The sequence below is a fragment of the Telopea speciosissima genome, chromosome 4 (genome assembly GCF_018873765.1).
Source record: "Telopea speciosissima isolate NSW1024214 ecotype Mountain lineage chromosome 4, Tspe_v1, whole genome shotgun sequence".
In the NCBI taxonomy this organism is placed as follows: Eukaryota; Viridiplantae; Streptophyta; class Magnoliopsida; order Proteales; family Proteaceae; genus Telopea; species Telopea speciosissima.
This window is the reverse complement of record NC_057919.1, coordinates 15,823,959-15,883,471: the sequence shown is the minus strand read 5'-3', so window position 1 is coordinate 15,883,471 and position 59,513 is coordinate 15,823,959. Positions and strand designations below refer to the sequence as shown.

Sequence of the window (59,513 nt, the reverse complement as noted above, 5' to 3'; positions counted from 1 at the left end):
CACTCTCCCCCTCTCCCAAGGACAACAAACTTGTTAACTTTTTTTAATGGTGGGCTTTTCGCGCATTAAAAGAAGAACAGCAATCTGTCACAAAAAGTCACACACAGTATACTTCAATGTCAATGTCCAAAGTAGAAAATTTTCTCTACCAAATCTTAAACAGGTCAAGACAAAAGAATGCAAGGAAATAGAGGCTGTGAGTCAGTGGGGGTAGCAAAATATATAGTAACTCCACAGACCCCTCAAAGGCCCCAACCCAATTAACAAAATTCTTTCGTGGAAAACAAGTGGGAGTTGGTGACCGTCCCTATCCTGGCAGGCAGTCCTGCAATTCCTATTATAACCCCCAACAAGGGTACTCAGTGGTTTCACTTGTCTTAACACTCCAACCCAGTAACCACTGAGATCAGATAAGGTGGAAACTAGAGGATTTACACTAATCAGAACAAGGTGGGGTATTGTGAGGAAGTAAAGAGCATTAGGAAGAGAGAAGAGTCCTCAAAAGGGCTGAAAGGTGAATGATAAAGGAGACACAGGTCATAGGATTCTCCAAAGAAGGGATGGATTTTGTGGGTTTCTTTTGTCTAATTTCTAGAGGAATTAAGAGATTGAGATACCCGAATTGTCCTACAGTGTCAAAGGAGTAACGTTTGTCACAGAATCAGGAAATAAAATATGTTTAGGTGTTTGACCATTTTGCAAGGTAGGGTGGGCATGAACTTTCAATTGAGCAGGGACCCCTCCATTTTTTTTGTCGTGGTAGGCTGATAGGATCAGACATTGAAAAGCTTCTTTTGTTACAGTGACGAGACCGAGAGAAGGGGAGAGAGAGAGAATCAGGAGTGGAATGCTTTATAATAAATGACTTTTTATTGGAGTTGCAGAAAAGCCCAAAAGCCTTACTGTAAGGCGTAAGCACTAAGCACATGAATCTAATCAATATTTTAGTCCAAGAGTAGTTAGCAATCAGATCGAGCTGGAAAAATAAGGGGAACTTTATTGGTTGTGGTTTTGGCTACCTAAGGTTCATCCTCTTCTCCGCATAAGAAAGGGGGGGAAGGTCTTCTTCCTGTTAATAATAATACTAATAATAGAACATGTGGTACTGTAAATCTTTAATGCCACCTTTCACATCCAAAGAATATGAAAATGAGCGATCCAACTTCCCAGAAAAATGACAGATCCTGTAATGTGATTTTGTTTAATTGAACACTTCTAAAAGTTCAAAAATGTATAAAATCCATCCAAAACAAGATTTAGTAAGATAGCTTGAAGGATAATTATTTTTCTTAGTAAGCATCAATTTTGAATTTTACCACACAGGAATTAGAAAATTTTAGCTCCCAATATATATATAGGCCTATAGGTAATAGGAGAAAGTTATCCTTCACTGCACAAAGAGAGTTCAGCCAGCATTCTAGGGTTCACAAACCTTTATAAGGTTTTAGTATGATTTCCAAAGTACCTTCCTGATACCCTCTCATGTGCATCTGAAGCCCATAGTGAATGGTTCAGTTTAAGAAAAACTCGTTCTGAGAGAATATATATAAGTAAGTGAAACTTCTATTTTATCTTTTGTTATGTCAAAATTTTAATTTATTGGTTGGGCAAGGTAAGGTAGTTTCCCATGCCTATATAAAATTATAATTTTTTTTTTCATTTCATTTTTATAGCCACTGGAAACCCAATTTTTAAATGAAACTAACAGACATGCTTGTGGTACCCAAAAATTGGAAGAAAAAAATTTGAAAACCTCACTTGTAAAAAACCACAAACTCTCATGTTGCATAGGTTTTAGCTAAAACAAAACTAATTTTCTGAATAGTAAGACTGGAATAGATGCTTGTCGTTTCATTTTTTGAGCCAGTGAGTCTCCATGATTTAAAATTATAAAAAAAAAAAAGTCTCCATAATTTAAAATTGAGATCTGTCTTAGGGAAGCTATAGTTTCCATTAAAATTTTGTATGGGAAATTGGGAAGGGCAAGAGTCAAAGATCTATATTTAGCTCTTCACTAAAATTTTTAGCAGGATATCTCAGAGCAATTAGGTTATAGGGATATTCAATGATTCCATCATTAGGCAAAGATAAGTAGATAACCATAAAGGGAGAGCTATAGAGGCTCAACCTTTCAACCTGAATCTCCAGCAATGAGTAATCATGCACCATAAAATATTGGTGGTTGTAAGTCTATTTAGGGGAAGAAGGATCGGTTTGATTTGAGCCATTGACCAATGGTATCGGATTGGTCGATTCGTATCGTATTGGTGGAAACGACACTGATTCCTGATTGACCCCGTATCGATGGATTAGTACGGATAAGAGTAAAACTATTTTTTAAAAAATCAAATTTTCATTATGAAACAAGGGTAAACCTGTTCAATCCTATTGATATCGGATCAATATCAACTGAGATCGATACGAATACCAATTACCGAAACCATGGTAGAATGAACCCAAATCCACCATGAATCCAAGGTTTCAGGAGTCAGGTTTTTTTTTTTTTTGTTCGCGGGGGGTTGGGGGGGGGGGTGTGGGAGGGCAGAGGGCAGGCTTCTTTTGTTTAAAAAGCTACTCTAGTTGAGTATCTATTTATTGATGGGATTTTCTTATTAACACCTTGAATAATTTGTTTTATTTTTTATTTTTGCTTTTTTAGTATGATCTTTTTATACAATGAGGGTAATAATATTATTTTACATGTATACTAAAAAAATGTGCATGACAATGACACCTTTTGATAATAACATAATGATACTGTCATTTTCAAATTATTTTTAAAAATCTTATGAACCTTTGGGAATATAACAACTAAAATAATATTTCAAGTTTGAAATACATCTATAGAGGTACTCAGACTTCATTTTATTTAGTTATTCAGTTTATTAGTGTAACAATGAAAGACCAAACTTTCCTCAAGCCACATAAAGGAAGAATGACATCGGTAGATCTATGGACGAACTCTTGACCTTGAGGCTTGAGCAAAGGAAAATTTTCACCAACAATGAATATGTAAACATATATTATTTGCCATACAGAAAAAAAAAATTAATGTGTAGACAACCTTCTCCAACACTCCCTTGATCTCCCGCAGAACAACACACATTTATTGGCTAATGCACATCCAATATTCAAGATATCCAAAAAAAAATCTATTATAAATTTAGGGATAGGATATCCTACACGGGATAACCAACAAGGGGTTGAAAAATAGTATCATCTATATGCACCTACGTGGGCCCACATGATTAGATTAAGAGAGAGAAATGTCAGTATAAGTCCCACTATTTTTTTATTTTTTTTTGATAGTTGGGCCCCAAGGATAGTTGAACTTATGACCTCTTCTTTGCGAGGTGTTGGTCTTTGCCAACTGAGCAATCCACTTGGGGTAAATCTCACTATTTATTATGTGGAGAGAATATAAAGAAATCCGTACAAAGACAATGTAAGAATCTTTTTTCGTAAAAATTTATAATTAAAGAAGGGAGAGGGTTCCCTAGACTCCCAAATGCAATTTCAGGCAAATGAGAGAATCCCCTTTAAAATTTGACAATAGGGGACGGGCATTTATGATATACACTCCCTTACATTAACAATAACATGTGAGGGGATTCGAAATTTTATTTTTTGGTCAGCGTTGTATACAACTTATTCAGTTAAGGAAGAGGTTTTTTTTTTTTTTTTTTTTTTTTTTTTAAATTTATTTATGTTTTGGTATAGTAGGAACTAATCTTAGTTCTTGGTATCAGTTAAATCATACTAAAATTGAACAAGAAAAGGAGTGTATCTTTTCTTTTATCGATCTCGAACGGCAGGAGTAGGAGGTGGTGACTGGTGAGAGCTTGGAATATATCTGAAAGGTACAAGAGACAAAGACTCACAAGAGGGAGAGCTGAGGGTGAGTGTGAGGTGGAGAAAAGGGTGAGACCGATCGAGAGAGTAAAAATGGGAATCGGAGGAGGAGGATCCATGTAACTCGGCTGACAGAAATAGCGAATTTTCCAAGGACATTTGGACAAGCGAGTCAATGCCAATGATATGCAGCAAAAGGCATCTATCTATCTTTCTCTCTCTCTCCCCTACTTTTTTTAGGCCCTCTCCCTCTCCCTCTCCCTCTGGACTATTACTCTTTAATTAGTCTGGTGGTGGCCTCTATGCTTCGATCCGAGCCTCCACCGGATTATATTAAACAAAACCCGTAATGATCACACGCACAGTCACCCCATTCTCTCTCACACACACACACCCATGCATGCTTGCAGGCAGCAACAAGGGAATGAAATTAAAGCATTTCTTGAGTTGGGTTCATGTTCACGCACGTGAATGTACGAGAACGGTTCACAGTCGTTCAGATGGAATCCATTCATGTGGGTCTCACAGGGTGGATTCCATCTCAACGACTGTGAGTCGTTCTCATACATTCACGCTCACATTTCTTCTGTTGTTTAATGGTAATTGCAAACCCACGTATAACACCCTGATTGTAACTGAAGGAAAAAAGCAAATCGAGAAGGAAATTATAATCTGCTTTGAACGCGTACTCGTTATCTTAAAGGAGATATTTGCCTCCACACGACAAATTACACCTTCGATCAGGACTCAACAAAGCAATAAAGACGAAACAGATAATTTCTTTGAGAGACACTGATTGTAAGAGAGATATTTCGTTTACACACTGAAGCACCTCTTCTGAAGAGATGTATGTGTTCATTTTGTATTAAAACCATTAGATCGATTGCCATCCGATCTAACGGTTCAGATTAAACCAGAGATGTAGTTATTCACAATAGTCATACCATATCAAACGTGACCGTAGGATCTTCTAATCCGACGGATCTGATCATATCAAAAAATCAACGTACTAGATCAGATCGCTTGAAGCTCTATACAAGCGTGCGTATGCCTCCATTGCCCACGCCGCTTATGTGCGTGCATGCCGTCCTCGCATATACACACCGTAGAATATCTCCCTTTTTCGATTTTAACTCAAAAGATAAAGAAGATAATATAATAAATACCATTTATAACTCTTGTAGTTTTCCGATATGAAACTAAAATACTTTACCTAAATAATATAATATTTATTTAATCTCTCATCTTATTACAATCTATCTAACAGAAACTCCGTTGTTGACACTCTTGAGAGCATCATCACCTCATAGCTTGGCAGTGGGGTTTACAATTTTACACGCCTGATGGGGTTCACCCCTCAAAAGACAACTTGGCCCATGAATACACAGACACAGAAAGGACCTCTTTTTTCAAATATATCACAATAATTTGATACAATACGTAACCATTCTCTACTAAACTGACCAAATGAGTGAATGGATTATGGGTCAAATGAACTTTTAGATCATAAAGAGATTCTAGTCGTCTGTGCTACTGTTGCGTGTGCATTTTTGTGTGTGTATGTGCGTGCGTGATCAAACCAAATTACAAAGACTTCATAATAACCCCATTAGCCATGAGCTTGTCTAACCACCTTTTTTTTTAACTTTCAACTCTCTTTCTCTATTGCACTTTTGACGACCAGATGATATTAGCTACCACAGAAAAAGCGAAAGAAGAACCATGGGGTGGGGATATCCACATCCTCTACTTCTGCCTGCTCCTACTTTCATGTGCATCCTACACATAATGGGGCGCGTAAAGATCGTGTTACCCCCGCTCGGACAAGGTACTCGGGCAGGGGTAAGGCAGTCTTTGCGCACCATTGTGTGTAGGACGCACATGGAAGTACGGGCAGGTGGAAGTAGAGGATCCAGACTCTAGGGTGGGGTGGTTACCTGCAAGGGAGGGGATCCGGACTCAAAGAAGTGTTGATCCATTTGCATCACTATCATCTCAGGTGCAGTGCACCGCCCAGTATATATTTAAAGTGCATCTGATGGTAACCACTGCATTTGAGAAGATAAAAATTCAAGAACATGTTTTTGATCACCGTCGAATGCACTTTAAAGATGCACTGGACAGTGCACCGCATTTGAAAAGACAAAAATTCACTCCATTGATCCCAGGTAGGTAACCTGAGTTTCTCAAATACCATGCCCAACTCATTTTGAAAAAATTTCTTCCTATTGAAAGGAGATGACAGCTCACCATCCTCTTTATTTGGACTGCCCTTGTATATATTCACAATAATTTTAAAAAAATTCAATATTTGAAGTATTTCTTTTCAATTCATTTTTCTAGGAAGGTGGACTATTTTTTCGTCTAATAATAAGTTATAGTTGTATGATTAATAATTAACCATTATTTAAAATGCTCTAATATGATACAAGTTATAGTTTTATTAACATAAAATATTTACTTATACTTCACTTGTTTCATGTTTCATGTTTCATGTTTATGTTCTAGAAAATTAATGACAAAAGGAAAAGCCTCATATTTTGATTCTTTGCCACCTTTAATTTATACTTTTTCCTTTTTTGGACTAAATTTATTTCTATTGATAGAGGACGGTTCACCCAGCATCCTAGGGTTTACAAACCCTTCCTAAGGTGTTAGTATGTTACCAAAATGCTCTCTCGAGACCCTTTCCTACCCTCTCCCGTCCCACGGTGGAAAACTCGATCTTTGTATTTTTCCTTTTAGGTGGGAAATTTTTTTTTTTCCGATTATGTGTAACATCACCAATGGTTAATAGCATCTCTCAAATTATTAGATGTTCACACTGGAATGGTAAAAAGTTGCAAAAGAGATTCTAATGTTGCACCAATGGGGTGATAACTGAGAGTATAACACATAATAGTTCTATGCTTAACCCAAATCTCAACCTTTCCTTAAGTTATCTTTTAATAAACATTTGTATTTGACCATTTTCAAGCGTTTTAAATTTATTTTGTATAAATATATGAAGTTTGTCTTTGGTTAAAATGATAGAAAAAAAATTAATGTAAGATTTTAAGATGAAAAGACAAATAGCATATATAATAGGAAATAACTACATTTTAAATAGGAATTGAAAAGTTAAGTACAATTTTGTGTATTTCAATAAGTTGTTGAGTTAGTTACACAATCATTATCGATAGAAATTTTATAAAAAAAAAGTCTACATTATAACTTCACATTATTTTAGCAATTTACACTCAACCAAACAAAACTTAAATAAATAACTGTGATTCAAAACATTAATAAATAAATAAAAGATAATAGCACATGGTGTATAATAATTAAACAAATAACATAAATAGACAAGTCAATTAAAAAAAAAAATGGAAACCTGCTCTCCCCTAACAAAGCAAGGCCTAATCTATGCATAATATGAAGATATTTGACAATCCAATAGATCTAGATGGATCTAGATAGATCTAGATAGAGCAACCCTACTCAATCTATTTGAAGTTCTATCGCAACTTGGGTCTAAGTCAACTTAGTTTTCCATTACTATGGAGGAGGGGTTGGTTTTAGGGGTGTCAACGGGTCGAGTTGGGCCGGGCCTGCCTAAACCCTGACCCTGACCCTGACCCAACCCTGGCAGGGCCTAGAAACCCTCAACCCTGACCCGACCCTGCCAGGGTTTTCTCTGGCCCGGCCCGGCCAGGCCCGACCCTGATGGCAAATGGAAGGCAACATATTGAGAAATGGTAATCTGCCACATGATTTAGAAGGAGATTAGAATGACAAAAACCTGGTTCTTCTCTGAGAATGGGTTGAAAAAGATTTGAAACTTTCAATTGATTTAGAGGTGAAGAAACCTGCCAGCATGACCATTCTGGGAGTTTTAATGATAACAGTGTCTTGTACTGGACAAATGAAAGTTACAAAACCCCTGTATCAGATACCTCTAACAACAATATAGGAAAGGACACAATTGATTCATTTAAGAAGGGAAGCAATCGGTTAAGATAATATATTTCAATTTATTCAGTCAAAATCTTTTCTTGTTTTAGATGCAACAAGTGATGGAAACAAACAAAGTCCACACGTATAACTTTCTTTGTAGCTCAATCTCTATTCTGTACTATAAATACAGAAACCTTTCGAGGAGCCAAAACCAGGATCTCTGTTTCTGAACAATATCCAGTCAAACAACGAACGAATGATCTCGGGAGGAGAAAAAAAAAAACTAGAAGATCCTCGAACTTTCAAAATTTGAATCACTAGCTTCCTTCCTTCCTACCGTGAAACAAAATAGCTGAACACAATATCACAGAGGAATCCCTTTCAAAACTGTTTATCCTCGAAGGCAGGCCTTTCAAAAAGATTAATGCGATTTTCGCCTCCTTCCCAGGATTCGATCTTGGTCTCCAAAAAAGTAAGAAAGAAAACCTGGGAAGGAGGTAGAGGAAGAGGTGAAATAAAGATGAACATAACTGTGTCAAGAGAGCATCGTAGCAGGTCGAGTGGAGGAGAACCAAGCTGCTTGATGAGCTGGTTGATGCCTTGATCATAGCAGGTCGAGTGGAGGAGAAACAAGCTCCTTGATGCCTGCCTTGATCGTAGCAGGAAAGGAGGAAGTGTTGAAGAGTGAAGAGTGAAAACAAAATTGGATGTCTCAAGCGGTGCCTTCCTCAAGGATGAAGAGTGAAAACGAAATTGGGTATTAGGGTTCACTAGTTTACCCTCAAGAGATGGGCGTTTTTGTCTTTTCAGTGATAAAGTGATACACTATTACAACTCTACATTGCCTATACCTAATACAGGGTCGGGTCCGGGCTGGGCCGGGCCAAGCCCGGGGTATTATCCCAGACCCAACCCGACCCTGCCAGGGTCAGCCAAAATCTCAACCCTGACCCGCCCTTCGGGCTGGTAGATCAGGGTCGGGTCGGGTCTGGGCCAGGCTCAAGGCGGGTTCGGGCTAGCCGGGCATTATTGACACCCCTAGTTGGTTTAGTTTGTTATTATTTGAAACTCAGGAGAGGGTTCTTAAAAGGAAAAAAAAATCCTCTGCAGTGTCTTAATCTAGCGGTGCACTTGAGTGCGGTCCTGAGAGCTCGACACGTGGAAGTTAAGACATCCAACGGTGTTGAACTAGAGAAGAAAGAGAATAAACAAAAAAAAAACTGCCTTGCATCAAGCTCGCACCGTTGGATGAAGCTTCTTCTACATGTCGAGAGCTCTCAGGCCCACGCTGCAGTGCACCGCAAGATGCCCGCACTACAGAGGATTTTAATCTATCCCTAGAACAAGCACCATAGAGAGCGCACGATGACGAGTGATGAAACAATTTCATACATAAGGGTCAACGAGGTCATTTCATGTGTAGAGGAGTGATAGAGAAAAAGGGTGCTAGTGTGTCCTTTGCGCGATTGGCTCATAGAACCTTTTAATATACTCTTTAATATGTGTTTTTCTTATGGACTAAGTTTCCCTCCACCCACGGTGAATGGGATGCAGGAGAGGGTGGGAAAGGGTATTGAGAGGGTATTTTGGAACATACAAAAACCCTATAAGGGGTTTGTGAACCCTAGGATGGTGGGTGAACCGTCCTCTATGGGTAGAGGAAACTTTGTCTTTTTCTTATTGATATCTCTTAATTTGTCAAATAATTTGTAATATTACTTATTTGCTAGCCCTTCTTGTATAACATAATTTTTCTCAATGATGGTAATTAAATCTTGACATTTCACATGTGTACTCAAAAAAATACGCAAAACAATGACAAATTTTGATAACATAATGATAAGTCACTTTCAGATTATTTTGAAAATCCTTTTTAACTCCAAACTTTAAGAACTTTTGGAAATAAAACACGTAGCAATCAAAAGATGGTGTCTAAGTTCTAATACACCTATAGAGGTGTCATTTAAACAATTCCCTGTAATATAGTATAAACTTAGTTAAAGATTGGATCGGATTTTATGCATAGACCATGCACATACACGGTCAGTACATCACCTGTTTAGTCCAATAGGGGGCATAAATATTGTTACACAATCCCCTTTATCTCCCATCCAACGGTTGAACTGACAGCCATGTACATACTCAACCGTATACAAAATCTTTTGCCTTTAAACATTTTCTAACTTCTTACAAATCAACGAATACTACACACATTTATATTCTTGTATTCCAATCTTTTGCCCCCTCAAGCTAGGAATTTTTATTGTATGTGGTTCCCTAGTGCCTCTCACAAGAGGAGGGTGGACCCCACCCGGGCAGAGTGTTTGGTCAGGTGCCCCGGTTGGATCCCACCCCCTTCTTGTGAGAGGCACTAGAGAACCGCACCGGTCAGGGAACCGTAGACGATAACGATTCCTCAAGCTAGACGTCCTTTATTATTGTTTTGCTCTTCATCCTTCCTACTTTAACTCTACATGTTCTATGATCCATCATCAATCGATTACTTTTGGAAATTTGTGTAATTTGGGCCCAAGAAACCTAAGCTCACCCAAACCCCAGCCTAAAATTTTTGGGCTTTGGCTGGGGTTTTTCAGCCCGTAGTTCAGGTTCGAGCCAAAAAATAGGCCCAAGGTCAATCCCGGCTGGGATTCAGGTTTGGTCTAGGCCCACCCCACCCCCAAAAAAAAATGTATGTATGTAGAATGGTTTTGATGTCTTAAGTAGGGGTATGTACATTTCACATCTACCATTGATTAAGTATATCTTTGATTTTGTGATAGGATCTATCATATACATATGATATCAGACATTGATTAAGTATACCGTGTTAGGATACACCAACATATGCAAAAGTTGTATACATAATGTTGAAAGCTTTGGGCCACCGGGTCCTAAGCTCAGGCTTTTTCTCCGGGCCCGGGGCAAGCTGATCTCAACTGAGCGGGCCTTGATCCTGCATGTAGAAGCATGAGGTTGATTGGGCCGAACTTCGGACTGGCAACTTCACACCTTGGGTTAGGCCCGGTCTCTATAAATTATAGCCCAGCTTGGCCCAGCTGCACACCTCTAAGTCGGCCACCCATAGTTCCTTAGCTTATTGTGTTATGTGTAGGAGGTGGGATAGATTCTATTGCATAGAATCTCATTTGTCACTTGATCCGAAAATTTGCTTCCGGATTGCCAAAAGCGAAAGCCCAATAAACCATTCCCAAACATGTACAAAGTGTCCATAAGAATGGAGAGAGGTACATTACTACATCTACCCATACAGAGGAAACATAGAAACAAGCTGCACTCCTGCCCATGAGAAGAGTGAAGTTTGTACCATATGAAATATAAACAACTCAACAAACCTAAAGAAAAATAAAGTACAGAAGTAACCAAAACTTGAAGAGTCCTGAAGCAGCTTGTGGAAAAGATCCCACCAAATCAGGGTTTAAAAAACCGTATTGGTATCAGTCAATTCGACTCAGAATCGATCGGCATTGTTCTGGTTAACCCCGATTTTTTCACTTTTTGAGTTGAGCCAAGTTTGACCAATTCTGGCTGATTCCAGGACAATTCGAATCATAATTGACAGAGACTGATCTCGTACTCAAGTTTGAGTCGTTAAACCTTGAACCAGATCACTTGAAAGATTGATAGTTTCTATTTCTATCATGCTTGGCATCTTTGAAGCTTATATCATTTATGACTGTATATTTGAGTATGAACTAGGACATATTGGGTTTCCGTAGAAGGCGGAAATAGTAACCCCACATCGGATGTGAAGACTTAGAGGTACTTGGGCACCCTTTCCTTAACAACTAGCTTATGAGAATGAGTTCTACCCAAGTGATATCAGGCCAAGATTGTGGCAGAGCCAGGGCATGCAATTCATAAGCCACTACACTTGCAAGTTAACCTCATGGTGAAAATATGTTGCTCCCACCATCTAAGATCAAGTCATGATCCATAAGACTAATTGGTCTCTCTTATATAAAGAAGTACAAGCCAAGTAAGTACAGAGGCCCTTAATTAGAGCAACTGTTATTCAAATTTCAATCAAGCACAAAATAAGCTTGGAATGACAATATAGCCATACTACAACTTCAAACCAACAAGAAATCAATCACAAAATTTGCTTATATATCATACACTATATTTGCAAAAATTTGTCACTTGTGAAATGCAGGGTGAGTTAGTTGAATCTTTATTGCAACCATTTAAGCTTCTACTGAGAAATCCTAAATTGTCTAAAATCTCAAAATGGAAATACAAATCTGCAGTTTGCTCTATAATTGACAGTAATCTGATGAGGTTCTCTGAATCTGTTTTAGTTCTTTTGCCACCTCAATCATTGCAGGCCTCTCCTCTGCTTTTTCTCTTGTGCATCTCAGGGCAAGCTCCATGGAAGCTTGCAACTGCTGTTGATTGATCATCCCTCCTTGCAAAATACTAGGTGTCAAAACTTCAATCACTCTATTATCCTCCACAAAGGGCCTCTCGTGATCATGTAAGAAAGCCTTTAAACCGCTGTTCTCACGGTGTATACTGTAAGCCCTATGCCCAGTTAAGAGCTCAAGTAGAAGCATTCCAAAGCTATATACATCACTCTTCTCTGTTAAATGACTCAAACGAATGCTCTCGGGATCGATAAATCCAGGAGCCCCTCTTACACTATCAACTTCCACATGTGTTTCACCTGATGGAATTGATATTGAAGATGTGAAATCTGATAACTTGGAGACCCATTTATGATCCAAGAAAACGTTACTGGGTCTTACGTCGCGATGTACAATGAGCTCAGAAGTGGCCATTTGAACATAAGTTACTGCATTAGCAATCTCATTTGCAATCTTCAATCTTGTCTCCCATGATAATAGCATATAAGTTGTTGTTGAAGAGTCATCTTTCTTACCATGAATCTGATCAAAGAGAACTCCATTGGATGCAAATTCATAAACAAGGATAGGAACTTTAGTTTCTAAGCAGCAGCCCAAGAGCTTCAAAACATTGCTATGGTTCAATTGTGATGCTATCACCACTTCTCTTATACTCTCTCCCAACCAATACCTCTTTCCTTGACCTTCAAACCTTTTAACCGAAATCATTTGCTCTTCATGGGTTCCTTTGTACGACTTATAGGATCCATCTTCGCGAATTATTAGGTTTAGATCATAGTTATTGGTGGCTATCTGGAGATCTATAGCAGAGAAGACACGGATGGGATTAGATTTTCCATCACAAGAAGTAACTAGCTGTTCTAACAATAATGCCCCATTCTTTAAGAAGAATTCTTCTTTTCCAGTCTCAGACTCCTTTTTCTCTTTTTCAGATCCTTTTCCCTTATTATATACTCTCAAGCACCGCAGCATATTAATCAAAAACTGAAGCAGACACTAACCTATGATGTCAAGACTGAATAGATCAATGAATAGAAAAGGAAAGAACTGATCATCAAAACAAAAACAGATCCACTCACCTCATAGGTATGGTAGAGGAAATTGGAGATTCATGTTTTTCCCCCTCTTCTGCTTTTCTTCCAACTTCTAGAGCTCCCAAAGAGTTCTTGCAATTGTAGATACTAATAATTCAAATTGAAAAGCAAAGCTACAAAAACTTTTAACTCCACGTGCTGTTTGCTTCCAACCACGTACTTTTTCCAAAGATAAAATGGCAGACTCACATCCCCATGGATTCGGGTCCTCTGTAGCACGACACGGTGTATAGCGCACCATCCGAGGACTCTGTGTACTTGGGCACGCAGCCCAACACACAAGCAAGGTGTCAGGCTGCATGTCCGACTGCCCGAACACACAAGACCGTTGAATACGGGCTACACACTGTGTTGCGTTAGAGAGGAACCCAACGCCATCCCCACATCTCAAAAGTCAATGGCTTGATAGGAACGTGAAAAAATCTAGTGACAATTGGACTCTCCAATTCCACAGTTCTGACCGATTTCAGGTGGATTCGACCCAATTTGATCCCATGTCTGATTCTATATATTTGAACCTCGATCCCATCCAGCATTTCGAATTAGAGCGGCCAATCCGGATTCATATCGGATTGATCCCATTAACCCAATGCTAGACAGCGTTTTGGAACGGCATTAAGAAAAAATCATTAATTTGTCAACATGATTAACGCATGACTAACATGCAACAACATGATGGACACATCACCATCAGTTAAGAGAGAGAGAGAGAGAAAAGGGCAATCAAAGGCGGACGGAGAAGGAGGGACGGGGAGGGAAAGCAAACATTCCGTTTGGTATCACCCGTAGCCTGGTGAGGTGTAAGGGTGTCAATTGATTCGGTTCTGATTTTTTGGTTTATTTTTTGTTCGATTCATAATATAATATGTACGAATCAAAATCGAAAAAAACGATTTATGTCTATCCGACGACTCAAGTGATGATCATACACACACATTCATATATGAAACTTTTTTATTTTAATTACTTTGGTAAAAGTTTTGTGTAGAGCTGTGCGCACTTGCATGGTCGTACCCCCTCCCATAATAGAGAGGTCGAACCAATCAAATGCCCTATATTTGATGCATCGTAACCTCTTCCCACCTTATGCTGCTTTTTTTGGTAGAAAACAGTAATTTATTAGATCATGCAAAACAACTCAAGGTGTTGAGAGCGAACATAACTCTCGCAACCAAGGAAAGGAAAGAGGCCAAACTGTCGTGCATGTAATCGACAGGGCCATCCTGGCCAAGGAGTCAACCACAATATTAATCTCCCATGGAATACAATTGAAGTTACAAACTGAAAACAAGAATGACAAATGCAATATATCATCAACTATCGGGCGAATCAGCAATGGCGAAGCGTGTGTGCTGTCAGTAAGGAATCTGATGAGATTGGAATTATCAGATTCAATAACAACCCTCATATGTCCAAATGCATGAAGATCCACCAAGCTTTGACGTACCACCAACGCTTCACCCACCAAAATATCATTGAAAGAATACGGTAATGACACAGCTTTAATAGGATCACCTGCTGAATTACGCCAAACATAACCCAGGCCCCCAAAAGAATCGCTCAATGGCAGACTTGCATCACAATTGCATTTAATAAAGCCCGGATCAGGCCGTTGCCACTGCAGATGATGATCGAAATGTGCAGCAGAAACAACTTGAGCAGTAGGAAGAGACCCAATAAATTCCTTACATGAGGAAGACGCTGCAGCAATTACATCCTCTGGTTTCCATGTGCGCCGGCCAAAGATAGCATCATTCTGCACAATCCACAGGTACCAACAAACAAAACTAATGAAGGTTACCTTAGAACGAGCCTCCTTCTTCCCCAAATGTGCAAATTGCCCCCAAGTAGAGATCCATTCAGCAATAGAGGAGATAGTAGATGTAAAGAAATTACAGCCAATATTGCTTCCAAACCAAACAGCCTGAGCAAAAGTGCAGTCAAAGAGGATGTGTGACGGTATTTCCAAACTACCACAACGTACACAAGCAGCATCCACCTGAATAATACGCCGATGAAATCCCACCTTATGCTGCTGCACATTAAAACCACCCCAATTTTTCTTTATAATATTTGAATTTTAATAATTTTCAAACCAATAATATATACAAATCCTTTAAAAATGGATCCGTGAAATAACATCGACCAATTCCAATAGATCGAAATTGACAAGACCCTCTTGATTGTATGTTTGAAAACCTTGGGGGTCAAGGGTATTATAAATCTACAATGAAATGACGAATCCGGCACACATCCTCGTACGAAGACGGTCCTTGGGATCCATGTCTACAGAAATTTATCCTCTCAAGTGTGGTGCATTGGGCAGTGGTGCATTGCCCAATGCACTACACTTGAGAATCCAATCGTCCACTCAACACTTGAGAGGATAAGAAGACGCCACTGCCCATGTTTTAACAGTTAGATTCTTAAGTGTGATGCATTGGACACTGCACTACACTTGAAAGGATGAAAATCCCATGCATCTCAGGTGGGTGGGCATTGGGTCCCAAGGACCATCCTCGGATAAGGACGTGAGCCACACTCTAAAATAACACTACACTAGCTTGGTACTAACAAGGGTTGTCATCCATAAACATACCTTTCTATTTTTTGGGTGGGATCGCCTAGGATAGGGCTCCTTTGTAGCGTGGCAGGGCATCCGATGCACCATCGAACGGCTTTGATGCAATGCTGCCTAGGGCATGCAGCACCATACACCGCCTTTGTGTTGGGCTGCGTGCCCAACAGGCCAAGGCACACCGAACGCCCTGCCGGATCCAGATCCAGATCCGGGTCGCCTACACGCTTCTTTTGGGTTCTACATAAAAAAAAAGACAAAGGCGAGAAATTGAATATTCGAAAGAATCTAACCCAAAAAAAATAAGTTAGCCATGGATGGTAGAGATTCTACACAAATGTATGGTAGAGACGTAGTTGATGGCAAATTGTCCGCTAGTTTATAGCCGAAAACCTAGGAGATAAAGTATGCTCATCAGGGGGCCAGAGAAAATAAGAAAGGGCAAAGAGGTCTGATACAAGAACAGGACAGGAGCTGTATGCAGTAGATTCACATCACTTCACTTTAGAAAAACAACAACAAAAAATTTGTCAAGATCCCTTATTAGGAGGCTAGGCAGTATTAGGCACTGGTACCCATTTTGTACCCCCATCATGGTGGTCGCCCTCCGCCCCTTCTGCTGTATCAGTATTTTTCATTGAGAGATACATACACACCTGAAACCCATAAAAAAAGGGGTAATTGGTCACTTGGAATATCTGAAGGATAAAATCTCTCCAATTTCAATTTCACCCCACACCTCCAAAACGTCCATGGACAAAGGAGATGTTCATCCCAGGACTCAATCACCTGCTCTACCCCCCCTTTAAAGGTACATTATTAGCCTTATTTCTCAACACCTTCTACTAGCGTGTGCGTTCTTTAGACGTTCTTCTACATGATGTAACTAACCTCCTTGTATGGTCTTGTTTTATAAGTCTCAACAATAAAGAAAGGATCATATAATAACAATTTATGTTAACTAGGAAAAAACAAGGAAAACGAACACAAACCCTTGTTCTTGTTTGATTGGATGAGTTAATCACTCAATTAGGGATTTTAGGTTTTTGATCGTGGTTTTTTCAAATGGGTTCTTGATTTGGACCCCCAAGTTCTAATTTAATTCTATTACTGTTTCTGTTTCTATAGTTTATAACTCTCTAGGGGGTGGATGTAACATTTGAATTTGGACTCGGACCTGCTTTATATGTTTATGATGATGATCCATGTCTCTCTTAATTGTGATCAATGTGGGTTTCTCTGCATATAATTTTACTTTTTGTTTAGGGGTTTTGGGTCATGATCACCGCAACACAGAGGTTTTAGTAGATGTATCTGAGATCTGGGTCGTTAAGAATAGTGAAGAACGCAAACGTGCATGAGTAGTGATTATTATTTCCCTAATGAGTCATCACTGGACAGGAAAAAAGAACGATCTGTTTCCTTCAAGGCTTAAACAACCACTAATAGTTCTGAGATTTATGGATCTAGTTTAGGAGGTCTCAATAATGACGATGGATGTACGTGGAGGGCAAGGATTATTTCAATAAGGTTCTTTATTTTTTATTTTTAAAATTTAATATGTTTTTTATGCTACATGGGTTCAGGATCAGAAGTTCGATATCTAAAGTTTTATTTGGATGGTTGTCAGTTGTGAGATGAACCCATACAAATGTTTTGAGTGCAGGGGTCCATCATTTATTGAGATTCTATAATATGTTGAAAGGCATCGATTTATCTATTATTTGGTTCCCGTGGGTTATTAGACCGGTTGTTTATCCCTAAACATGGACAATTTTGATGAATTTTTTTGATCTATCCTAAAAGGGGAAGAAAAAGAACTTAGCATTACATGATAGAATTTAGTGAAAATTAAGATGGTTTAATTTTAAATGTGTTTAAGTGCAGTGGTGGGAGCCTCGTGAACTGGGTATGCCCTTTTAAGATGGTTTAATACATAAATGTGTTTAACAACAGAATCCATGCTGCTACTTCTTTATTTTGTCTTTAAATTCAGGTAGATCTTTCCTTTTTTGATTGTAGTTCTTTCCGCTCTTGGTGTAAATTGTCCAATGTAACAATACCATTCATATTGGTAAGTTGTACAACATACATGGTAATTTCCAATTGAGACAAAATCTTTAGTCCAGAGGGCGGACCTCAGCACAAACAGTAAGGTTGCTCTATGCCGACCTAGTGGTCATGGGTTTGAGTCGGGAAACAGCCTCTCCATGAAGAGGAGGTAAGTCTGCGTACATTGTGACCCTCCCCAGACCCCGCAATTGCGGGAGACTCGTGCGCTGTGAACACCCTTTATGCAATCTCTACTCCTTGCAATGTGATTTCACAGACCATAATCAACTATTAGGTTCTGATTTCGGTCGTAAAGACTTAAAAAGAAAAATAATAATAATAATAAAAATAAAAGGATACTTTGAATAAGTATATTTTCAAATTCAATTAAAAAGAAAGCTTGCTGTGGTAAAGGTCCTTCCTGCCTATATGCAACTACAGCACATGCACACTTCATCTTGAGATGGACTTCAAATATAAATCTCTTGTTTCATATTACATCATGCAATTTGAACTTGCTCCAGTGGCTTTTACTTTACTATGTTCAACTTATGAAGTTTACTAGGACAACTGATTGTTTTTCCTGCCAAGTTCTATTTGCTGGTTATTGCTTCCAAATTCCAATAGAAAATCAAGTTGGTAGGTTGTAATACATGTTTGTGTTTCCAGTAGATTCAAGCAGCAGTCATTGACTTGCTACCATTTTAAATATCCAAGTTTATACTTTGTTTTGCTGAAGGTTTTGAGCACAATTTTGATCCATGGATTTATATGGGTGCACATATGTACCTGCTATGAGAAACACATGGTACTTAAGATTGAAAAGATGATGTTGAGGACCATGCATACTCGTTAAGGAGGAGGAGAAAGGTTAAAGGATTCTGGATCTTTTATCCCTTTTCTGTGTGGTAACAAAGGATGCCCGCATTATGTACGTATTTTTTGGTTGATGGTTCCATCTCATTGGTTGAAGCCTACAAGTGACCTTCGCATGTTGTCATTCTTATATTCGTTATTCTCTTTAGAGTGTTTGCTAAGTTTGGCTAGCAGCCAAGCAACAATGACCAGCAAATCAGGAGTCACATTGGAAGAGTTAGGGCTGGCCGTATTTTTGCTTTTAATTTAAGGGGATGGAGTCTTGCCTGCTCAGTCATTGTATTAGAGAGGGAAGGTCTCTTGCTTCCGACTTTAATATCTCATTCTGGTTGTCAAGACTAGTGAACTTTTTCCTGGATGGCTTGGCCTATCAGGTTGTCCTGAGGCATTCTTCATTTAGGTTTGAACATTCTTGTCATTTTATATCTGTGATTATGTAATAGTCTGCCTACTCTTGGGGACCAATATCCCGTTTTTCTATTCTTTATTGGACAGTAATCTCTCACTATAATTTTATTCTCGGTCTTCTTAAAGTATCTAGTTGCCTTTGCTTGCCTATCTGCATGGAGCACCTAAATTTGTGATAGAAATATGATATAAATCTAGTTTCTCTTGCTTGCTTATCTCCATGGAGCACCTAAATATGATATAAATCCAGTAATTTCACCTAAACTGTTCATAAATATCCAAGGGCCTAGTTTTCCTACTTACACCCGTCAAACTGTGCTTGATAGTGTTTGCCATGAGGGGTGACCAGTAACCACCCTTGCAAGAGGAGAATGATCTAGCAACCTCAAGCCAATCACTCACATTGTAATATGTGGATATACACTCAAACGTGTCAATTATTGTAGCCCAATGTGTAGATTCGGATGGTGATCCTATCTATGGTATCCTGGACAGGCATAATTATCCTGCATTTGGTTCAGGTGCAGTAGTGAAACCGCTCCCACCCTTTCATCAAAAGCATGACGCACAACCTAGTGTAGACATTGGCAAGAAAGCCTACTGGTTTGGTTGGTCTGATTGGTGGTTCAGATACTCTTCATCATCCTTGTACATTAGGCATACATGGAGGAGATAAAATTCTTCCTGTAGACTGGGAGCGCTTTGCAGGCATTGACCTCATTTCTGCTTCCTACTCACAGGCATCTTAATTTAGAGGGGCTGAAGTTCCTCCCTTGCATCCTTTGTACTTTGATTTACACATTTGTCCCATTGATTTGATTTCTTTGTTGTTTTTCTCTGATTTTGACAAAAACATGTTTTGTTGCTCTTGAAGTGTTCAAAAAGGAATAGTCATCCAGAAAGTTCACAAATGTGGCTTTGAAACTTTGAGGTTCCCCAGGAAATCTACAATCATGTAGTGAGTAATGTTAAATCCGCTGTTGCAATCTACGAGTACAGAAGACCCTTTCTGCTTGGGTTTACGCACTGTGTCCTAATTGATGGTTCTAACATGGGCTTCAAACAGAAACAAAATGCAAGACCAGAAACTCTATAGTTGTGGATCTAATCAGTGATATTGTTCCTCTCAAGGAAACATATTTTATTCCATTAGATGAATCTTTTTGGCACTTTTTTTTATTGAAAGATTCCAAGGCTCCAAAGATCATGGATGAACTTGGAGGGGGTTAACTTAGATATGTTTTATACATATTCTGAAAGTCCAAGAGAATATATTAGGCTGGATGTTCATGGATATCAAACTGTGCCAATATTTGTTGGGAGATCTCTTTACAACATAGATACTGGTAGCATCTTCTTCCTCAGGCATCTTGGGCTGTGATCTTGCCAGCTATTGCCTTTGGAAGATATTCCATCTCTGGTTGTGCATATTATGATGATACTTGAGACTGTTTGGAATGCCTTTGTTCGGCTCTTGGTCTTTAGATCAGTGGTGATCATTGTCCTAATTATGATTCTGCTGATTTCAGTGGTTCAGACATGGTATATGACCAGTTCCTAATCCTTGGGCTTTCTGTAGTCCAGCTCTTGCATAATTAGACACCACATTTTCTTCTAGTGATACGAGAGTACATCTTTCGTGTTGGGAGATGAGAGATGGAGAGATTGATCGATGCCTTGAGGGAGGAGAGAGCGTCCCTTATATAGAGGATGGACTTCAAATTTTATTTTGAAATCCGAATCTTGCTGACGTAAGGGGTGACGTCAAAGAAAAGTGACGTAAGCAGTGACGTAGGGAGGCTGTCACTGTTCGCGGGGTCCACTGGGGTTAGTGACTGGGTCCACAAATTAGTCGGATCCGTTGTTGGGATTATCCGAATCCATTTGAAAATCGGAGCGGACTGGAGAGAGATTTTCGGCAGCAACTTGGTCAACAACTTCTTGTGCAGCCATTTCTTCCAGGGCTTCTTCGACTTCAGTAAGGAGAGTAGCCGGGACATCTAGCAGGGAGAGTGTCTGCAGATTCTGGACTAGTTCATAGGAGGCGGCAGCAATGTCGCATGGGATCTCGTAATCCATGAGAAATTGAGTGACAAAGATTTGTCGGCCGTCTGAGACAAGATAACGGTACTTGGAGCATCCGTTGGGGAAGATGAGTGTCAGAGCTTCTTTGTGTAGAGCTATGAGGGATTGTTTGTACAACTGATCAGCATGGATGAAATGATTTGCTATGGTAGCACCTTCGTCTTCATCAGTGATGATCTCTGGATCCTGAACAGTATAACAGGACGCCGGTTGTAGATGCCAAATCTGATATGGCTGAAAGAAGCGTCCTCTATGTCGCCATCCCAATGTACTGGTAATGGTGAATTCGAGTCCACCAGAGAATCTCCTGTTTGCAGTCGCGTGGACGACCATGGTGCGGATCATCATGGGCAACTGGTCGAGGACTTGGGTACAGTTGCTTGAGAAAACTAACTGTCCAACGAGTCCCCATTCAACAGCAGCAATACTCCAGGGTTCATGTCCGGGGTAAAAGATAAAGCAGTGCTGTTGATGATGTGTTCTCATAATATTTTTGGGAAATTCCAGCATAAAGCTTTTGTAGCGCTAGTATTGTTCTTCATTACATTGATTAGCAATAATTGGGAAGACTTCGCGAGGGAGGAGTTCCCGTGCGCGCTCATATAAACAGATTTTTCGAATTTTAAAAAAGAGGGGGTCTTTAAGATGGTCCTCAATACATTCAGAAATCTGAAGAAAGCTATGTACTTTCTCCGAGGAAGTAACATCGTCCCAATCAAGTTGTTTAATTGAGTTGAGTACAAGAGTTTGCAAATTCAGTTGTTTTTTATGGAATTTGCCAAGAGATTTGGAGAAGGTGGTAAGTGTAGTCTGGAAAGGTTTCTTTTGTCCGGCTAACTGTGTTCGCCAAAGGGTATTAATGTGATGATACCACTTGGTAGGTACACCATCATGTTTAAAGAAATCAGTCGTGTTGGTCACTGACTGAGCAAAAGAAGATGGAGCAATAGCCGCTGGTAGTTGTTGTACTACCTGGGAGTAGCTGACTGAGGTCATGTTCCATAAATAATAAGGATCCTGACTGTCATGATTTTGACTATTTCCGGGGAAGAAATAGGGACTAAAAGGTTGGTAAGGGGAAGGGATGAATTCTGTTGTGGTGACAGGAATTTGAATGTAGTCAGAAGCATGCCTTTGGGTAGGAGATGTTGCTGCTGTTGTCTGGGGTTCTCGTATGAGGATTCTACCAGGACGGGGGGTAGGGAGTAAGCCTTAGGTGGCTTTTTTGCGATTGCGATGTGGTGTTGCTAACGCTTTACCTTTTCCTTTATCGGGAGGACGATGTGGATTCATCTCTGCTAAGATAATCAGCCAGAAAATTGTCAGTACCTTTAATATGAACAATTTCAAAAACATATTGATTAATGGCGTTGTACCAATTAATTCTGCGAGAATTGGTTTCTCGTTTTTTGGTTGTAAGAAAATCTCGAACAGCCTGATTGTCAGTGCGAATGAGAAATTTCTCAGGAAGTAAATAAATCCGAAATCGTTGTATAGCATTTACTATTGCAAGGATTTCTTTTTCATAAATTAAATAATTCATTTGAGCGGATGTGAATTTGCCAGAATTATATCCACATATTTGCTCATCCGAAGGGTTTTTAAGTGGACGTGCTTTGAGAACACATCCCTAATGTTCATTGCTAGCATTTGTCTCTAGTATGCGTAGATCTCCAGCAAGAGGGAAGTAAACAGTTGGGCGAGAGTTTTGTATCTTGTCTTTTATGGCTTGGATTGCATGGGAATCAGCAGGAGTCCATGTGAATTCTACATCCTTTTCTTGCATTACTTGGTATTTGGTGAAAAAGCGGGGTGTTTACTTGCTCCTTACTTTTCTTCTTTTTCCCTCGAACCTGGAAGGTAAACGGGTGATGGAGTGAAGACATCTTTTCTTTTGGAATAGAATGATGGTATAAGAATGTGTTGGATCCTGGTCCATGGTTTAAACAGATGAATTCCAACCTTACTTTGAAATCTCATCAAATAATTTATAGGAGGGTAACACCAAGTTATCTTTATAATATCTATATGTGATTCTTATCCGAAGCTTATACTATTTTTCTTGTGCTTTACATTTATGATCATTGATGTTGGCATTACAATGAAAGGAGCCTTGTGCTTTCAGATCATTTCAAATGAAGTGTGTTTTAAGAATGCATCTCAGCTTGCACATTAATCCTTGATCTGACTTTTCCATTCGGTTGATCTTTGTAGGTACAGGTGATTGGAGGGGAAGATAATTTTATTATTAGCACCATTATTAGAATTATTATTTTTGTAAAGGAGAATAGCATTATTTAATTTTTAGACATATCATTGTGAATCTTGTGAAGTTATGGAAGTTCTATCATGTTCGGATGTCCAATACGTTGGAGAATCCAGCTGCCCTCAAAGGAGTCCAGGGACAGCTCTTCTTTATGGTGGAGAAGCCAGCTCCCTTGAACAGGGAAAACAAGTTGAAGTATCAGACAGTACATGTGTAGTGGATGCCTCTGTGCCAAGCACTGAAGGGACAAGTGGAGATACAGGGCAAATAAGCTGTTTTCATGCTTCAGAAGATGTTCGCAGTGGAGTATCAGATTTTGAGGGGCAAGGGCCTTTTAGCTTCCATGATTTTCAACATGGTAATATAAATGAGCAGCAAGAAAGGACAGAACCTTGCACAGTCTCTGAGAACTCCAATCTGATTGCGGATAAAACTGAAGGTTCAATACCAACTAGAAATTTGGAAGGAGAATCTCATCTCCTAAAGGCTGAATGGGCAGATCAAGATGGAACCGTAGCATTGTGGGTGAAGGTATCCATTACTGTTATCTCATTTTACTTCCAGATCTTTTCTTTTGATAATCATGTTCTATTGTATAACTTTACTCTTGTTGAGTAATTAGTTTTCTTGTTCATGATGTATTATGGTACAGTGTGTCTCTGGTTTTTGGTTTGAACTGCATCCATGAAGCCCCATAGAGGAAATCTGAGGACTGTCAAGACCATGATGATGGTCTTCTGCCCTTCTATAACACCATACTATTGTTGTATGCTTGTATTTCAATTTGAGGGTCCCACCTGGGAGATTTCATATTCTGAAGTAGTCAATGGCTGTGACCATGCGCCATAATCAATTCTTTTGAACAGTTAAAAAATGTTGGCGAATTGGGAAGAAAATGGGTTGAAAGAAACTCTTATTGTGATCTGCCCAAGGGTGGACACCCTAGTTTCATCCGTCCTTTGTTTATAGGCCTCATCAATTACCAAATGCACTGTACTGAATTTTTGCTGGAAATCAGGGGACACTAGATTTTATGGTTGAAAGTGACCAGAGCTTCTTTCCGACTTTTGAGGGAGGAGGGGGAGGGTGCGTAAGCTCCCCTCCCCCCACCCTTTTTCTCTTGCTATTGTGGGAGGCCCTACTTTATAGATTTCATAAATGTGTTGTTTCGATATTAGGTCTTCCTAATTGATGGAAATATCTTGCACTTGATGTTGGCCCTTTAAGAAGGTCGTGCTTGGCGCATTGGTCATGTGCACGCTTGGTCACGGGTTCAAGTCCTGGAAACAGCCTCTCTGGAAACAGGGGTAAGGCTGCGTACATTTGACCTTCCCCAGACCCTGCTAAACGCGGGAGCCTTGTGCACTGGGTACGGCCTTTGATGTTGGCCCTTTCTTTTTTACTCTAATACCCTTTTATCTTTACTAGCACAAATAAAGAAATAAAACAATATGTTTATGGTATGAATATTAACCAAGCCCTTGTTCTAACTTCTAATCCAGTTTTGATTGTTCCTTTTCTTTCAAGTATAGTGGAGAGGAAAGTGGCAGGCAGGATTCAGATGTGCGAGGGCTGATTGGCCATTATCAAATCTAAAAGCAAAGCCTACACATGAAAGGAAGGAGTACTCCTTGGTGTTTTTTCCCCTCACTAGGAATCATTCCTGGGTAGATACACTACTTGTCTGTTCCATCCAGGAGTATCCAGAGCCAATTGCTCATAGGACGCGTCACATTGGGGTGGAAATGGTCAAAGATTTGACCATCCCACGCCATTTTATCATGCAAAAACTTGCAATTGACATGCTGAATGTTAGTGACCAATTGCATACTGAGGTATTTAATTGATATTGTCTCTTTTCTTTGCCTTCTTTCCTATTTGGTTTGTCTTCCTTGCATGTTTTTTCTTACTTTTTGCTTACACTTGAATAGGCTGTAATAGAGAGTGCTCGAAAGGTGACAGCCTGGAAGGAATTTGCTATGGAGGCCTCCCAATGCAAAGTTTATTCAGATCTTGGAAGGATGCTTTTGAAGCTTCAGAGTGTAAACTCCTGCCCTTGATGGTTGCTAATGATTTTCTCTGTGTTCCTATTTAATATTCAGTTACAAGGCTTTCTGTTACCCATATTTTCCTTTGTTAAATTGTAGAATTTGAAATAAATGAACAAGTTCGTGATGTAATATTTAGATGAATCATCATTTTAGGATCTGTCAGAGAAACAATTTTGCATATATGTCTGTAGTGTCTGCAATTTAGCTGTGATTATTTACATTCCTGGGTATCTAAGACTGTTCTCGAATATAGTTAGACATAAGTGATCTTCTTCTAGCTCTGGTTCTTTTTACTTCGGCGGTGTTGAGTCATTTATCTCATAAGATCAGATAACACTATTCTTTTTCCTAATCCAATGAATCAAGCAACCCACATAGAGATTTCTACCCCTTCTTTCCACAGCTTTGGTTTTCATGTATCGATTCTGAATTTCTTTGCCTTTGATCTCTGTATGTTCATTTGAACAACTCTGGCTTCATCGTATTCAAGTGGGGTTTGATATCATATAAAAAAGGATCCTATGTTGGTAGCACCCTTGTAAAGGATTTTTTTTTGGGTCACCCAATATTAATACAAAATTTTACCTTTCTTCAAGGGAAAAAAATAAAAAATAATTCAAGGACCCACTACAAAAAAAAAATGGCAATCCCAGGCCCCTGGACAAAATCATTCCATGTCTCGCATACTGAATGACTACTCTGTATCCTGAGTGCAACTATAGGCAACCAAAAGAAACCATGTTTTTTCACTTCCCTGATCATTTTGTGCACTGGAATTAGCTTTAAAAATTCTTGGTTTTCTCCCCCCATGTACTCCAACACACTGGCAAAGTAATCATTCTCCAAACTATTGTTGCCCTTCCTTGAAAACAAATTATTCACTTATTTTTCACCTTTAGACCAAAGCCTGCATCCATTCCTGAACCTCCATTTAGACCCTAATTGACCCAAACAGGTAAGTAGTGCCACAAATGAACAACTTTATTTGACTTGACCTGAAGTTCACTCAAAAGACTAAACCCAACATTGGAATACTTTCCCAAAACATTATATTGCCATTGACTCTATAACTAATGGAAAATTTTAAAAATTTTATAAGCAATAACCCTAATATAGCCCATCTGAATGATACGGAATAAGATCCGAGATGCTGTCATGTGGTTCCCATATCTTCATAAGTGGGCCCCACTTTTCCATTGTCTTGTGACTCATGTCAAATCAGAGCTTGTTCCCTAGAATCTAGGCCCTCATGTTTTTTTTTATTATGTTTTGAGGGGTTGTATGACTCTTTGGAAAAAACATTGTCACTTAACTTCTGCTATTAGTTGCATATCTAAGAAACCGGAGTGATTATTAACCCATTAGGAATTTAGGAATCCACAGCTCAACTCACTAAGCCTTATGTTGGTTTTACAAATCCCGTAGATATGTCAGCCATAACTCATTCCATTGTGGTCGAATAGAGTACTGGGAAACCTGATGGACATTTAACTGGAGAAACACTCTAAACTAAGGCATTAGAACCTTTTGAGTCAGAAGTACATAATTGCTCATAAAGTGTGTGAGTTTGACAGGATTTCATTGAGCACATGAAGGGTGATGTGCAAGGGTTTGATAGAGTCCCATTTCAACATGGTCCTCTCCCTTTCTTCTGGGACATCATAGAGTCTTACAAACTAGAGTTTCCGAAGTGATTTATATCTTTTGTCGTGCATCTCTAGTTACTGTTTCATGTTTGGAATCTCTCTCTCTCTCTCTCACGCACACAACACACACTCACCCTCACAGGCTCACATGCATCTCCAGCTCTTGTTATCTGTAAGAAACCTTGTGTTCTAGAACTTAACGGGACTGGGCTATCTTAAGATTGTCAACTCTAATGGGTGATTCTGGTTCCAAGGTAAGGCTGCTTAGGGCTTTTAATTGTTGGCCAGACAAAAAACCCTCCTGTTTTGGTTGTCAAACTGTTTGGACCATCAGATTGGGTTGACTATTCAGAAAAGTTTCTGTCCCTTGTGTTTCTCATTGATCTTCTTTTTTTTGGATGTAGCATCACCGGTAGGACCCTGTGGACTGCCAACAAGTGATCAGAATGGTCTGACTGGTGCTGCATCATAAAATAAAAAAAAAAGAATAAAAACTCGACTTTCCTGATTATTGGCAATTGTGTTTCATCTTTAGCGTATGCTAGGGAATTTAGCTTTCCCCATTGGCGAAGTTGATGACCATAGCTGTGGCAGTGTATGAGGGTAGTCATCCATGATGGGGTTTTGTGAAGAAATTTTTGGTAGTCTAATCAAATATAGCCACATAGGTAGAGCAATACAGCTATTTGCAGGTTCCTATTTTCAATATGAAAGGAGCTAAATAAAGTGGAAAGTGGTGAAAGAGGTAGTTTTTTCTTCTCCCTATAACTTATGCTGACAAAGTCGGCACCTTCAATGTTTTGGAAACTTCTTAGCATGTAAGCTATGGACTCTTACAATTTTTGACACAGATTATACCAAAAAAGAGTGGACTCTTTGACACAACCATCCTTGGTAGATAATCCTAATCTTCTGCTCCTTTTCAGATCCGTTCAGCAATATCTGTTTAGATTGATTTTTTTTGGACCTTAAAGATTTCATTGTTCAGGGAGAACACACTCTGTCTCGACCTCTGGATATGCTTGTTGTTGAACAGTGATGGCCACTGAGAGGGGGTGAATCAGTGGACTATAAAAAATCTTTTCCCTCAAGTAGGTTCACCTCCTAGATCACACTGTTGAGATCTTTAACACTCACCACAACCAACCACACGAGTCTTCTTAAAAGGCAAACAGGCACACAACCACACTCTAACTAGCAATCTTGACACAGCTTACATACAACCACAATCAACGATATCACGCTAAGAGTCTGCTAAACAAAGTGCTGCCAAGAGCTGCTATGTCAATCCGTTGGAGATCCCTCACTCAAGCACACTTTGACTCAATCACAATCGGAGGTTCTCGAATACAAACCACAAAATCGTGTACACCCTTGACCAGACTCAAAGGCTCTACCAAGTGTGTACACCCATCCTGCTGAAATGCACTTCTAACCAAAGCAAGCAAGCATCCACAACACGAGAGATATACGTGCTTCGCAAGTTGCCTACGTGCACGGAGTAATGGTCACTGGACCTCAAGATCTACTCATCACTAATTTTCCCGAAGATAAACCGAGAAGCCGCACCTTACTTACGGATGATGTTTCAAATCACACCTATGACTCGACATCTAACCCCTTCTATCTCTAAGTATAGAGACAAGGGTGTTACCCCCAATGGTTTTCCAGCACTCCATCGTAATTGACCGTGTCCGGATGCAAATCGGACAACTTAATAAAAATAATTGGGCTTATACAAATGCCCTACAATGAAATCCACATAGCATAGGTCTGGCGAGATAACCTAGCTAGCATATGCAATGGAAATACAGATATCAAACACAACAGTAATAAAGTATAGAAAATCTCACAACCATGCACTTGTCTTTGATCACGATGTCCGGTGATGGAGTTCAGCAACTCGGCGGCTCACTGGAATCTTCAATTTCTCCCAATTTGATGGAGAACTAAAATCTTCAAGTGTGCTCTGTCCATGGAGTCCCGGAGTGGTTCCGGCAGCAGTGTGGAAACCACTTGTCTTCTTCCTTTTCTTTCTTTTCTTTTCTCTTCTTTTCCTTTCCTTTCCTTTCCTTTCCTTTCCTTTTCTTTTCTTTCTTTCTTCTTCCTTTCTTTCTTTTTGCACTAAACCTTCCTTCCTTCTTCTTCCTTTCTCCTTCTTCTTTCTTTTTCCTTTTCTCTTTTCCCTCTTCCTTCTTGGCTACAACCACCTAAAGAAGTTCTGGTTCTATGATTTCAGAATATCAATGGCATCAAGGAAGGGCTAGAGACATGAGATAGAGAAGAAGACTCAAATAATAGATGCATACAACACCTCTTAGGGCTTAGGGCTGCAACCCCTTTTTTTCTTCTTCCTTCCTTCTCTTTTCCTCTCCTTTTCCTTCTCCCTTTTTTCTATTTTTCTCTACGATTCTAAGCTTCTTTTTCATTTTGGAGAAGAAGAAGAACCATTTCTCTCTTCTTTCTACAAAAGATCAAGTAAAAGACTAAATAGCCCTTTTAGATGGACCAATGGAATTTACCTAAAAGGAATCTTCAATCAAGCATTGATTAAAGTACTTCTCTTAAGTTAGAGAGAGATTGGCACAGTTTCCAAAGTACTTTTTGAAGAACCAATCAAAAGCTTTTAAATGGAATCAATGACTTTTTGAAAAGTTTTTAACCCATCCATTCACAGCCTTCACGTGGGAGAGTAATGATTTCCTGTTTTTGAAAATCTCTTCAACTTTGATAATTTCAAAAAGAGCCCTCTAACCTCACTTATTTATGTCATCATAGATAATAATTATATTTATTTGCATTTAAACCCCTGAGACCAAAAAGTGATCTTAAGCTGTTGGCCGAGAGCAAAATTTGAAATCCAACTTTCCAGATTTGCTTCTAATTTGCGCATCCAAACGGAAAAATCATAACTCCTCATTTGACATCGGATTGACGAACCGTTTGAACCGATGGAAAGAAGACTCGACGAACTAAAATATTCATGTAGAATACTCCACCCAGTTCTATCAATATACCCTCCAAAAATACCGACGAACACGCTGCTAGTGCGAAAACCTATAAAATCAATCTTCTTAATGCACCTAGCCTTCACCAAGGCTGTATAAGGCATTTGAACAACTCTTTATCTCATGCTCGTATAGCCAACATGCACGAACCAAATGACCAAAATGTCGACTCCAAACACTATGGGACCTCATACCCATGATATCGCGAGTGTCCAATGAGAATTTCTACCAACTAGAATTTAACCATTTTTGACCACAACAACACATCCTGTTTATCAACCTACATGTCTTTATCCTGTATATATTCTCAGTTTGTCGAACTAGTCTCCAATCACATCTACATTTAGACCATTACTTGTGTTCTACTAATGGAGTACTGCAATTTCTTTCTCATGCAGATGATATTGCAACACTTTATAGATCCAAGTTGGCTACAACATTCTTTTGACTCTTGGGCACATCGTTGTAGGAATGCACACAGTGCTGAATCTGTTGAGACACTTAAGGAGGTACTTATTCCATTTGCCTGCAGAAACCTATTAAAAATATAGTGGGAGTTCCTTGATGTAAGAATATTTCCATGTTCTCTTGTTCAATATTTGTGTGTAAGATATAATATATGATTTATAGCTCCCTTCCAGATTCTTGAAGGTTTGCTAATGAGAACTCATGTTGCTAGCAATAGTTATAGCAATTTTAAATATCCCACTTGTAATTTACGATGAATATGGGTTCATGACAGTACCAGGATATAGTCCATAGATCAAGGTTTGAAAACTAGTCTTGTTTCGGTGTTTCTACCAGGTCAAAACCACCGAACTGCCAAATTTTCGCTGAAAAAATTGTTTTTTTGGTTTCGTTTTGATGTTTTGGTGGGCAAATGGCCACAGTTGGCCCCAAAACTATAGGGGAAGCTCGTTTTAGGCTTAATAAACATATTAAAATCTTCAAATTTTTTTTAAAAAAAGCACCCAATTTGGTGTTTTGGATTTGCACCCTTGGTTTGGCAGTAAACGTCAAACCATTATGTAATATTGCCTATTCTAACATTGTTTGTATGCTATGAGACATAATTGGCAAGTAAAACAAGTAAATTATGCAATAATGGATGAAGGCACATAATATTGAATAATTATTTAAGAAATAGTTAAAGAATTAAACTAGAAACTACAAAGTACAGTGAACAATGCATATTACATAGACACCCAAGTAAAGTGAACAATGCATATGTCATAGACACCCTAGTCTTCCAGTAAGCAGCAATTGATCTCTTTGTAGTGATGTGGCAATCCCCGGCAGTGTATTCCAGTCGTATGGAGTGGTGATGTGGCAAAAAAACAAGATTCTAGCGATTTCCCCTTCTTCAGGTCGAAACCAATGAAACAGTCGAAGTTGCTGTCGAAATTTCAAATGGACTCATGAGACCATTCCTTTTTCAATAAGGCTTTGTATTGTTTCGTTGATATGGTACAAATGGTACCGAAATCTCGCCGAAATTTTGGTCAAAACTATGCCATAGATGGACCTTTAATCTTGGTTCTGACTTAAAACTTTGGGAGTGTGAAAACCTCTACTAGAAGTTATCTAGTTCTTATTCTTGTTTTCCAGCCCTCTCTTCTGAATGTGTAGTTATTGAGCGGCTGTTAATTATCTGACCATCTTTTTACACTATTTCAGGAACCTAACTGTTCCCGCAATCAGATAGCATGTGATTCACATCAATTCTAACATATCATGGAGGGTATTCTGATAAGATTTCCTATTGCTCTAGTGCTCTACCTTCTATATATCTAGCAATAAAATTGCGTAAACATGTAATTATATTTTCCCTTAGCCAATTGTCAATGTGGCAGCACCAAGTCCAATCTGGCCTTCTACTTACTAATTCCACTGAAATTGTCAGATTCAAATTCTCGTAACATCCTTACTTGACCTAGCATTGGCATGATTTTTCTCCTTGCAGAAAGAGGACCTCATGTTTGGAAGTGCACATTGAATGCTACATGTGTGGAGTGTTCATACCATGATATACTAATATAGCCATACCCTTTAAAATTTCTTTTTAACTTGGATTCAGTGGTTGGACCTTAAAGTGGTCCGGACACCAGTAAGGACTGACTACCATAGAATGGATTTTGTTTCTTGTTGGTATTGCGCTGCTTCATATACTGTATTTTGAATTCGTTAGTCTTCTCTCCTTTTTCCCCCCACCCACCCCCCCCCCCCCAAAAAAAGAAGAAAAAGTCAACTAGTTGCAGCCCCATCATGTATGTCACTAATCTGCTGGAACACTAACATTTTAATTATAAGATATAATTGGCTACTATTTTCTTAACCTTTTCAAAGGAAAAATAAAAAAAGAAGATATAATTAGCTACTTAAGGGTAGCCATTGACAGAGATGTTTTGCCTAGAGAACAGACAACAGCTTTTAGTGGCATGGCTAAGGTATTGTTGATTCTTTTTCTTTAACATACTTCCATTTATTCAAATCTGCATTCCAATTCCTTGGGAAATCAACATGGTCTCTTTATTGTCTATTGTAAGGTAGTCTGTCCAGTTCATACAAATGTTTGTATAGCTTTTCCTTTTCATGGCTGAAGCTTAACGTTTTCTTTTTGTTAATGGAACATAGTGTAGCCAGAAAAAGTCAAATATTCAAGAGACTTTAATATCCTCCTCATGCTATACATTGTTGATATTTGCAAGATTTTGTTCCCAGCCTAGCCACCAGCTTGAATACACTTTTTGTTCGTTTTTAGTTTATCATTAAACTTACTTTCTTCCCATTCACATCCATGGTTGATGGGTTCCCTCCTCCCCACCCCCCTTCATCTGACACAGGAACTAGTGGACTCTGTATTGTGGAAGGATGTGGAAGAGCTTTGGAATGCACCTGTACAGCCTGAGTTGGGTTCTGAGTGGAAGACTTGGAAGCAGGAAGTTATGAAGTGGTTCTCAACTTCACACTCCATAGCCTGTGGGGGAGACACAGAACAGCAAAACAGCGATGATTACACAACAGTGGGTCCCCAAAGCAGCAGGAAAAGGCGCAAGCTTGAAGTCCGTCGTGCAGATATTCATGCTTCCCAAGTGCATGCTGTGGCTTTGCACGGTGTCCACCTTCAGACTAACACCATTGAGATTGATTCTGCATGTTCCAAAGAAGGGGCATTTACCGAGGGTACTGTACCAACAGAGCATCATGGTAGCATGGCTGACAGATGGGATAAGATTATAGTTGAAGCTGGAAATCCTGAGGTCATCCGTGTGGCAGAAGTGGAAGAGACAACTTTTGATGGAGTGAGTGCTAAGAAACTGTTGGAATCCGGAAAAAAATTCCACCAGTGCCTGGCTTTTATTGAAGCTAAGGGAAGGCAGTGTGGTAGGTGGGCAAGCAATGGTGAGGTTTACTGTTATGTGCACTTGGCCTCTCATTCTCTGGGTAAAGCTGCAAAGGAGGAACATTCCCCTCTTATTAATGCACCAATGTGTGAAGGCACCACTACTCGTGGTACAAAATGTAAGCATCGATCTCAATATGGCTCCCCATTTTGCAAGAAACATAAACTTCAGAATAGTCAATATTTGATGAATATTGAAAGTCCAACTACATTGGGGAATAAGCAGGAGAGTGAGCCCAGGGAGAAGATTCCTGGGTCAGAAGCTGCTCTTGGCAAAGAAATAATTTTAACATATCAAAATATTATAAAAAATAATGCAGTCTCCGTCGTACAGGGAGAATCTGTTAGTGGGGAAAACATCGTAAATGAGAAATCTGGGCATCCCATTAAAGACTGCAATGGAACGGAGTTTCTGCAGTGCATAGGATCATACCACACAAATAGCAAGGATCCTTGTCTTGAACGCGCAAAGCTGCATTCATTGTATTGTGAAAAGCACAAACCAGGCTTTCTTAAACGTGCAAGGAATGGTAAGAGCAGGATGATATCAAAGGAAGTGTTTATTGACCTTCTGCGGAATTGCAGTTCCCAGGAGCAAAAATTACATTTGCATCAAGCATGTGAGCTTCTATATGGTTACATCAAGAAGGCCGTATCCCACCGAAACCCAGTTCCTAAGGAGGCCCAACTGCAGTGTATGTTATTTGAAGCTTCTAAAGATTTACGTGTTAATGAATTCCTGATGAAATTAGTTTACCGCGAAAAAGAGAAGATCAGGAAGCTCTGGAGCTTTAATGTGAATGAAAAGCTAGTTTCCCCTTCACGTGAAGAACAAATTGTCCTGAAGCCTGTGGTCCATGTGAATGTCCACAGCACTCAGAGGTCTGTCAAGTGCAAAATCTGTACAGAGGAATTTTCTGATGGGGAAGCGCTTGGAGCTCATTGGATGGATGCTCACAAGAAAGAAGCACAATATTTGTTCAGTGGGTATGCCTGTGCAATCTGCATGAATTCATTTACAAATAGGAAAGTTCTTGAGACCCATGTGAGAGTGAAACATGGGGTGCAATTCCTAGAGCAGTGTATACTTTCCCTGTGTATACCTTGTGGTAGCCATTTTCTGAACCCCGAACTGTTATGGTTACATGTCCTCTCTGTGCATTCTGTGGATTTCGGGCTGCCAAGCGTTCCTGAACATCAAAATCTATCTGCAGGTGAAGCTTCTGCCCCAAAGACCATGCTAGTCAATGATCATGCCATGGTGAATAACTCCAAGATTCAAGGTGGGGCCCGCAAATTCATTTGTCGGTTTTGCGGGTTGAAGTTTGATCTCCTACCTGATCTAGGACGCCACCATCAAGCTGCTCATATGGATCCAAGTTCTATAAGCCAACGTGCATCCAAGAGAGGGATCCATTTTGAAGCTTATAAACTAAAATCCGGGAGACTTAGCCGTCCTAGATTTAAGAAAGGTCTCAGAGCAGCATCATATAGAATCAGGAACAGGGGAAATTCGAGTATGAAGAAACACATTCAGCCATCAAGGTCAGTCAGCAACGGGGGAACAACAGTACAGCTTCAGGTAAATGAGACTGAGGGTCTCGGTAGATTGGCAGAGCCACAATGCTCGATTGTTTCCAAGATCTTGTTTTCTGAGATTAAGAAAACAAAGCCCCGGCCACATAACCCTGAGATTCTTTCTATTGCTCGCTCAACTTGCTGCAGGGTAAGTCTCCAAGCCACACTGGAGGAGAAGTATGGATTACTACACAAATGTTTGTATCTGAAAGCAGCCAAACTCTGCAGTGAGCTTAATATTCAAGTTCAGTGGCACCAAGAAGGGTTTATCTGTCCTAAAGGATGTAAACCAGTCACAAACTCCCAATTTTCATCACCCTTGATGCCTCTCCCAAGCAGTTTTGTGGAGCCCACGTCTACACGATCAGTAGGTTCTATGAACAGTGAGTGGGAAATGGATGAGTGCCACTACATAATTGATTCTCGGCATATCAAAACAAAATCCAAGAAAAATGTGACAGTCTTATGTGAAGATGTTAGCTTTGGGAGGGAATCAGTCCCAATAGCTTGTGTAGTGGATGAGGATCTTATGGGTTTGGTCCACAGCATTGCAGAGGAAGGATCTGATGGACAAAATTCTAGGTGTTACATGCCGTGGGAGAGCTTTAACTATGTCACTGAGCGGTTGTTTGATCCATCTCTTGGTCTTGATATGGAGGTATGCTGCTTTATGGGTTTCATCTATGCTGTCTAGCTTGGATTGTGGAATTTGCCAGCACTGAACATTTGTCTTGATATTTTCATGTCAATGTGACAAGTTTACTGGACATGTAGGCCACAAAGCAATTGGTTTGACCTAGTAATGTGGTTCTGATTTAAATGTGCAAACCAGTACCAAAACAAGATCAAAACGGAGGGAAAAAATTCCAGAATGGAGAGAACTTGCATAAATTCAAATCAAGAAAACATAGCAAACTATAAGTCTGGTCGAGTGTCACTTTTGGATGATAGAAACTACGCTGAAAATTCCAGCAAGATCCAATTGTCAGATCTGCTGATGTGGACTACTTCTAGTGGAACTAGGATAGGTCAAACCCAGTTAAACTATAAGTTGAATGACTGATCAGAAAACAGATGTAATATGCCCAATAGAAATACACTCTATGATAATGATTTCAGATGAAACAGAGCAGAATATATAAGGCACGAATCCTACTTGGAGTAGGAATGCAATATTTAGGCAACAGAATCAGAGACTGACATCAGAATAGTGATCAGAATGTTAACCATGTAAGCTTTATGAACTCAGAATTGAAATCAGCACTACAGATCACCTTGAATCCAGCACTCCTAATGAGAATAGGAAAGCCAATATCGCAGGGACCAGAATTGAAACTCGATTGCAGGTGTTATAGAAGAACAGAATGTTGAATTAATAACATTCAAAACAAATATCAAAGAAAAGAGGAACAGTACCTGGGCTTCTCACCGCAAGGTATTGATTGGATTCACCACCAACCCACCTGTTGAATTACCACAGCAGGGTTTGTTGAATCTCCATAACAAGGAGCTATCTCAATCACCACAGAACAAAAGGCAAAAGCCAAACTTTATTCATCAAATTCGTGTACAATGCTGGACCCCTTTACAAATTTATATAGAAGATAAGAAGACTGAAAAACAGACTCAAAACACTAAAAAAGAAAACCTAACCCAATCCTTAACTAATTAAGTAATATAAACTGACTAGGAAACTGACTCAAAACAGGACTGGACTTATAGAATCCTAACCCAGCCTAAATAAAACACTTAATAACAATTGAAATTAAAAAAAAATACACTTAACTAATCCTGTATGCCATCCTGTAGGCCCATTAAAGTGGCCCTTAATGAAAACACATGGATCAAAGGCTCAACACATACATAACCCAACCCAAGGCTTATTTCTAATAAAATAAACACATCTAGGTGGTTTAACTTTATCACCTAGGAGATCAGGTCCAGAACTGAATAATTCCCTTCTGAGCTGTAGACTTTTGTCTTAATCCTTCACCTCAGTTTTTCCAACTGTTAGAGAAAAAAAAGAGCCCGATGTATTGGATGGTTGCCATTATACATTTTATATTGGGATTCTTATCTCCCTAATTCTGCCTGGGTAACAACACCCTTCTATCTTTTTGTTGCTGTGTATAAACTTGTGCACAATTGCACATGCCTTTTTTCTGGATGGTCTATGTGGTAGAAGTCTGGTGGCTGGTTTTCTCGTGTGGGGTGGCTGAAGTGGCATCTGAATGATTTTCCAATTCAGTATATCCCACATGGTAACTTTAGCTTAATAGACCTCTGATGTGGTCAAGGTCAAACCAGAGAATGCCAGTTGGTTGAGCCGGATTATACTGGAACAGGGAACCTGAACTTTTCTCAGTTTTACAGTTGGATTCCTGTTCTTTGGTAGAAATCAGCAGTTAAATGGGAAATGAATTGTGCCCTTTTTCATTTTGATGCGTGTTCTGGTTTTGAAAATTATGGTTATGGCAATGATTGTTGTTTTCGTGTCTGCCATTGATAAGAGGATAAATCCAATACAAGGTGCAATATGGGTTTAATGTGAGCAAGGGCATTTCTCACGTGACCATTCAAGAGTAACAATCATCAGATGAACAGTTTGAGTTGGTTACGTCAGCCCTTCTGATGGCTTTTGCAAAGAAGTGTCAATGGTCAATACATAAAACCTTTTTGTCCACAACTTTCTCCTACATGGATCTCATTGATTGGTCTTGAGTGTCTTGTATGTGCCTCAGCATGTGTTGTATGCCTCAAATGTGTGTGTTTGTTATAAAAAAAAATAATACATTCTGCAATTTTTCTGCACAGAGTTCACAGCTGGGATGTGCTTGCCCAAGTTCAACATGTTATCCTGAAACATGTGACCATGTATACCTCTTTGACAATGATTATGAAAATGCGGAGGACATTTATAGTAAACCAATGCATGGTAGATTTCCATACGATGAAAAAGGCCAGATCATTTTGGAGGTAATTTGTTGGAATTTTCTCCTTCAGTGACACATTGGTTAAAGTTTTGATAACTGTTGCATTCGTTATTTTATATGTTAACCTTTTGAAATACTAGTCTTGCTGGTTGAGGCCTTGAGGGATTTTATGGTCTTTTCCGTGCTTTTAATTTACATGTTCCAAAAGGGTTTTGGTCATCTATCACTTGTTTCTCAATGCTGAAGAAGTTCTTCTGCTTGTACTGCACTACCCACTCTTTGATGGGTACCTTTATTGAAATATTCTAGTAAAAACCTGATCTGATGATCATAACCATCCGATCTGGAATTATATTTTGGACTGTTGTCATTTTGTGTAGGCCCAGCAGGTTTCCTGGGATAGACTTAAGACACATAACAATATTGGCTTCTGAATTCTCTGCATGTTTGTTGTTAAAGTAAAAAGCTTGTAGAGAAGTCTCTTCTAAGCAATTTTTATGGTAACAGTTTTTTATGCAATACAAAGTAATCTATATTCAGTTTATAGCAGAATAAGGTCCCTAAACTTGGTAACTTTTCTTGTTTTGTTAAACCTTAAAGGAGGGTTACCTAGTGTATGAGTGCAATTCGATGTGCAGCTGTGACAAAACTTGTCAGAATAGGATTTTGCAAAATGGGGTTCAGATGAAATTGGAGGTTTTCAAGACAAAAAGCAAGGTAACATTTGATGACTTTTTGTTGGCATTTTTCATGAATCCTAGATTAATTTCCTCCTTTGCTAATTCACAGGGTTGGGCTGTAAGAGCTGCTGAAGCGATTTCACGTGGGACATTTGTGTGTGAGTACATTGGGGAGGTTTTAAATGATCAAGAGGCAAACAGGAGAGGCGAGAGGTTTCAAATACTTTCCCACAGTTGAATTCTGCTGTCCAATGATAGGTCTACTGCTTTATCTTGACCAAACTTATTTCTAAATTTCAGGTACGACACTGAAGGCTGCAGCTATTTGTATGATATTGACACTCATATCAACAACCTGAACGGACTAACCGAAGGTGCTGTCCCTTACGTGATTGACGCGACCAAATATGGGAATGTTTCACGGTTCATCAATCACAGGTAAGTGATGAGCTACTGGCTAAAGCTGTCTTGCTGAATGTAAATTTGCTTTCTTGGCAACCAGCTCACACCATCTATTCCTTTATGCGTGATCTACCTTCAAATCAGTTTGGAGCATTCAGCCATTTGTCCACTTAAAATCCTAAGTTAGTACATATTGGAACACCCAAGATTTCTAATTAGTTAGTTTTCTTGAGTTTCTGCTCTTGAATGTCTGACTATATATTTTTGATATCAGGTTTGGGCCTTTGGGTATAGTCCACCTATGTGGAACTTGCTAATGAAAATTTCATTTTAATGCATTAGAAAGGCAAAATATATGATATAGTATCATGGAGTCATACTGGGTGTTCGTTATGTGCACGAAACCTGTCCTGAGATTTTTCTTCCCCGGCTAACGTGTTACATGCTTTCTACTTCTGCCTTCGATGTATTTGTCAGTTTTTTAATTTACTGTGCAATGATGTTGGTTGTAGTTGCTCGCCAAACCTCGTGAATTACCAAGTGCTAGTGGAGAGCATGGATTGCCAGCTTGCGCATATTGGTCTTTATGCAAGTCGTGATGTATGAACTCTGCTCTCTTACCTAGTATGGATGCATTTTCTTTCTGAATTTTGTGTACGTGACTTGACAAGACTGATCTGCCCTTGTGAATTCAAGTATTCCAGAGCATGATCTGTAGGAACAAATTCTGCCTTTAGGTTGAGGCATGGCTGAACGAAAGGCCCCATGCTTCCTATTCCCTGCTTGTGGTGTTACACTGTAATAGTTTGAGTTGGTTATGACCAACTAACCTGGGAGATCCAAGTGTGCTTCACAGGAAGAGGATTTTCCAATGTTAGTGGTTCCTTGTCTATGACCAACTGTATAGAAGGGCAACTCTTTCTACCTGACAAAGGGCAATGATTACTCATATGAAGCCTACTTTCTTTTGGTCAACTTGTTATATGCTGACCTATCATCTCTTATGGGCAGATTGCAGTAGGAGAAGAGCTAGCTTATGACTATCGCTACCAGCTACTACCTGGAGATGGTCGACTGTGCCATTGTGGTGCTCCCAACTGTCGGGGTCGCTTATACTGAAAGCTATGGATGGTTCACCCAGGAGCATATTGGACGTCTAGCTATTCAAAGACAACATGAAATTTGGTACTTCTACCATCAAATGATCATATGTTAAGCTACTAATTAAATTGGAAAGCTTTTCATGTTTTTAGTTATTTATCCAACTATTCTTTGCCTTCAAAGGTCCATGAGATTGTTAAGGGTTAGATTTGCCTTGCGGGTAATAAACGAGCATCCCCAAGAAAAGACCTCTGCTCACTCTCTCCTAAAATTAGAAAGAAAAAAAAAGTGTCCACTTAGAAGATTTATTTATTCAATCCAAAGTAGAAGAAGAGTTTTGTATTTAAAACAGATTGATTGTCTATTGAAAGAAATTTTTTCTGTTCTATTAGCAGAAGTACATTTTGTTGGATGATTAATGCAGGTCATACATAAGAGAGAAGCAAAAGCATCCAATCGCCTCACAACATACCACCTGTAAGATAAGACTTCCAATACCTGAATTTTCTTGACAATAATGTTCTGGTATTTTTGAAGTAAGGTTGAACTTTATTGTGTAGAAATTGAAGGAAATTAGATACAGTATAGGAATTTTTTTTTTAAAAAGTAGAGAAAATAAAAGAAAACTTATAATTTACCATGACTTGGTTGCATTTAGAATATCAGAAATCTGCAAAGAAAGCAGTTGCAGACTTGCAGTAGTAGGGATGGGTGAGGTGGGTTCACCCAAAACCTGTATTAGTCCAGTAAACCCCGAAGTTGGGCCTGGGCTGAAAATAAAAATAAAATCTTTCATCTGGTTCAGTAGGGCATAAGTTGAAGTTTTTGCTAACTTGGATCAGTACAAACCGAAACCAAAGATGATTTCAAGAAAATAAAAAGGGTTTAAAATCATTTTTCACAAAGTCTCAGAGTTGTTCAACTCTGGCCTTAACTGCCCACTTATGGGCAATAGATATCTCATTCCTCGATCTCTTTACAAAAACATACAGGTTTAAAATCCATCATAAAGTGACGCATTCAGTAAATTAAAGTTCTCAAGATCATCCCTTCATATTTTGTTGCATTAGCCAATCTACCACCTCTTGACTGTCCGTCCAGGCAAGTACATCCACTTACCCTTATTCTTTTTCTCTGATTCTTGAGAATTCCCTATAAAACCATTATTCATATAAGCTGCAACAAAGCGAGATTGAAGCACCGATAGAGACGGCCATCTTGTAGCTCTGAAAATCGCCTCATAATTACTATCACAATTAATAAGATATGATACCCCTTCTAATAACATATGGTATGCATCAATGTTCCACACAACATCAGTAATCTGAACTTCAGATAAAGGTTGGAGGGACAATATTTAGTTTAGAAACCCATTCATAAAAATTCCTATTAGGATCTCTCAAGCTACCATTACACCATTTTGAAGCAACCACCTTACTACAATCTTAGTACTAAAAAGATCCAATCTTACTGAAAGGGCAGAACCAAAAGTCCTCAAAAGCTTTACAACTTAAAAGGGATTTGTACAAATTGCATTTGCTACATTCCTAGGGAAAATACTGAATTAACATTGAATTGATAGAGTTCAATTTGGCACAAATATTATTAGGAATCTCAAAACAAGTCATCCAATAAGTAGGAGTTGAGCTTAAAACTGATTTTGTAAATATAGATCTACCAGCTGTGATAGTAAAGGGATTTTGACTCCCCTCCTTTACGTTATACTCTTTGTACAAGACCTTGCCACATACTAGATTTATTCCTCTTAATATATACATGTGTTAGGGCTAATCCCTAATTGTTTGGGTCTGTATGGTAACCTTCCAAAATATCGTTTTTGGTGTTTTTCTGTTTCTTGGGTTAGAAATGGAATAGATCATGTATTTGTTGCCCGGTCTGTTTTTATGTGTGTTTTTTTTTAAATAAATCGGATAATAGAAATGGTTCTGGCACGGTTTTGAGTAGGGGTGTCAATTCCAGGCCTGGCCTGGCAGGTCCAACCGAGCCAAGCCCGATTATTAAACATACCGGGCTTAAGCCCCACACATTTAATAATCGGACGGTCCCAGTGTGGGGTTTTAGCCCATCGAGTGACCGACCTAGACCGACTTCTTAACTTGTAAATTTCCCCTCCCCTTTCCTCTCCCGTGTGGCTGATCTAAACAATATCGTGCCCAATTTTGTCGTTCCATGTTGGTATATCATAACCAAACTATAAAACCTAGAATCAATTTGGACAATGCCGCACTCCATGAACCACTTCTTACACGGTCCCAGACTCCCAGTTAAGTGTAATTGGGCGCAAAGTGCTGTTTGTATTATCAGAAAATATACCATTAAGTTTCCTGACCCACCCAGAAATATGTCTCGTTTTGGGGGATGGGCTTGGATGGTGGAGATCCATATGCAAAAGAAAATGAAGCCCAGAGGCCCATACCCAACTCACCCACGTGATAACAGCTTCAATGACGAAAGAGGTGACGAGATTTTGATAGTGAATTTGTGATGGAAGCTAGGTGCGGTTCTCATCGGTTTTTTGAGGGTGTCTTTTTTTTTTGGAGAGATGGGTAGAAAAAGGAAAGGAAAAAAGTATCGAAGAAAGAAAAAAAAATTTTGGGCAAACAAGAACTTATCCCCCTCCCCTTTTTCTTTTTTTTTCTGATTTTCCAAAATAAAAATAAAATTTACGGTTGCACTTTTTAAAGCCGGTTTAGATTTAAATAGGCCCATAGCCCAGTTAAGATCCTGTCAAGGACCGATTCTAGTACCCGATTATAGCCTGAGCCTAACTAAGCCCATACAGGCCTCGTTCATTTATCTAAACAGGCAGTTACAGTGTATGCTTCAAGCTTGGTTAAGCCCAGTTAAGCCCGACCGAGACCGATTGGTTGACACCCCTAGTTTTGAGAAACACCAAAAAGAAGCTCTGAAAAACCAAAAACATAAACTGAAAGCAAAAATGTGCACGATACAGACTTGATATTCACAAATCACCACCACCACCTCCACTCGCCATCACCACCACCTCCACTGTCGACGCCACGACCTCCACCTCCACCACCACTGCCACAACCTCCACCACCACACCTCTACCATCACAACCAACTCCACCACCGCCGTTGCCACCCCCACCACCACCACCACCACAAAATAGAAGAAATTCTTCTTTTAATATGCAATCCATACATATTTCTTTTTCTTTTTTTTTTTCCTAGTGGCAGAAATAAATTTTTTCCAGTTTTACCATACAACATTTGTTGATACAAAATTACTCCAAAATCACAGAAACACAAAAACTGTTTCTGAGTCAGAAACAATATTTTGGAACAGAAACATTTCCATACAGACCCTTTGTTACCAAATTCCTAATTTTGTCCCCTGTCCCCTTACCTGTAAATTATAGATAAATACACTCTTCTTGAAGTTAATTTGTTGGCCATACAAATCTTGAAAAATATTTAAAATAACAATCAATGTTGAAATATCATTTTGGTTAGCCCTACCAAATAAATAAATAAAGGAAAAAAAATCTATATTTGGTGGTGTTTCCTACGCCCTCTCATAGCGCACCGTGAGAGAATGCCTCTGCCCCCTGGGTAGATACCCAAGCGTGCTCACACATTGGCCTAGACGCTTGTGTGGAGACCATGAGACCAAGTAGAGATCTCTTGCCCATAAATAAAAGAATCAATTGCAAAAAGTAAATGAGACACCTCAAGGTAATTCCTACCAATCTTAATATCTTTAAACAAATCCATATCCCTTGAGCCTTTGAATATTCGAGACTACTCTTCAATGACAACAATAAAATGTAAGGACTACGTGGACAACATTGACATTTACCCTTAAAAGGCTCAAAAAACCTAAACTAACTTCCCCTCCATTTTAATAGAATAGGAATTTCACACCAACTTGACTGAACCTTAAAAATTCAAAAATTACCCTAAGATAACCTCATTTAACCCTATCACAGGCTTCCAACATATCAAGCTTAAAGGCCATCCAACTTCTTGCCTTTATGCCTTCTTAATAAATGGAATATCTCCTGAGCAATAATAACATTATCAATAATCTATCTGTCCTTAATAAAAGTTGCTTGAAAAGGGGGACACAATCCTATGAAGAAAAGATCTAAGCCTATTTGCCATAACTTGGCAATTATTTTATAGGCAATTGCACAAAGGCTACTCGGTCTAAACTATTCTACCATTGATGCCTTCTCTGTTTTAGGAACAACAATAATTAAAGTATGATTAATCCAAAAAAGGTAAAGATAGAGAGTGAAAGAAATGATGCACATATTTAATTATCTCTACCTTAATGACATTCCAAAACTTATTATAGAACACGATAGAGATTCTATCATGACCAGGGGGCTTTATAGGGCTCCAAAGCCTCCAATACTAAAGTGAAAAACTAAACACAACCTCCTTAATCTCATCTTTAGAAGGCAAACTAATGAGGAAGTTATTTTCTTCTTTTGAAATAATGAGATCAAACAGTTTTTCTAAAAAGATCGAGGATTAGATGTAGTATAAATAGAACTAAAATGATCAATAAATAATCTAACCTTCGAAGGAGCATCAATTACTTTAAGCCCATTATTATTTATAATACAAGGATTGGACATCTTTTTTAAGTTCAAATTATCCATCAAGTTACAGAAGCTACTGATATTTTCCTTCTGAAATGCACAGAACCCTAGATTTTTGAAGTTCAAATTATCCATCAAGTCTATAAACTTCCTCAGCTTCAAGGACCTAATTCAATTTAGGGGCGCTGTTCTCTGTGCCACAGCGCAGGCTGCACCCTAGCACATGGGAGTAGGCGCAATGACTACCCTGCCTCCCTGAGTGGCAAACCCATGTGTTTGAACGCAGTCTATGCTACAGCATAAAAAACATTCTCCCTTAAATTTATATGAAACTTTTTCCAACTGACACAAATATAAGTTGTGTTAAAGAGATTCAAGAAAACTATCCAACAATTCGTTTATTGACTTTAGCCCCCTATCCACGTGGCTGAAAAAAGAGTGACTGCCAAGGCTAACCCTCCGCTGACAGATATGAAGGAAACAGTGGGTCCTTAACTCCAAGGTATACCCTAAAATTATATATTTTTTTGTAGGGTCGGTGATCTTTTTGGGGAGAGTGATCCTTGTGCACGAGGGCACCAATGGGAGCACATGCATTGGTATCATGGGGAGTAGGGTGATCATTTCCCCCCTCCCGGGCGCCCTGTGTTTGGGAGTGGGCTATAGTGTTGTACACTCCTCCACAAAGAGCTTTTTTTCTTTCTTTCTTTTTTTTTTTTTCTTTTCTTTTTTTTTTTTTTTTTTTTTTTTTTTTTTTTTTTTTTTTTGTTTGTAATACCAATACATAAAACGGAGGTTATCACTAGCACAAAGCTTACCCCAAAAAAAAAAAAAAACTAGCACAAAGAAATTTTATCAATTATAGAAAGTATTAGTTAAATAAATAGTTGTTAAACGTCTAATTTCAAAAAGATTTGCATAAATTATACAAATTTGTTCAATGCTTTCATTTCTAGGTTAGGTTTTCCTTCATTGAAGATGTCCTTTATTGATATTGTAAGCTTCAACAAAAAAAAAAACACACATCCGTGTCACACAATAAAAGGTGAATTCCGACTAAAATTAATTAGTTCCAAAAAAAAATTCAATACATGATAAGATAAATGATTGAGTTTTGTCTTCAAATTTTAAGAAATGACCAATTCACATCATTCATTTTCTATCCAATAACAGGAATTATTATATCAGCTCCCAGCTCACAGCTCCCTCCACACACACACACAAGAAGAAGAAGGTGGTAAGCCATATGGCTGAGATCAGATGCACAATCTGATGTGTACTAGATTACTTCACACGCTAAGAAAAGAAGGCTCAATTAGCTAGAAATATGCAAATACAGAAGAAATATCATCCACCTGTACAGCTTTAGTGCTCCCTACACAAATTGCAAATCTCTTCCATCTTAAAGTGTAAATGGGACTTTGATTTTGTGTACATATCATCCATCTCAACATCCATCCAACCTTGTACGTTCAAGACCAAATCCATTTATCCACATGGCAACAAAAAACTTTAAATATTAAATAAAAAAAAATCCACTTCCACTCGGATAAATCTGTTTAATGGCTGAAACTACAAGGCTACAAGTTCAATACATGATGAACATGCCCACAGAGTTTAAACACCAACCACGCTACCGCATGACAAAGCATATGCATAATCATTGCAACACCTGCAGGTGACTAGGGTCACATAGCCAACCAATTTCACTAACAGAATAGAGTATTCCTAAGATTGTTTTAGTAATTGGGCTTACCCACCAAGTGTGTATTCACATATTTTTTTGGGTGAAGGGAAAACATATATATATAAAAAGAGAAAAGAGCATAGACCAATACAGAAGCCAAAAAAAGGCAAGCCTAGGGGGTACTCCATCAAAAGACAATGTATTCAGTCAGATATACCTTTATAATAAAGAATAATGTAATATGTCAAATAATGCACAGCATGTCCCATAATAAGTCTTATTCTTCAACCCTTTCCCCAGGAGTAGTTGACTATTCACAGATATTACCTTGATACCACAAAAGAAAGACCTTTCATGCCCAGAATGCATTGCATTAACACTTGTGATAATGATGTGAAAGCCTAGTTACTTTCTAGTCGTTCTTATTCTTTCAAAGACCATACATTTTTCATTGAAATCAGAAGAGGCAAAAACATAGTCAAGTCAGATTCTTGTTGGTTCCTTTTCCATCTCATTTGTATAAGGTCTTCTTGTCATTTCCTTTCCCTCATTTGCCACAATCAAATGCATGAATTCTCAGATCTCCAGTAAAAAAGTTAATGAAAATGAAATGAGAATCTTTCCCAGCACGAAAATATTCAACTTCTAATCACCTCAGAAAGAAAGATTTAATCAGAAACAAAAGAGAACTCGCAAAGAATGAAAGTAGTTCAATCTAGTATTGTCCATATTCTGGCTTTGATATTTGTGGTGGCTTCCTGCAGTTCATTGGAACATATTGATTGGGTTGAGATTTGAGAAAAACAATAGTATGCCATATGGACTGAATGAGTGTTTAAAAGAGCTGCTTAGTATATTAATTCAAGCCTTTCTTCCCAAAAAAAAAAAGTATATTAATTCAAGCCTTTGGCAGATGATATTAGGATATATGTAACAGTTATGCACATGTGCCTGAACTGAGAATGCATGTACAGAATAATGATTGAGTAGATAACAAAAGAAAGGCTTTAAATCACCTATTATGGGGTGGATCAATGGACAGGCTGGATTAAGACAAAAAGGGAACAATGGAATGCCTTGGGATTGGAGCAGAGACCAAAATGGTGTATTCTTTCAAGTTAGAGCTGTACACTTCAAGTATGCAGAGACAGGCCGTAACTAAATTAGCTCTTGTCAATCACCTCCGCAGGCAAGTTGAGATCAAGGAGGACATCTCCAAGAACTTTTCTAGCACGTTTCCGAGAAGAGCATCCACTTCCATTTAAATTTGGGGAGCTAGAGGAAGGCCAACCAGGTTCTGTTGTTCCACCTATATATTGCATGTGTCAGTAGCTTTTGAAAGTAATGTTGAATTATTTAAATGTCACATCAAGGTCAAAGAAGAGCAGTAATTAGGTTTTGCAAAAGCCTGAATACCTGTTCCTTGCATGCTGGAATCTGGTCGCAGCAAGGTACCACTATCATCAGTCTTGGAATTCCGACAAGGAGAAAGTTCTGATGCCTTCTCAACACCCTTCGACAGGTAAGGAGCTATATTATGGATTGTTGACTGGAGGCATCCCAATAAATCATTCTCTATGCATTCATACCTGCTAATGAACTCAGCGTGACCAACTGTATTTTCATAAATGAAAAAACCACTGAAAAGGCTTTAAAATGCTAACACTCACATTTTCTTACAGAGTTTATCAATGATGACAGAGAGATTGATGACTTTCATCCTTGTCTCCATGACTTTTTCCTCAGCATACAAATCAAAGGGTTCCTCTAGACACTTAGAGAGTTTCTCTACATTTCCTTCGAGCTGCTGTTGTTGGTCCTCAAATAAGTTCTGTTTCAATTCCCTTTCCTCCTTTGACATCTCACCCTGGAAGATGTCATCCCCAAACATGTAAAATGCAAATGGATATGAATATGAAAGCACCCGTCTTGATCTAAAGAGTCTGTTAAGTCCATTTGTTATCCAAGTGAAATCTTTCAGAGTTGATTCCCTCCTTTCCAAAATTGTGATCTTAGCCTCTATAGTTTCCTTAAGCTTGGTCTCAAGGTTAGAGGAATCTGTGTGAGCTTTATATCGGTTGTGATAGTGCATGTATCGATATAAGTCTCGTTTGGCACGCTCAGCTTTCTTCTCATGGTCTTCTTTGTACCGCCCACAACTGTGACCAGTAATAGTTGACCATGTGTGATCCCGGCCAGTAGCTCCACCACACAGCCAACTGCATCAAGACAGGAAAAAAAATCTCACAGGTCAGCTTATATCATTTCAGGCAATTATAAACCGACTAATTAAAGCAAGATAAGCACTGAAATGTCATGCTTGCAGCTGCAGGAAGTCCATAATGAGGATGAAACAACTCCAAGATAAATCAATAACCCAGTCCAGACTAGAAGAACTATTAGGGACTAGCATAACCATGATCACCAAAATAGAGAAATAGAAGACAGTTTAGGGAGAAAATTGAGAACTTGAAGCAGAAAGATCAGATAGGACTCCTTTACTGGTCAAGTGCCCCACTCTACTAGTTGAATATGTCAGAAGAAAATCTTAGAAAACAGAGAACAAGTATGGCCTGAAAAATCAACTCCTAACGCTACTAGAGAACAGAGTAGCAGAACTAGAACTAGTACTCTAGCTAATAATTCTCAGTACTTGAAACCAGAAATCGATAGATCAGATAATCAGAAACTAGTATGCCACATTGAAGCCAAATCTGATCAGTAGCCTGAGAAATATTGAAGAATGCAACCAAATTGGATGGAAAACAGGGGTGCAGCAGGTATATGGAGATTAGAATAAACTGACCTGTTATCAGAGAGAATAAGAAGACAGCAGAATAGAAGATAGAAAAGGCCAGGAATCCACCTGACAGCCCTACATGTAGCATTACATGTGGACAAATAATGCAGAGGATGTAATAAAAAAACATTCCACCAACATATGGCAACAATAATCAGCATCGCGAATGATGAGCATCACAACAAATCCCATAATCAAGATCGGCTGCAAATAATCTTCAATAAAAAAAATATCCAATCTCCCCACGGTAGCAAATAATTTCATGCAAGTACCTATCTTCAAAAAATGTCAAATCCCAAACTGATGCAAAGTGGGGCTCACCAAAGTAAAAAAAAATTTACAAATATTCAAGCTCAATGGCAATTCTGTAATAATTAATGCAATCCCAGGTTCAAATACCTTGTTTGGGCTTGCTATGGGCCCACCTAAGTGCTTGAACAAGTCAATGTGTAATGGCAGTGGCAATCTCGTAGTTGAATCAAAGTACATACCCCAATTAAGAAGGTAATGGCATTGTGGTAACTAACCAAAATTTTATTTAAGGGGAATTTAGTAGGATAAAAAGGACAGGACACGAGGGATTTGTAATTAAAAAATAAGGACGGCATTGGCAATAAAAAAAATTATGATATGAACTAAATTATAAAAAAAGTCATGGATATTATTGGGAATAAGAATAAGTCAAAGTAAGAAATAACGAAGGAAGAGGTCATCTTCTTCCTTCCGAAAAACCAGAACCAGGGCGGAAACCTTGTATTGATGGGGATGTGAGATCTCTCTCACTTGGTTTTGGGTAAAGATAAAATTCAGGCATAGCTCATTCAAACCATACGAAGAATCAAAGAAGCCAGCAGAAAAATCGAATCACTTGCGGGAGCTTGCAGAAAGGCAGCAACAGGCATGGCGCATGATATCATCGGAGAACCCTATCAGATAGCAGATTCAAAGCAACAAACCCATATGAAGTCAGTAGCATATGACCAGCAACAAACACAACAGCAGTGGGTATCAATCCTTATCTGCAGTGCAAATCATCAAATCAGCAGGCTTCACACAACCTGTCAACTTGCAGACGAACAATCCATAACAGAGACCAAGTAGCAACTGAGAACTCCAGCAGAGCAAATCATCAAACCATACGACAGGCCAGAAAATTGATTCAGGCAGTAGAATACTTCAACTATAAGGTATGATTCACATACATCAAATTTCATCGAAACCCATACATAATCCTAGCTCCTTTTCTTCTTCTATGAACTAGGGTTTCGCACGGCCCGAAGTTGGATTCGACCCTCAATTCAGATTCTAGAATTTTCAATTTAAGTGGTGAGCCTATTGACCCGGGTTAGTGGGTCCTCTTTGAGCGGGGATTGGCTCTTCGGTTTTTGGTTGGGCTGGCGCTTTGTTCTTTGGTGTGCTTTTTGGTTGGGCTTAGGCCTTTGTGTCCTTGCCTTTTAGTAGGGCTTAGTGTTGGCTTTGCTTGTATCTCCTCCCCCCCTCTTTTTTTTCTCCCCCCTTTGGTAATTGAATTATTTATCCATCCAAAAAAAAACTAGGGTTTCCTTCTTCAAAAAAGAAACTTAAAATGACTCTCAAAACGGCAATTACGGAGAGACTCAGGTACTTGGTTATTGCTCTGATACCATGTGACAAACCCAAGATCAGTAACCAGCACCTGCAATAGAAGAGAAAGAGAGAGAAAAGAGGAGGGGAGAGAGACGGCAGAAAGAGAATGTGCCGAGAACCATGATAGGTTCAGCTTAGGATCTATCGTGGTCTCTTCCCCTTTATTTCTAATCTGAACAATTTACAAGCATAGCATAGTCTGAATAGGAAACATAATCTGAATAGGAAACTAACTTAAGATAGGAAAACAACTAACTACTAACTCCTAACAACCAAAGATTTAAAGTAATAAAGGAAACCACGATAGGGACACTCCCCCTATCGTGGTACATATCTGAACAAACCTATTGTGTCTCTTCAATGGAGCACCAGCCTTGGGGTGAATGAAGTGCAACCAAGGTGGTGAAACATTGGATGGTGGATGGTGGATGGTGAAGCCTTACCTGGGTCTTGGTGGTGAAACCACCATATCCTTCTCTTTCCCCTCTCTCTCTCCTTCCTACTCTTCTTCCTTTGTTCCTCTAATTCCTTGCCTTGGTTCGCCTAGATGCCACGACAACTATGCCTGCGGTACAATGTCTTTTTCGCTATTTTGATTCCTATGTTGATCTACTCATTTCAGTCCTTTCCAAACATTGGATCACGCTGGAATTTACCTTTCCCTTCCTCTCTACTGCATTTGACCCAAATCTTGAGTCCATTTGAATGGTGAGTTAAGAGTTATTCAAGTTCCCTTCACTTACTATTTTCAGGTTTCCTCTACTTTCTATAAAGTTCACATTTATTCCTCCCTATCCAACCACACAATTGTGTTGATATTTGAGCCACATATTCCCTTGTTAGGACCTTCCTTCGATCAGCTTTTAAGCCCCATGGCTGGCTGGTTATTGAGTTATTGTCACTTCCCTATTATGTCCTTTTGTTTCTTAAACATGGACTACTGTGATTCTGTCATGAGGTTATTGTTGTTCTCTAAATCTTATTTAGTTTACCTAGAACACATCAAGGGCCAAGATGCAAAAGTAACTAAATACATCATGTGCTAATAACATAATGCTGTTATAATGCAGTGCTAATCCAGAACCAGGGGATTCCAATGAAAGATAGCTTGCAAACAGATAGTAGGAAAAGGAATAAGAACTAGAAGAGAAAAGTGAGTGAGTAACTCAACCAAAATATATCTGATATGCATAATATTCTGGTCGATTTCTCTAATCAGTCAGCATAACACGTCTGCAAAAGATAAACTAAATCTGAGGGACAAATTTAGAGTTACGAAACAAACCTACTGGAGAAAGGAAAGCTAGAAAGCTGCAGAATCAATGGACAGATTCGGTGATGCAGGTCAAAGGTACTTAAAGAAGTACCAAAGGAAGCAAAAAAAAAAAAAAAAAAAGAGTCTTGAGTCACTCAGTGACTTAGTTGAGTTTACTAAGTCCTAAACATGGTTGTGGGACTGGTTCACCCACTTTTGGGTCAGCTATGAACCAGCAGCAGTATTCCCAGTAGGGGATACATTTTTAAGTAGTTTATTAGAGTAGCTACTCCTTATTGTTACTTGTTATAGTTGAGTCCCACCTGTTGGGACTCTTAATCTTATCCTTTATTTGTTAGTTTAAGTTGTTTAAGGCACCCTAAAAGGGAGAACGATCAAGGGGTTTCCTATTGTTGTTTTGCTTTGGTTTTTAACCTGTTAGTACCTATTTCCTATTGGCTGAAAGGTTTTCCTAAGGCCTATATGATTCAGGTCTACTAGTAGTCTATTTAAGCATTTGTAAGGCTCAAAGAGCCTACTGTTTTTTGAATAAAAAGAATGGCTTGTAGCCTCCATCGAATTCTGTGGTGATCCAGATTCAAGTTAATATAGAGCTGGATGACGAAGGACCTAGCCTCAGACAGGATCTTCTTGAATAAAGTTTAATACTGATTTGGTCTTCAAAAAAACTGGGCAACAATTGAAGAACTTGTAGCAGGTCGCACAATGAAATCTATTGAAATAGAAACAAAGAAGAAAATAGAAAATAGAGAAGAAGGATAGGATTGGATTGAGTATCCCACTCTCTCCCGGGTCTCTCACCCATGGCCTCTCACCGGACCCGTCTCTCACAACCATTAATGGCTCTAACCAAGCTCATTCTTTTTTTCTCAAACTCGACTTGGCTGCTTATCAGCCTGTTCCTTTATTTATAATTCTAACTGATTACATCAGAGGTCTCAAAACAAAAATCCAATTAACTCCCAGTCCTAATCTAGAAAATAACTACAATGATAAACTTCTAAAACCCCATGCAAGGCAGCAACCTTCTTGGATTCAAAGTACTCCATGCAAACTGTTATGGGCCCACAAAATCTGGGTAGATAAATAAAGAAAATAATCCTAAATTATTTTTAGTTGGCCATGGGGCCCACATGAGATCAGTTTGAAGACTCCATGGTACATATCCTTTCTTTTTCCATCTTCTTCTTCAGTTCCTAAATCAGTTATTTATATCAGTTTTGTTTCAATTCAAGTCTCGTTTCAGAGATATATTCTGTAGTTCCTGCTTGGTATTTACTGATTAATATCACTATTATTTCATCTTCTGGAATCTGTTTTAAGATCAGTACAGTATTGGTGTCGGATTCTGTCCAAGTTGAACTTTCCTTGTTCAACTAGGATTCTTTAATACCTAGTAATCAGATCATCAGATTCTGTTAATATTTTACCAGAGTATTCCTCTCTGTTAATAGATCCTTCGATCTGTTTTTAGACCAAATCTGACCATTGGTTACTGGTTTATAAGAATCCCTTGAAATAACGTCCAACGATTCTGTTAAAGTAATCTTTGTTGTGGTAGGATTTAATCAAAGCTTAGAATCTGTCCATTAGATTAAGCTTCGGTTTTCATATCTTGTTTATCTCTATTAAACAAGCTTCCGAACAGAGTTTTGTTCAAATCTGAGTTTCTGATTTTTGTTTGGTGGGATATTTCTTGAATTTTGGAAATTTTCTCAAGTCTATCATTCTGGTTTGTTAAGGGTTTCTGAAACCTACTTGTTAGGTGGATCTAACCCCATCAGTTAGAGAAGAAGTAAATAATTAGAATAAGAACAGAAGAGAAGAAGAAAAAGGAAAGATCGCACCTGCTAAAAGCAGATCAAGAAGGAAGAAATCAGGTCTAGGATACCAATCCCGTATGCCACTGCTCAACAACACCAAAACTGGAAGGAAAAAAAACTCAAGTTTCTTGACTCAAAACATCCTTAATTGATGAAGGTGTATAATATATATAAAGATCTTCTGATGTGGATCCAGGGTTCGATTGCTTATGGGCCCACCCGATCAATACACAACTCGAGTTTTAAAAAAAAGAAAAACCTCAAATTTCTTTACTCAAAACATCCTTAATTGATGGAGGTGTATAACATATAAAAAGATCTGATGCGGATACAGGGTTCGATCGCTTATGGGCCCACCTGATCAATACACAACTCAAGTAGTCAAGTGGATGGCAATTCTGGAAATTAATGAAGGCACACTTACAAAGGAAAGATGCAATTCATGGGTGATAACAAAGTTGTATGTAAAGGACAAACTAGGAATAGAAGTTAAATAAGGACAAAGGAGAATAAGATAAGAAAAGGGGGGGGGGGGAATTATGTTAAATTGAAATAAAATAACAAAGGGATAAGAAATCATAGAGAAGAAGGTTGTCTTCTACCTTACGACTCAACAGAACCAGTGGAGGACATAATCTGCTTGCAATGGCTATGGATCTCCAACCAGGGCTTCAATTGCTTTGGGAATTTAAGGATAAGCTCATGGATTCCTGCTCTCTATCAACTCCAAACAACAGAAACCCCAAAGACCAAGTAATATTTTAGTATTAAATTCCTGAAATCAGAAGGGGCGATAGGTATAGATCTGGTTATTGTTCAGGTTAGTCTCACACAGCAGGGATACTCTTTGAAGATGAAATCCATGGGGTTGGCACGCCTATTGATTGGAAAACGTATTCCCAGAATATTAAACTCAGCAGATCAAGGATGAAAGAAATTGATGAACTTGACTTCTTTCAGTCCAGTAAATCGGCAGTAACAGGCAAGTGAAAACTATGACAGAAATACAAGGAACAGCAAAAAAAGAAAGAGAGAAGAATAATAATGAAGCAGGAGAAGTAAGGAGAGAGTTGAGAGAGATTTAAAGAGAAGAAGACTTGAAGAAGAGAGGGAGAAGATGAGAGCACATGCTCAAAATTGGTAATCCGCAGGTAAAACCATCTTTAAAATTCAATTCAGTCCAAATCTTGCGTAGGTTACAATCTTCTTTTTAAAGAAGCAAATAAAGACTCCTAATAGTAATCTAAAACTGAAATAAAAATCCTAATCCTTATCTAAAACTGAAATTAAATTTTAAATAGACTTTGAAACCAAATAGGCAAATACTACTAACGTCTCCTAATTCTAATAAAGAAAGAAAAAAATTGCAAAAATTACAAAAATAACTCAAAGTCCCTATATCCTACTGGACCCAACAATCAATTGGACCCAGTTCATCTCCATCTGGGTTTCCCAACGGGTTTGGACTGGTCCAAGGAATTACTCCTGCATCACCTTCTAAAATACTAAATTGATTCATAAAAAAGGATTCCTAATCACTCTCTTATACTGACTTAAAGTAAATAGACTCAAAACAGAACTCTTAAAAGCCCTAATCTAACTCAAACACTCAATTATTAATTGTGTACTAACTTTACCCGCATTTTTTGGGCTTAATCAGGCACACTAAAATGAAACCCTAGAAAATAAAAGGCCTAACCTATAATACAACTACACAAAGCTTAATTTCAACCCATTGGACTGCCACCAACACGTTATGGACCTCCCAAGCTTGCATCTAAGCCTTCATATGGGATCAATGTCTAATGTAATCGTAGTTCTAGGTATCGGTATCATATTGGCGTATTGGCCACGTATCAGTATCGCAGAGCCTGATACCGATAAGGATTGGTTGAATTGGGAAAAAAGTAGTTCACTTTTGAAATTGCAACAGATATGGCCCAATTCCAGTCAATCCGTATCAATATCGGACATCAATACCGATACCTATAACCTTGAATGTAACTGCAACACATAATACCACAGTTGAAAGGACAAATTTTGTAGCAGAGAAGCATTGAGCAACCTAATACAAGCATAACATTGAAACAACAGCCACCATAAGAACTCTTACCAAAATGCTTGTCCACATATACAGCTGACTAGGTTGCAACCACCATTCTTTTCCACTGGCTTGTGACACTTTGGACAAGGCTTTGTGTTGACTGTAATCCAATTAACGGTCTCCGATTCATCTTTACATTTCTTAGTCCAAAGCTCCCACATCAGACATGAACAAGGTGAGTGTGCTTCAGAAGAGCAACTGAAGCAGAACTGTAATCCGCAAGTACATTCTACCTCACAAAATTTATCATCCTCAACACGTATAGCATTACCACAATGCGGAACACTAGGGCACCATTTTACTTTTCTGTTATCCTCAATATATGACTCTAGAAGAAACCGTTCAAATTTCTCTGCCAGATCAGGATGCCTTGCACTCACTAGATTTCTGACAATGGCTTCATCACATATGGCATTGCACTTGTGCGCCATGCACCTAATGCGTCTGCTTTGACCCTCATTGATCTTCACAATAAAATGCCCAGTCCAGCCTACACAAGAAATGCATACAAATGATGAAATCTGTATTTTTAAGGCATGTTGGAGGGAAATGTAGAATAATATTTTACAGGAAACCAGTGAGTTAATGCTTTTGTTAAAATGTCAATTTCCTTACATATTGTAAATAGAAGGACAAGAAATTATTTATACAGCCCTCCATTTTTGAGACATGTGGAGGCCGATGCAATCAATCCAAGAGTTGGATAGACAAAGAAACCCTTATTGCCCATGTCAAATTTCATGGCCCACCAAGCGGATTTCCTTCCATGTACTTTCAGCCATCAAACTAGTGGAAGCTAATGTGTTAATTCTAGGATAGATAGAGAAACAATGTGGATTGGTCGTCTACAGATTTTAAAGCCAAATTCAATCATAGGCTGACCATGTATTGAATGTTTTCCCTTGTAACTATTTTTTAACTGAAATTTAACAGTTGATTGAGATGAAGGAAACTCAATCTCTAGTTAAATTACCATTGCATAATTACAAATCTATCGGTTATTACAATATTTCCAGCATGTATCTTTGACAGGCCACTACAACACAGAAGAGGTAGTCCTGAGTTGCTATGGATTTCAAAATATAGGGAGGCAGACAATACCAATGCACATATATCCATGAACAGATATGCTGATAGTTTATAGAAGGAATGAAAAGAAATCTTTGCTATGAAATAATTTGTAAATTGGGTAAAAGAAACCACAAACTTACAACCGTTGCAGAAGCAGTGGCCACAGTCCATTGTCGTAACCTCATTGGCAGGAATATCATCCATGCATATGTTGCACATTATTGTCGATGAGTACTGCAATGAGGAATGATCTTTCCGTTCAACTACACTGACACCTGCTTCAGCAAATAATTGTTCTTTCCCCTTCTCTACAAGTACTGCAAACAGCTTCTCAACATCCCAACAGTGATAAATAAGTAGAGTCCGTGCATGTTGCTCGCTCAGTTTTAGCAAGTCCATTACCCTACGCAAATCTTCTCTCTGCATAGATTTAAACTGGTATTTTAAACCTCCCTCAGACATAAGTAAGATTTACATAGGAAAATGGTTTTGATCATGAAAATTATATCCATAAGATTAATTGCAGTGAGGAATATACCTGTGCAATCAAAAGGGATTCTTTCGTGATCACCTGCAATAAGACAATGTCAAATTAACAAAGTCAATAACAAGAAAACTCATAGAAGCTCTAGTTTGATCCAAAATATATTCTTCAATGCTCAAGTCAGCTAAGAAACTACAAAAGAAACTAAAAAATCTTACTACCGTGTCTCATATAGACATTTCAGGTTGAGTTCTCTCACAACAGTAAAGCAATGTCTTCCACAGATGGCTTTCTCTGGCAAGGCAAATGCAGTGGGCTCGTTTGTACTTGTTGGACTTCCTATTCTGGCCACCTATTTTAACTAACTCTTGAGGAAGAGGTTCCTAGTTTGGAACAACTTTTGCATGAATAATCACCAAAGAGAAAAAAACATAGTTTTGCCGACTGCTTTCAACTCAATTTATTCTGTAACTTAATAACGTAAAGAAAATAACATTCCTAGAGCTGGAGCTAACCCTATGAGTTAAGGAACCTCACCTAAAAAAAATCGAAATTTTAACCAAAGAGTCCTAAATGTCTTAGTCATCAGAATCCTTCCCTAACGAACCATTCTGTGACAACTATCGACGATAATCAAAATTTTACTTACCAAAGAGTCCTAAATGTCTTTTCAGCAGAATCCTTCCCTAAGGAATCATTCTGGGACAACTATCGACGACAATCAAAACTAGCTCAATCCCCAATATTTATACATATCGCTGAAAAACAAGAAAGCGAACCTATTCTATTATCAAAATTGGACATATCGGAAATTAAGCCAATTCTCATTCAAAACAACTCCAGTTCCTAAGAAAAAAAGCACGAGGAACAAAGCAAAAGCCAAAAATCATGGAAATTCCCAGCCAATCGAACAGAATTACGATCCTCTACCAAAAGGAAGAACTGATAAAATAAATCTTACCTGACTAGTAGGGACACTCTTAGGCTGCCAGTGAGTATCATCTTCGTCATTCTCCAGCCCCTCGAGTGCATCACGATCAGAATAATAATCCTCTTCGTCACTGCTCATGTAATCCTCCATCGAAGCGAATCCAGATAAAGGAAAAGAAAACTATCGAACAATAAGCGACGGGAGGGGGGATATTCACGATTAGACTATTCAGAGAGATCAGATTACAGAAAACGAGCAAATTTTGGGGACGATCGCAGCAGATTCTTGTAGGTTTCCCGGGTAGAAGAAGAAAAAAAGAGGGGAGAACTTGCAGAGAAAGTAAAAGTAACTAAAAAAGCTCTGAAAAGAGTAGCTTCTCTTCGTCGACGAGGGGGGTTGGGGTGAGAGACAAACGCAGAGAAATAATAAATGTAAATTATTGGACAAAAGTTCGCTTCCGTGGTGACAAAAATTCGCTAATTGGGCGGTGCAGTTATTTAAGGAATTATGGCTACATAAATACTTTGGAAGGCCCTAAATACCCTTCTATTCATGATTTTGATTCCATTTAACTCCCCAAGCATTGATTGTATGGCACACTTGCATCCCAACTTCCCAACCCATTTTTGTTAGTCACCAAAGTGATGAAGTGAGAAATTGTATGGTAAGTCCGGTTTGATTTTCTTCTTTGTTTTTTTTGTTGAATGAATTGGGCATTTGGTATACTTTTGGTCCACATTTGAGAAACACCAATCTCTGCATGTAAGAAACGCTTCTGGCAAA

General features: G+C 38.8%; 3 protein-coding genes across 7 annotated transcripts; 1 reads left to right on the top strand and 2 right to left on the bottom strand.

Moving 5' to 3' along the window:
• Positions 1–12,022: 12,022 nt before the first annotated feature.
• Positions 12,023–16,599, bottom strand: LOC122659012 (serine/threonine-protein kinase ZRK1-like). Its single transcript, XM_043854176.1, has 5 exons — positions 16,585–16,599; positions 16,421–16,501; positions 15,069–15,302; positions 14,550–15,023; positions 12,023–13,157 (listed from the first exon to the last, which is right to left on the bottom strand). The coding sequence occupies exons 1-5, from the start codon at positions 16,597–16,599 to the stop codon at positions 12,063–12,065; spliced, it is 1,899 nt and encodes a 632-aa protein (XP_043710111.1). The 3' UTR covers positions 12,023–12,062.
• On the top strand, positions 16,502–40,482 carry LOC122659711 (histone-lysine N-methyltransferase SUVR5-like). 3 transcript variants are annotated; one of them, XM_043854819.1, is made up of 12 exons: positions 16,502–16,656; positions 23,609–24,063; positions 25,065–25,367; positions 25,464–25,574; positions 30,636–30,746; positions 33,081–35,876; positions 38,033–38,194; positions 38,752–38,868; positions 38,941–39,044; positions 39,132–39,269; positions 39,746–39,833; positions 40,252–40,482. In XM_043854819.1, the coding sequence occupies exons 1-12, from the start codon at positions 16,611–16,613 to the stop codon at positions 40,252–40,254; spliced, it is 4,434 nt and encodes a 1,477-aa protein (XP_043710754.1). In that variant the 5' UTR covers positions 16,502–16,610; the 3' UTR covers positions 40,255–40,482. The 3 variants fall into 3 exon arrangements, 2 of the variants coding, with proteins under 2 accessions (XP_043710754.1, XP_043710753.1); XM_043854818.1 differs by having other exon boundaries at positions 40,245–40,482; XR_006332534.1 differs by lacking the exon at positions 40,252–40,482 and having other exon boundaries at positions 38,941–38,989.
• Positions 40,483–47,443: 6,961 nt separating this feature from the next.
• LOC122659790 (probable E3 ubiquitin-protein ligase ARI2) lies at positions 47,444–59,159 on the bottom strand. 3 transcript variants are annotated; one of them, XM_043854925.1, is made up of 7 exons: positions 58,761–59,159; positions 57,854–57,886; positions 57,456–57,735; positions 56,254–56,734; positions 48,286–48,834; positions 48,032–48,204; positions 47,444–47,924 (listed from the first exon to the last, which is right to left on the bottom strand). In XM_043854925.1, exons 1-7 carry the CDS (start codon positions 58,878–58,880, stop codon positions 47,779–47,781), a joined length of 1,782 nt encoding a protein of 593 aa, XP_043710860.1. In that variant the 5' UTR covers positions 58,881–59,159; the 3' UTR covers positions 47,444–47,778. The 3 variants fall into 3 exon arrangements, with proteins under 3 accessions (XP_043710860.1, XP_043710862.1, XP_043710861.1); XM_043854927.1 differs by having other exon boundaries at positions 47,444–47,912; positions 48,038–48,204; XM_043854926.1 differs by having other exon boundaries at positions 48,038–48,204; positions 58,761–59,158.
• Positions 59,160–59,513: the final 354 nt, after the last annotated feature.

What these genes read in the sequence shown, in the direction of transcription:
- LOC122659012 (XM_043854176.1), bottom strand. An exon ending in ATGATGGGGGTACAAAATGG is followed by an intron (nt 15,303 to 16,420) that starts GTACCAGTGCCT and finishes TTTAATGTGCAG; the next exon opens with CAGCATAAGGTGGGATTTCA. An exon ending in AGAAGGAGGCTCGTTCTAAG is followed by an intron (nt 15,024 to 15,068) that starts GTAACCTTCATT and finishes TGGATTGTGCAG; the next exon opens with AATGATGCTATCTTTGGCCG.
- LOC122659711 (XM_043854818.1), top strand. Translation starts at nt 16,611, where the DNA reads ATGTTCATCCCAGGACTCAATCACCTGCTCTACCCCCCCTTTAAAG. An exon ending in CCGTAGCATTGTGGGTGAAG is followed by an intron (nt 24,064 to 25,064) that starts GTATCCATTACT and finishes TTTCAAGTATAG; the next exon opens with TGGAGAGGAAAGTGGCAGGC. An exon ending in CTCTTGGTCTTGATATGGAG is followed by an intron (nt 35,877 to 38,032) that starts GTATGCTGCTTT and finishes TTTTCTGCACAG; the next exon opens with AGTTCACAGCTGGGATGTGC.
- LOC122659790 (XM_043854925.1), bottom strand. Translation starts at nt 58,880, where the DNA reads ATGGAGGATTACATGAGCAGTGACGAAGAGGATTATTATTCTGATCGT. An exon ending in AGAGTGTCCCTACTAGTCAG is followed by an intron (nt 57,887 to 58,760) that starts GTAAGATTTATT and finishes GTCTTATTGCAG; the next exon opens with GTGATCACGAAAGAATCCCT. An exon ending in CCACTGCTTCTGCAACGGTT is followed by an intron (nt 56,735 to 57,455) that starts GTAAGTTTGTGG and finishes TTTCTTGTGTAG; the next exon opens with GCTGGACTGGGCATTTTATT.